The sequence below is a fragment of the Chiloscyllium punctatum genome, chromosome 30, assembly GCF_047496795.1.
Source record: "Chiloscyllium punctatum isolate Juve2018m chromosome 30, sChiPun1.3, whole genome shotgun sequence".
In the NCBI taxonomy this organism is placed as follows: domain Eukaryota; kingdom Metazoa; phylum Chordata; class Chondrichthyes; order Orectolobiformes; family Hemiscylliidae; genus Chiloscyllium; species Chiloscyllium punctatum.
In genome coordinates this window covers 29,145,912-29,216,986 of record NC_092768.1, presented here as the reverse complement: position 1 = coordinate 29,216,986, position 71,075 = coordinate 29,145,912, and the positions used below count along the sequence as shown (strand labels likewise).

The following is a 71,075-nucleotide window of genomic DNA, read 5'->3' as shown; positions in this document are numbered from 1 at the left end:
ACTATTCCAAGGTCTGGGGCCGTTGGGGAGCATGGAGAAGAAGGAATGGCAATTAACCAAACGCGGTTGTGATATAAAATTTAATGTCGGGTCAAAACACCGAAACAGTTTACATTGTTCAAGGTTTACTTTTAATCTTGAGCTTTGGAAATGAGTTGTTGGCTCGTGGTGGGAGCGATGGGGTATCTGGCTCGTGTGTGGAATAATGCTGATCTGTCAGTAAGATCTCGGCCAATTTGGGTGAGAGGTTGATGGTGTTGGGAGAATCTGCAGGGAGACAGCACAGCGCTCAGAACCTCGTCTCAGACCCTAGGGAACCACTGACTCTTCATAAGAACCGCAAATCTATGCTGGTCACTTCATTTTGATATTCTTTAGGTGTGGTTCAGGTTTCTCCCAAATAGCATGGTTAGTAGTTCTTACATTATGGGCCCTAGTCTTGTAACCTATCAAGAGCTTTCAGAGTAATAATGGCCTTTATTTGGTCACCCCTCAAGCCAACTCGAGAACCAAGCTTACCTTGATTATATATATCTTCTCCATCCTCATAGCATCCCTGTGCACCCTTTTTTTTTGTTCCCAGTTCCTGTATATCTTTTTAAAAATAATTTGGCAATAAGTTATTAATTTTTTAATTAGTGTGGTCTAACCAAAGTTTTTCCAACTTCACAACTTTAAAAGTGAAAATCCCCTCCAGCCCTTGGTTTATCTCACAGAGAGATTCATTTTGGTATACGATTATCGGAAGAAACCTAACTCTCTGGTACAGAATGTTAGATCTTTGCCAAGTAACGTACAGCTGTTGTTAGCTGTCCCTGTGCTTTTCTTAAATTACACTCCCTTTTTAGACTGTGTTTTTTCACTTATGTCTCTCGTTCCCAGTCTTGGACTTTCCAAAGCGTTCTCCTTGGAGCTACACAATGACAAAGGAGCAGCTGCTGGTGCAGGAAGAGAAGGCATTCCGTGAATACTTGGATAAAATTTACAGGGCGTTTGATCCTATGAAGCTCAGTTACTTTGAGCACAACTTGGAGGTGAGCAGTGTGGATGACGCAGATAAATCACCAAGACGGTGCTAGGATAGGAAGCTGCTGATGTGTGGAAGAAGCAGCACAGAAGTTGCATTTATCGGTGTCTGTTGTAACCTCAAAATTCCAAAGTGCTTTGTGGCCAATGGGGTCCCCTAGTAGTGGATCATATAAAGAACCTTTTCACGTTCATATTTATTGAGATTAATGCAGGGCTTGACATCACAAATAGTTTCCCTCACTGACTGCCGAAATATCACCTTGGGATTATTTTACATTCATGAGATGAGATTGGAAGATGAAATGTACTCGGGGCTATGTACACTGATGTGAGGGTGATTGTGAAATGATGTGGGATTGAAATGTGAAGTGAATGAGAGACTGAATAGGGGAAGACTACTTCTCTGACCGGGGAGTCGGTGACAGAGCACTAATTTAAAACACTTACCAAAGGAGGGATTGGCAGGGACAAGAGTGCAGGTTGAAAAGTGATTGTTCTGAAATAGTTAGTGTGGGATGCTGTCTGTGAGCTCATCGAGATGCACTGAGGAGGTATTGGGGGCTGGGGTGTATGCTAACTGGGTGCTGCTAGGTTGGACGGTGTTGCTGGTGGGACGTGTGCTGCTCACTTGGCACTGGGTGGTGGAGGTGAGCTTGTTGGCTGGTGCCTGGTTGGAGGGGAACTGGTTCTATGGGGAAAAGGAGGCTGCAGAAGGTGAGTGGTGCTTGATTTTGTTTGGCATGGAGAGAATTGTTTCTTGGGTGGCTGGTGGAGCAATTGCGGAGGGTTTTTTTTTCTGTACACCTTTGTTATTGAGATGTCTTAATACAGGAAACACTGGCATGTTGTTTATTCTATGCATCCTTATTTGGTTTTTGTATTAATTCTTCCTCTGTGTCTGTTCTTGTAGACCTGGCGTCAACTATGGAGAGTCTTGGAAATGTCTGACATAGTGCTGCTGATCACAGACGTCAGGCACCCGGTATGTACTGCGAGTGGACTATGAAGTCAGAACTTCAGTCTAAATAATAGGCTTGGCCTGAACAGGTGCTCTGAATCTTTGCTTAAGATGGGGGTAATTGCTGCTGCTGCTGCTGCTGTGTATAAACTCACCGCTTGAGTGATATCACATTTTTCTGTGTCCTGGCTGATGTTATTGTCACCTGATTGAGTGGTCGCCACTTTCTGCCCACTGCCACTGCTGTATGCATATGGCTGCCCTGGTTGGCAAGATGAGCTTAATTGTCGTTGTGTCCTCCTCACACTGAGTTGACCTCCCTTCAATGAGGTGGTGCTGTAACATCTGTTGCTTGTTCTTGGCGTTCACTTTGAGAAGCCATGGCTTTTCATTGTGGCCTTCCTCTTGTTTTTTTTCCCCTAGTAAGTCCATTAGCGGAGGCTCTTGTGTTACCTACTTCCCCGTCTGTAACATGACCTACTTCCACACCACCAGGGCTTTCCTTACCTTTCTCTCTCGTTGCGTCCATTCTAACCCTGAGCACGTTCACAAACCTGCTGCCTTAATCTAGCCTGCCCTGTACATTGTTCACCTATTGCCCCTCTGCTGACTGATCTGGTCCATGTTTCCCAATTGCTCTTCTTTGCTGTAAAGCCCTCCAGCTTGACAATCTTCTGTGATCCCTGCGCACCTCCAGCCTCTTCATGTCATAAAATCATGGAAACAGACCCTTCGGTCCAACCAGTCCATGTCAACCATAATCCCAAACTAAACTGGTCCCACCTGTCTGCACTTGACCCATCTTCCCTCCAAACATTTCTTATTCATGTACTTATCCAAATGTCTTTTAAATGTTGTAACTGTACCTGCATCCACCACTTCCTCTGGAGGTTCATTACACATATGAACCACTCTGTTTCAAAAACAAAAAAAGTTGCCTCTTATGTCTTTTTTGAATCTTTCTCCTCTCACCTTAAAAATATGCCCCCAAGTCTTGAGATTCTCTACCCGGGGGGGGGAAAAGGACACCTGCCATTCACCTTATCTATACTCCTTGTGATTTTATAAACCTCTAAAGGTCACCCCTCAACCTCCAATGAGAAAGGTCACAAGCTTTTCCTTATAACTCAAACGCTCCATTCCCGGTAACATCCTGTATTCTGTTGAAAACTATCTTCACTTGTCTTTACCTGCAGCTCTCGAACTGCCTCCCTGATTGTCTGTGCCAGCTTCTGTCATCCTTGTTGTGGTTCTGTTCGCCGAGCTGGGAATTTGTGTTGCAGACGTTTCGTCCCCTGTCTAGGTGACATCCTCAGTGTTTGGGAGCCTCCTGTGAAGCGCTTCTGTAATGTTTCCTCCGGCATTTATAGCGGTTTGTCTCTGCCGCTTCCGGTTGTCAGTTCCAGCTGTCCACTGTAGTGGCCGGTATATTGGGTCCAGGTCGATGTGTTTGTTGATTGAATCTGTGGATGAGTGCCATGCCTCTAGGAATTCCCTGGCTGTTCTCTGTTTGGCTTGTCCTATAATAGTAGTGTTGTCCCAGTCGAACTCATGTTGCTTGTCATCTGCGTGTGTGGCTACTAAGGATAGCTGGTCATGTCATTTCATGGGAATGAGGACATGCCACAACCAAAGGACTAGCCACACTACCATACATCAAGAACATTTCTGAACTGACAGCCAGACTACTGCAACCACTAGGACTCATAACAGCACACAAACCAACAGCCACTCTCGGACAACAACTCACCAGGATGAAGGACCCGATACCCAACGTGAGCAAAACCAATGTAGTGTACAAAATCCCATGCAAGGACTGTACAAAACACTACATAGGACAAACAGGAAGACAGCTAACGATCCGTATCCATGAACACCAACTAGCCACGAAACGACACGACCAGCTATCCTTAGTAGCCACACGCAGATGACAAGCAACATGAGTTCGACTGGGACAACACTACTATTATAGGACAAGCCAAACAGAGAACAGCCAGGGAATTCCTAGAGGCATGGCACTCATCCACAGATTCAATCAACAAACACATCGACCTGGACCCAATATACCGGCCACTACAGCGGACAGCTGGAACTGACAACCGGAAGCGGCAGAGACAAACCACTCTAAATGCCGGAGGAAAGATCACAGAAGCGCTTCACAGGAGGTTCCCAAGCACTGAGGATGTCACCTAGACAGGGGACGAAACGTCTGCAAGACAACTTCCCAGCTCGGCGAACAGAACCACAACAACGAGCACCCGAGCTACAAATCTTCTCCCAAACTCTGTCATCCTTCAAGGCACTCCTTAAAACCTATTCTTTGTCTGATCTTCTGTCCTAATACTCCCTGACGTAGCTTAGTATCGATATTGTTTGTGAATGTTGCAAAGTGTTTTGGAGTATTTTGCCTTGTCAATGGTGCAGTATATATATATATAAGATGTCTCCCAATGTTTATTCTTGACTGTTTGTTATCTGCCTACTAAATTAATTTCCACTCTTCGTGGAAGAAGAGGGATTAATAAGGGAATGTTAACTACATATTTATAGTAAAAATACAGAAAAAGCATACATTTGAGGCACCACGGTGGCTTAGTGGTTAGCACTGCTGACTCACAGCACCAGGGACCCAGGTTCCATTCCAGCCTCGGGCGATTGTCTGTGTGGAGTTTGCACATTCTCCCCGTGTCTGCGTGGGTTTGCTCCGGGTGCTCCCACAGTCCAAAGATGTGCAGGTTAGGGTAAATTGGCCATGCTAAATTGCCCCATAGTGTTAGGTGCTTTAGTCAGGGGGAAATGTAGGAGAATGGGTCTGTGTGGGTTGCTCTTCAAGAGGGTCGGTGTGGATTTGTTGGGCCAAAGGGCCTGTTTCCACACTGTAGGGAATCTAATAAATACATTTACAGGCATTTCTGAATACATACCACCTGTAAATACACATGGATACATGCCATCATGCAATGTGTGTGTTTGTACATACCCCTCCACACAAACCAACCTATTAAGTTAGGAGGTAATGACTTACCTGGTACACACCCACATCTTACCACTTTTTGTCTTGAGCCAGCTCCTTCCCCTCTGTCTCTCCCCAGGTGATTCACTTTTCCCCAGCACTCTATGACTATGTGACCCAAGAAATGAAGAGGAATATTATCCTGGTGTTGAATAAGATCGATCTCGCTCCGCCCTCCCTGGTGGCGGCCTGGAAACATTACTTCCAGCAGAAGTTTCCTCAGCTCCACGTGCTCTGCTTCACATCGTACCCTCGGGAGAAACCGGGTGAGACAGATCCGAGCGCTGGTAAGTGGCGAGGAGGGATTGTGCTATGGTCTGTGGTGTAGTGATGGGTGCAGTGTTAAATCAGAATGAGCTGCAAACGGTCTGATCTGACCTAATCCACTCTTACCGTGGGAGGGATGGGCCTGTATCATCTAGTCAATGTTCACACTGTCTCAACTGATCCATGTCAAACCATTCTGTCCTGAACTGGGAGAGAACTGGACTGTGATTAGAGGAGGTGGGGAGGGGGGTGGTGGTGGTGGTGGAGGAGGTGGGGGGGGTCAGTGTAAAGGCAGTGAGTGGGTTAATCCCTCCACTGGCAACAGGCTGCCCAATATCTGACTGTGAATGTGAGGGGGGGTTGGGGGAGGAAGGAGTTAATCATCTCACCCCACACTCCCTTGTGTATGAACCGGATGCTGTAGCTGATAGTTTAAACACCTTTATGGTATTTTCACTGCTGCAGAACGTGCAGCTCTTTGCTTATTAAAGCTTTGCCAGTGGGAACCGTGTGTTTCATTCAAGTGTCTGTTGTGGAATTCAGTTTTTCAGAAACGTCGAAGACGGAGGCGGGTCAGGACAATGGCCGTGGGGCCCAAACAGCTCCTTAAAGCCTGCGAGAACATCACGCAGGGGAAAGGTAAGGCCTGAATCGAGGAGAAGAAGCACTCTGGGCCAATAACAATGGCCGCAGAATGGGGCGGCCCAGGGAGACCACTCCCACTGCTACATGTCTGTGCCAGCTCTTTAAAGGAGTCGACCAATTTAACCCCATACTTTTCCCTGATGACCTTGCATGTTCAGAGCAAATTATTGAGGGCCCTGTGCTGAAAGCCAAAAAAAAATGCTGGAAATCACAGTGGAACGGGGAGAGAGCAAGCTAACGTTTCAAGTCTAGATGACCCCAGCAGGTTAGCTGTTTTCTCTCGTGCTTAATTAAGTTACTATATTTTACATTAGGATTAAGTCTTGGTACAACATCGTGGGCCTAAGGGCCTGTTCTTTGCTGTACTCTTCTATGCTCTAATCCAATTTCAGGTCTCACACTCCACGTTTTAGCAGCATGTGAAGAAATTGTTGATCCCGTTTCTCTTCTAGTTTGTCTTTGTCAGTGATTTAAAATCAATAAGCTCTGGTCACTGGCCTGTTGACTCTGTCAAAGTCCCGTATAATGCCTCAGTTCAGTTATCCCACATCCAACCCTGATCCAGTGAGAGACATCCCCATTTCTTTCAGTCTGTTCACGTAGCTCAAATCTTTCATCCATAGGATCACCCCGGTCAAATTTCACTGAACCCTCCCCCTCAGGGCCTTGACACCTTAAAATCGAGATGATGTTATGAAATTTGAGAGTTTTCTGCTATCTGTGCAGTTCAGGTCAGACTGAAGCTGTAGACTTGCTCAGGTGAGCACTATTGCTGGGCACCTTGCCATTGTTCAAACATGGTACTGCACAGCAGGAGTATATTAAACCACTCCTGATAGTGTCCATTTGCACCATAGTATTTTGATAACTTGCTTTCAATATCCTGATCTTTTGTTAGTAGCAACCACTCTGGCTTTAAGCTTTTCCTGTTTATCTGCAGACATTACCCTTCCCTTTATATTTTGTTCTGTGGTGACATTCACCCATCATATTCCTCATCCTCGAGCCTTCCTGGACCTTCACTGCTGTTCCAGTTCTTCCTCCTGATCTTTTCCATCAACATAAAACCCATCATTTGTCCACATCCCGGAGACTCGATGTTAGCTCTCCAAAGATGCCCTTGGATCACTGAGTTTCCCCAGCGTTTTCTGCTTCTGTTTCAGACGATTGAATGTTCCTAGTACTGTCCTTGGCTGAGATCAAGTATTTCCGTACTGAATTTGATTTGATCTTTGGGATTCAGCTATCTGGAACTGGTCATTACGCCCCGACCTTTGCAATTCTCTCTAGGCCACTTGCCACTTCTGAGAGGTCGGGAAAACTTGGAAAGAACAGTAATGGAGCATTTCAAAATGTACTTCTTCCTTGTTTTGAAAACAGGCCCTTCAAAAATCTCTCTTAAAGTCTTGCTGTTTGACCACGCTCTTGTTTTTCTCCCTTACTGTACTCTCCCTCTATGGCCGCCCCTCCACAATTTGCCTCTCAATCCCTGCACTTCCTTTCGCACTACAGCTCCCCTTCCTTCACAACTGTTCATCATACTCCCTTCTCAAAGTTCCTAATGGATCTGCTTTCACTGTCTCTTTCGGGCAGAGAGTTTTATAACAACTCACTGTGTCATTGAAAAGAGAGAGATTCTTTGCACCCTTGGCTTTCTGTCCGTCCCTATAAATTTGTCCCTCTCTGGACCACTGACCATACTCCTGCAGGAAGCCATTTCTCCCTATTTACTGGAATCTCCATCAAAAGCCCCCCACACCTGTACCACCATTCACCTGAAATGTAACCGATCTGCATATTCAAGTCATCTACCTCCTCCGTTCCCATGCCTCATGATCCAACAATCATCCTAGCAATTTCAGTTGTGAAACTTTCAACTGAATCCCAACCTCAGCAGAGTTCTAGAACTAGCGTCGTAGAGTCAGATAGCTTGTCCCAACCAGTCTGCACTTGGCCCATATCCCTCCAAACCTTTCTTACTCATATACTTAGCTAAATGTCTTTTAAACATTGCCCCTCGTGTGTTTTTAAAATCTTTCTCCTCTCACCTTAAAAACATGCCCCCCAATCTTAAAATCCCCCACCCCAGAGAAAGATGCTGCCATTCACCTTACCTATTCCCCTCGTGATTTTATAAACCTCTCCTTATAACATTGCAGGGTTACGCAAGTCGAATGCCAGCCATGATCTCGTTGAATGGTGTACTCGAAGGGCCAAATGGCCTCCTATTTCTGGCATTCTTATCATCCTTCTGTCTGCCCTAGCAAATTCCTTAATCATCTTGAACACCTCAATTAGGTCTCTCTGGTCTGTGCAGCGTGTTCTTGTAACTTAAACTGCCTTAATATCGTGCTGGCCACATTCTGCTGTACCCACTGTGAGACCATTATGTCCTACGGGGTTGGAGTGACCCCAGAATGTAACTATACCAGGTGCAGTCCAGCCCTAGCTCGACCTGTACCTTCCCCCGCTTCATATTCCAGCCCTTGCTCCTCCCCATCTCCCTCTACAGTCATGTAATTATTTCCCTGTCTCTCGCCAGTCGACCTGGCCAGCTGGAAGGAGAAGATGGAGCGGGATGCGGCGAACACCCAACACGAAGACCTGACTGACGAGGAGGACGAAGATGACGCGGTCCTGGTGGAGCATCAGACAGACTCTGCCATGGAAATGTGCGCGCTGGTGGATGAGCTGTACAGAGACGGCATCCTCACTGTGGGCTGTGTGGGTGAGCTGGCGCGATTGGTTAAGTGGTGGAGGCTGGTACAATTGCAACATTTAAGAGGCATCTGGATGGGTATATGAATAGGAAGGGTTTGGAGGGACATGGGCCGGGTGCTGGCAAATGGGACTAGATTGGGTTGGGATACCTGGTTGGCATGGATGGGTTGGACCGAAGGGTCTGTTCCATGCTGTACATCTCTATGACTCTATGTGCTGGGTGACAGCAGCTGAAAATGACAAGTTTGCCTGTACAAGTGCTGCGTTTTTCTGAACAAATTTGGTGGAAACCAGAACTGCCAGCAGGTGGCAGTGCTGCTGGAAACCTATTGCTTATTGGTTTAATATCAAATGTGTCCCTCACCTGGGGACCAAGGGTCCAAGTGGTGCACAGGTAAAGTCCCTATCCCTGGGAGGCCCAGGATCAAGTCCCGCCTTCTCCAGAGGTGTTTAATTAATCTCTGAACTGGTTGATTTGACAAATTGGTTTCACTAAAAAAAGCAACCCTAAGATCTGGTAAGACTTTACAGTGATCAGACGTAGAACGATGTTCATAACCTGAAGAGGGATGTGAAAAAGGACCCAAACAGTGAAATTTGTCAAGCTATTGTTTTGTGTTTTTATTTTAGGAAGCAAAGAGTTTGTTGTCTTTCACCTGTTGTGTACATACACAGGGTCTAAATTCCGCCCTCTCCTCTTGCCTCCATCTCAGGTTTTCCGAATGTGGGCAAGTCATCTCTCATTAATGGCCTGGTGGGGAAGAAGGTGGTGAGTGTGTCCCGTACCCCAGGCCACACCAAGTACTTCCAGACGTACTTCCTGACTCCCACCGTCAAGCTGTGCGACTGCCCCGGCCTTATCTTTCCCTCGCTGGTAGACCGTCAACAGCAGGTCAGCTTTCACTGCTCTGTGCTTGGATGTGGGTGAGAGAAGAGGGCACGGGCCCAACTGGTGCATTTGAGGAAGATGCAGTCTTCCTCTCCCTGGGGCGGCACGGTGGCTCAGTGGTCAGCACTGCTGCCTCACAGCGCTATGTACCCAGGTTCAATTCCAGCCTCAGGCGACCATCTGTGTGGAGTTTGCACATTCTCCCCGTGTCTGCGTGGGTTTCCTCCGGGTGCTCCAGTTTCCTCCCACAGTCCAAAGATGTGCCGATTAGGTGAATTGGCCATGCTGAATTGCCCCGTAGTGTTCAGGGATGTGTAGGTGAGGTGCAATAGTCAGGGGTAAATGTAGAGTAATAGGGGAATGGGTCCTGGTGGGATATTCTTTGGAGGGTCGGTGTGCACGTGCTGGGCCGAAGGGCCTGTTGCAATGCTGTAAGGTTTCTATGATGCAGTAGCAGCAGCTTGTACTTGGGCATCTTTTAAAGAAATTGTGCAAGGTGATTCACATAGGGACGCTGTGGACCAGAGACTAGAAACCGAACCACACGCAAGAGGTGTTTGGGCAGTTGTCAAACAGCTAGGTTTTAAAGGAGGTCTTTAAAAGGAAAATAGCAAAGTCCAGAGGTGGAAGGAATTCAGTACAATTGAAGACACAGACTCACACACCGCGCCAATGTAATGTAGTTTGGGATGGTGTGGAGGGCTAGATTGAACAAACTGAGCTCTCAAAGATTGTTGAGCTGGTGCAGTTCCCAGAGATGAGGAGGGATGAGGCCATGGAGGGATTTAAACACACAACTGTGGGGTTAGTTAAATGTTGCAGCAACATTTTGAGAGGTTTCCGTTCCCAAATTTGATTAATTGATATTTTTACTCTTTTTTAAAAAAAGTATATATGTTTTTCCTGGCACGGTCTTTTCTCCTGATTCTTGCCTCGTTGTAAATTTGCTGGGGAAAGGGGAATGTGTTTTAAAATATATTCTCCATGGGAGAATCTGGTGAGTAAGCCGTTTGGTCATTGCTCTGATCTGAGCCTTTTTGTCAGCTGCCTGTGGTTTCTAATGGATGTCACTAGATGGCGGTAAATACCTCCTTTCGGTGTCCGGCCCAGGAGTACTGAGTAATTGGAGCAATCCCGAGCAACAGGTGCTGTGGTCAAATAGCACATCACAAACCAGAGACTTGGTCAGTGCTGTGTTGTACCACTTCAGGCTGTACGCTGGCTTACAGAGCGTGATCCCAGACCAGAGTGAACAGACAGGGAACAAACCAACTATTAAAAAGAAATCACTTGATCCAAAAAATTAACTTGCTTCATCACCGCAGATGCTGCCACATCTGTAGACTTTCGTCAGCAATTTCTGTTTTTGTTTCTGATTTCCAGCATTTGTGGTTCTCTCTTTTTTTTGTAAAAGTAAAATTCAGTCATACTTAGAAATGTATATGGTAGTGATACCAGACCTTCATTTTGAATTCTGCAAACATGAGTAGGACCAGAGTAACATCAATGAATTATGTTATGATCTGATTAGGGACAAGTAGCTTTTATTTTTAAATTAGACAGAAGGAATTTCTAAGAGAATAAAGCCTGAGATTTCACTGTTTTGAACAAGCAATATTAGGGGTAGGTGTAGGGAATGCTGGATGACTAGAGAAATTGAGGTTTTGGCTAAGAAAAAGAAGGAATCATATGTCAGGTGTTAGCAGGAGAGATTGAGTGAATCCTTGGAAGACTTTAAATGAAGTAGGAGTATACTTAAGAGGGAAATCAGGAGGGCAAAAAGGGGACATGAAATAGTGTTAGCAAATAGGGTTATGGAGAATCCAAGGGGAATTTATAAAAAAAACATTAAGGACAAAAGGGTAAGTGGGAGAGAATAGGGCCCCTCAAAGATCAGCAAGGCAGAAGGCAGCGTATGTGTGGAACCGCAGGAGATGGAGGCGAAACTAAACAAGTATTTTGCATCAGTGTTTATTGTGGAGAAGAACACGGCTGGTACAATTACAACATTTAAAAGGCATCTGGGTGGGTAGAAGGATAAGAAGGTTTTGGAGAGATACGTGCCAAATGTTGGCAAATGGGACTAGATTGGGTTGGGAAATGGTCTGGATGGACAATTTGGACCGAAGGGTCTGTTTCTGTGCTGTACGTCTCTGAGTCTGTGACTTTATTGTACAAGACACAATGGTAATATCTGCAATACATGTGCACCTTCGTTCCAACACCCAGAATTAATGTAGTAAACATGGGTAATAGACTGTACTAAACTCTAACAGACTGTAACCGAACACTCCGCTGTGCAAAGCAAATAGCCAATGGGCTTAAGACAATTCCAAAGAGTTTCTCAGTAACTGTCCCCTCCTTTGAGATGTTAATAATACAGTGGACCATCAAAACTGAACAAACTTCATAAAGGATTACAATTCTTCACTTTTACAAATCTAACCATGAAACTCTTCCTCAAGACAAATCTGTCTTTGACTGTGGATGACTGCTCATGTTCAAGTCAATCACCTTCCACTCCTGAGTCCACATTCCCCAGGACTCTAAATACTGTATTGGCAGGCACCGCTCCATTCAGTTTCTCCCTGACCGCTCACTTCACCAAGCTGCATACGCCCCAACTCTTCCCTGGGCTCCACTCTTGCTAAAACGCATCAGGCAAACTCTGCTTGTCGACCTTTCACTGAGACTTCTTGCTGTACTGAATTGTGCACGCACTTTTTTCGAGCGCTTCACCCCAGCCCCTCATTGACACAAAGCTTTGCAACTGGTATAGCACTCCCCAGAGTCCTAGCTACGCAAAACACACGTTGTTCAAAAAAAACCCGAAAGAACAGAGGATGCTGGAAATCCAAACCAAAACAAAATTGTTGATAAAACTCAGCAAGCCTGGCAGCATCAGGTTCTGCAGGAGGGTCACTGGACCGGAAGCGTTAACTCTGCTTTCTCTCTCCATAGGTAATGCCAGACCTGCTGACTTTCTGTGGCCATTTCTGTTTTTGTGAACCTGCTGAAGAGCTCAGCTGTCTTCAGCAGCACAGTTGAGAGCAGCTCTGTCTAACATTGAGGTCCTGTCACTCTCCCATACTCCAACTCTCAGAACCGCTTTTCGATGACCCTCTAACCTTCCTGTGTGATTTATCACTAATCTAAGGCAGAAGTGCATTGAGTTAATTTTGGTACAGTCTAACGTAGCAAACCCTGAGAAGCTTGTGTACCCTGGAATATTAAAACATTACCGTCTTGTAGTTAACCAGGAGAATCTCCCACTTTGACTGCTTGCCATTGGAAAGCCACATTTATCAATGAATTTTCCTTTGCCATCAAGATCTGGAGTGGCACCCAACTGCGGTGCCTCTGGCTCAGAGGCAGGGACATTTCATTCAGCTTCAAGAGGGTTGTTCCCTCAGTATTGCCCTGTAATGTCAGCCTCGATATAGTTCTGGAGTCTCTTGGGTTTGACTTGAATCTCCTGCCTTGGGCGGGATGGGAATTAGCGCCTGAAGCAAAACTAACCTGAGCCGCTTGTCCCTTTTCTAAAGAATGCAGTTATGTATCCCTCTGTGTTGGGGTGGCGTGGTGGCCCAGAGGTTAGCACTGCTGCCTCACACGCCAGGGACGTGGGTTCGATTCCAGCCTCTGGTGACTGTCTGTGTGGAGTTTGCACATTCTTCCCGTGACTGTGTGGGTTTCCTCCCAGCTTAGGTGAATTGGCCATGCTAAAGTGTCACATAGTGTTTAGGGATGTGTAGACTAGGTGCATTAGACAGGGGTAAATATAGGATAAAAGGGGAGAGGAATGGGAGGTTCTTTGGAGGGCCGATGTGGACTTGTCGGGCCGAAGGGCCTGTTTCCACGCTGTTCAATGGTCTGCACAAGATTCTCTGATTCTCTGGTCTCTCCCTCCCCCCCCCCCACGACCTCCAGATTCTGTCTGGGATTTATCCAGTAGCACAGATTCAGGAGCCTTACACCTCCGTCGGTTACCTGGCTGCGAGGATTCCTGTCGCAAAGCTGCTGAAACTCAAGCACCCGACGCTGGAGGAGGGCAGGCCTGAGGAGCAGGAGCAGGCCCAGGCCAGGTTCACCGCCTGGGACATCTGTGAAGGTAATTGGAGGTCGTGGGCTGGGAGTGAAGGTTGCTGGCCGGTTACTTCTCGAAGCCATCCGCCAAGTGGAAAGCTTTCTGTTTTTTTTTTGTTTTGGCGTCTCGCGTTAATGACCGAGCCGGAGTTAGAGTCAGTGTCCGCTTCACGCGCCATGAGCTGTTTGTCTCTTTGCAGCCTGGGCCGAGAAGAGGGGGTACAAGACGGCCAAAGCAGCACGGAACGACGTGTACCGGGCAGCAAACAGCATCCTTCGACTGACCGTGGACGGCCGCCTGTGTCTTTGCATGCGACCTCCAGGATACACGGTGCAGAAAGGTAGGGGGTGTGCGTGCGTGCGCGCGCGCGTGTGTTCGGTCAGCTTCAACACCTAGCATCATCGGGAGCAGCTTTTGGGGCGAGTGGCAGTGATGGTTGAGTTGAGCATGGAATGAGGGTTCTTGTGAATTTGTGGGAGGTGGAGGGGGTCCCTTCCCTGTTTTTAACATGTTTGCCAGGGCCTTAAAAGTGTGTCAGGCACACCTTGATACTGAGGTTGGGGGGGGGATAACCACCTGTCTCGCTTGCTCCCTGTTTGTTTGAGGGATTGGCCTCATTGCCTCTTTCTCACACTGGCCTGCAATGCTTTCCTTGTGATTCAATGACCAGAACCAGATGCGGTTCTCCAGGTGGTGTGACCAGATCACTACACAGTAAGAGTTTGTAGTCACTGCAGTAAGATGATCACTGTTTAACATTCTCTTTGTTGGCAAGTAACTCTGCGCAGTGGTTGATTGGATTATTTGAAATTGTGGAGAGAGAGAGAAAACAAATTGAGGGAACACTTGCATCTCTCACCATCAGACTTGCTGTGACTTGTTTTAGTCGTAGGTATTGTACAGCACAGAAGGAGGTAACTTGGCGCAGTGTGCTGTTTGCACCAATTAGTCGCAACTCCCTCTCTTTCTACATCACCCTGCAGTATTTTTCTTCTCATGTATTTATCCAATCCCTTTTTTAATGTTAGCCTTGAACTGTTCCCACTGTTTACATACAAGATGTTCAGAGGACGAGATAGGGTAGATAGTGAAAGTCTTTTTCCTAGGATGATGAGGTCAAGGCGCATAGCTACAAATTGAGGGGTGAAAGATTTAAGAGAGCTGTCAGAGGCAGGTTCTCGACTCAGAGAGTGGTGAGGGCGTGGAATGCCCTGCCTGCCAATATAGTTAACTCAGCCATATTAGGGAGATTTAAACAATCCTTGGATAAGCACATGGATGATGATGGGATAGTGTAGGGGGACGAGCTGAGAATAGTTCACAGGTCGGCGCACGGTGGAGGGCCGAAGGATCTGTTCTGAGCTGTATTGTTCTATGTTCTTTCAAACGGCATAGTCCCCTCCTCCTGTTACATAAAGTAAAATCTCCTCTTCCCCACACCCCCACTCCCCCACTCCCAACTCACTTTGTTTATTTCTTTCAATTGTCTTAACCTCGCACCCTCTGATTACTGACCTTCACGCTAATGGTCTTGTCCACCCCTTGATGGTCTTAAATGATCCTGTCAAATCTCCCCGAAGCCTTTTTCTCGCAAAACTGAAAACCCTCACCCCCGATTCAATTCTAGTAAAATCTCTCCACACCACCCTCCCCCCATCTAAGGCCTTTTTTAGGATCCTCCCGAAAGTGCGGTGCCAGACACGGGCTGTGGCCTAACAAGTGAGAAACAAAGATTTGGAAGACCTTCCTGGATAGAGGTTTATCTGTTAAATTCCAGTAGTCGTGTTGCTCAAAACCATGACTTTGCAAGTAGGTGAATGCCTTTTTTAAATGCTTCAGTTAATTCTACGGGAGGCAGTAGGTTGGTTCAGAACCAGTAGGGAATGACTTTGAAGGCAAGTCAGTGGGGGGGGGGGGGGGGGGGGAGGAGGAATTGGCATCAGTACCTTCCAAGACCACAGCATGTTTTAATTTCAGTGATGCACGTTTGAACGAACGTCACAGACATAGCAATCCAAAACAAAAGGATGTCCCGTGAGAGTTCCCGGGGACTTTAGTTAGAAAGCTGCGCCCAGAGAAATGAGTGAGAATATGTAGAGAATGGACCTTGAAGGGTGCAGATTGCAGAATTAATCGCCAATGGTTTCATGGCCATCGTTAGACCCTTCATTCCAGATTTTGATTGAATCCAAATTCCACCATCTTCCGTTGCGGGATTTGAACCCGTGTCCCCAGGACATGACCTGGGCCTCTGGATTAACAGTACAGCAATAGTGCCACTAAGCCACCACCCCCCCCCTCTGTTTTTGGCTTCCTCCCTTGTCGAAGTCCCTCAGAATCCTCTCCGACGCAATAAGATCATTCCTCATTCTTCGTAACTCCCAACAAATACACGCTCAGACTGTCCATCGTTTCCTCTTAAGGAAAGTTCCGGAAAGCTGGTGTTAGGCTGCCAAGGCCTGTTGTGCCTGAGAGGGTTCAGCCAGCGCTGCCTCTTCTTCAGTCAGTCAGAGCAAGAGGAGCAGCTCCAGTCACAGGCTGTTTCCCTCCTGCATTTGTTACTGATTGGTTCACTTGTGGGCCTATCAGCATCAAACGCTGGAGAAAGAGAGCCCGCCTGTGATTGGAGGAGCATCTTGCGAGGTCGACGACTGAGTGAGTGAGTTACAGTCTGGAGTTGACTGCCTGCTCATGGGATTGTTGGTCGGGAGGGAGGAGTTGCGAGAAGCTGCAAGGAATCGGAGTGGTGGGATGACTGAGGCTGCGGTAAAAATGGGGACGAATGGAGTGGGATGCAAAGGGTTTGGGGGGAGAGGTGGGGTGAAGAGGAATCGGCAATGAGGGAGGGCTCCAGGTGAGGAATGAAAAAAAGAGGCTGCGAGGGATTGGGGGAATGGAAGAGGCTGCCGGAGCTTTTACAGGATGGAAGGAGGGAAGGTGGAAGCTGTGGGGTGCTGGGTAAGAAGGGAGATTGCAAAGGAGAGGGAGAGTAATTTTAAACCTGCCAATACAACATTACTCAAATATCTGAGAGCCAGGGACAGTTGATATGACAGAGGCAATGAATTCCTTCAATAAATATGCAATTGCTGGCTTTATATAACAGAGATCTACGATCTGGGGTGACGTGTAGTGAATGCTGTTGATGTCAACACTGTCAGTTGTTAAATTAAAATGTGAGCTGCAGCACATAGAGCCATAAACCACCTGACTAAAATGTTCTAACTTTGTTGCTTGTGTGTGTGTGTGCGTGCAGTAGCCGAGAGCTCATCAGTTTGGAGAAGATGTCTGTTTAAGGTGATGGCTTTTTTGTGTGAGGAAGTATTCTTCAATTACTTTGGAAAGAATCTTTTCGCTAACTTAAGCCTTTTGTCTTGTGTCAGTTTGAATACTGCAGTGTCTCGGCAATTAATGCTTTCCTCATGTTGTGGGTTTGTTTAATAGAGGGTTGATAATGGATATCTTCATTCTTCTAATTCTGTACGAGTCCAAATACCCCACACATCAACTGAAGTACAGAAGGTATTCTATGTAACAACACAGAGATAATAAATGAGTTGGTGAGAACAAAAGCCTAAATAAAGAGCCCAGAAATGGGATAAACACCTTTGCACATGATTTCTCTCCCTCGCTCTGCTCAGGAAGCCCAGGGGTCAGTCAGTTGAACCATCTCTGAATTGCTTGAAATGCAATTATGTCCTTTCTTAAAGAAGGAGCAGAACTGTACACTCTTGTCCATGTGGTCTGACAAATGCCCTTTATGACTGTAGCAATCCTTGCAATAAATGACAGGCAATGACTTTCCATGTGATAGGGTTCTGAGAGTAGCTATGGAGGCTGAAGGAACCAAGTGCAGTCACGATGACCACCGGTGGTTGTATTTGTATTCCTAGTGGATAGCCTGGCCAGGGCCAAGTGAGAAACGGGTGTCAGGAAGCAAGTAAAAGAGGCTGGAGTAACTTCAGTTGTGTCTCCCTCTGTGTTTTCAGCGGAATGGCAGCTGCACGTCGAGACACTAGAGATTGCAGCTCTTCAGGAGGCACACAGGCAGCAGACCAAACAGAGCTCCGAAGACGAGGACGAGATCTCCAGCTCGGATCAGGAGGACGACGAGAAGGACCATGATGCAGACGAAGAGGAGGAGGAGGAGGAAGAGGAGGAGCGGGGTGAGGGTGGGGACGCTGGTCATAGGCACAAGGGAGCCTTCCTAAGCAAGAACAAGTTCGCCCTTCTCCGAGACGATGAGTGTTAACGTCTTGTTGCACCGGATCACCCGGTGCTAGGACTGGGGACCTTTACAGAGAAACGATGCATGTGCATCTTCCAAAAGCAGCAACACCCCTGCTGTGTATTACTTCATTCCGGAGTGCATCACGGAGACCCATTCCAATCCTTTACCATTAATGTATTGCTCTATGTCAATAAAGCTTTATTTACCGTAGCAGTTGGAGCGAGTGGCTTGCTGTTCAGCATCTTGTGTTCACACAGATACCGGAGTTTGGGGGGGTGTGAGCAAATACCCTTATCACCCTTTGTTGGTTCCTGGACTCAGCCAGAATTGTGCTTCAAGAAGTCTTTTGGAAAAGATAGATACAAGTTACTCAGGCTTCCAGGGATGGGGGGGATTTGCAGTTCTGAAGAGGCAGTGAAGCAGCTAGCGTTATTCTCCTGATGGCTGCTATCTAAGGTCCGTCCAAGAAGTGGCTGCAACGATAGAGGATGCTCTTTTAAAATGTTCCAGAATCTGGAAAGGTCCCAGTGGATTGGAAAACTGCAGATGGGGCAGCAGTTGATGTGTATTTCAATTTCCAAAAGGCATTTGATAAGGTGCCACATGAAAGGTTATAGCAGAAGAGTGGTGCTCATTGAGTCAGGGTGTGACGTGGGAAGAGAGTAGGCTTATTAATTGGAAACTGGGAAACTGGATAAATGGTCTGTTATAAAGTTGGAAACTGGCGAAGAGCCACAGGGATCAGCAAAAGAGCCTCAGTTATTTACGATTGATTTTAGTGACATCACACATCGGCAGGGTGGTGAAGAAAGCATTTAGTATGCTTGCCTTCGTTGCTCAGACCTTTGAGTGTCGGAGTTGGGACATTGTGTTGAGGACATTGGTGAGGCCTCTTCTGGAATAGTGTGTGCCGTTCTGGTCACAGAGTTATAGGGAGGCTATTATTAAGCTGGACCGGGTTCAGAAATGCTTTGCAGGATGTTGCTGGGTATGGAAGGTTTGAGTTATAAAGAAAAGTTGGACAGGCTGGGACTTTCTTCACTGGAGCACAGGAGGTTGAGAGGTGACCTTGTAAAGGTTTACAAAATCGTTAGGGGTACGTGTAAGGTGAATGGTGGGTGTCTTTTCCCTAGGCTGGGGGATCTCGAGATGAGGGGGCATATTTTTGAGGGGAGGGGAGAGAGCTTTTAAAAGGTCTTGAGGGGCAATTTTTGTTTTACAGAGGAATGTGTGGAATGAACTTCCTGAGGAAGTGTTGGATGCAGGCACAGCTACAACATTTAAAAGACATTTGGATAAGTACATGAACAGGAAAAGTTTGGAGGGATATGGGCCATAAGCAGGCAGGTGGGGCTAGTTGAATTTGGGATTATGGACTGGGGTTGGTTTCCATGCTGTATGACTCCGACTCTGTAAATTGGATGATGTGACGATTGCATTGTAGCCAGATTTCCTGACAACGCCACTAGAGGAGAACATGCAAAATGGGCGGCTCAATGGTTAGCACTGCTGCCTCAGCGCCAGAGACCCGGGTTCAATTCCCGCCTCAGAGGACTGTCTCTGTGTGGAATTTGCACATTCTCCCCGTGTCTGCGTGGGTTTCCTCCCACAGTCCAAAAATGTGCAGGTTAGGGTGAATTGGCCATTCTAAAAAAATTGCCCGTAGTGTTAGGTGAAGGGGGTAACTGTAGGGGAAAGGGTCTGGGAGGGTTGCTCTTCGGAGGGTCGGTGTGGACTTGTTGGGCCGAAGGGCCTGTTTCCACACTCTTAAGTAATCTAAATCTAAAAGCACAAATTGCTGACAAAATTCAGCAGACCTGCCACCATCTGTGGGGAGAAAGAGTTAACGTTTCGAGTCCGTTCTCCCTATAGATGCTGCCAAGTCCGATGAGCTTCCCCAGCAAATTCTGTTTTTTTTATTCCAGACCAGATTAATTTGGAGGAGGATATAAAAGGTCTGTGAATGGTCAGAAAGTTGGTGGGTGGAGTATCTGGGGAGAGGGGTATTGCAAGTGAGAGATTATTTACTTCAACAGAAAGAACAGAATATTGTTTGTGGAGAGAGACTGCGAGTATAGAGTGATTTTAGTGTCTGCGTCCATTAACTTAGTCGTTTAACAAGCAGCCAGAACCTGGAATTAGGAAGTGAGGCGATTGGTGGGGGTGGAATAGAGACCCGAGTTTGATTCCACGTTTGGGCAACTGGCTGTGCGGAGTTTGCACGTTCTGCCCTGTGTCTGCATGGGTTTCCTCCCACAGTCCAAAGATGCGCATGTCAGGTGGATTGGCCACGATAAATTGCCCCATAATGTCCAAGGGTATGTAGGCGAGGTGGATCAGCCATGGGAAATTCAGGGTTACAGTATGGGATAAGGGGTGGGATGCTGTTCGGAGGCTGGGTGTGGACTTGATGGGCTGAATGACCTGCTTCCAAGCCATAGGGTTACTATGATTCTCAGCAGGTAATTAAGTGAATGTAACTTTTTGGAATGTTGTAAAGTGTCAGGACACCAGAGATTTAGAAGCAGGGGCATGCAGAGAGACTTAGAAGAATCCCTTGCATTATATTATGGACTGAAGAGTGTGGTGCTGGAAAAGCACAGCAGGTCAGGCAGCATCTGAGGAGCAGGAGAATCGATCTTTCGGGCGTAAGCCCTTCATCAGGGATTTGTCCGAAACATCGATTCTCCTGCTCCACGGATGCTGCCTGACCTGCTGTGCTTTTCCAGCGCTACAATTTTCAACTCTCATCTCCAGCGTCTGCAGTCCTCACTTTCTCCCATCGCATTATAGGGCCAGGGATATGCAGTAAGATTCAGGTGCAATCACTACCACGCAAATTCAGGGGCTAGAAAGTCAGTGACGATGCTCTATGGGGCACTATGGGGAACTTTAGCACGGCCAATCCACCCTAACCTGCACATCCCTGGGCACTATGGGGCAATTTAGCATGGCCAATCCCCCCTAACCTGCACATCCCTGGACTGTGGAAGGAAACCGGTGCACCCGGAAGAAACACAGACACTTGGAGAATGTGCAAACTCCCCACAGTTGCCTGAGGGGAAATCGAGCCCTCTTAAATCAAATGTATTCTCCACTCCCACCTTCCAGTGAATTGTCGGCCTGAAAACTACAAAACAAGAGATAGAGTTTGGCTGGAGGACTCTTTGAACAGCTCAAGTAGTCTGGTTTTGAAATCCAACGCAAATGCTTTCATAATAACATAAAATTTACAACTGCCGGTGCTGCAAATCTGAAACAAGAACAAATTTCTGGAGAAACTCAGCCAGTCTGGCAGCATCCGTATAGAGAAAGCAAGGGTTACTGTTTTTTGAGTCGCAAGTATGTTCACCCTGGTGTGGGAGAAACAGGAAACCCAACAAGAGAAAGATTGTTAAAAAAAATCCTAGTTGTGAAACTGCCTAAAATCTTGTCCTCATTCCACTTCAATTAAGCCACATCAGGTTCTGAGTCACAATGTTTGTGAGAAGATTTGTCGCAATTTCTCTCTCTCGCTTAACCCATGCTTCCTTCTGTTGAATCACTTCCGTTACCCAACGTAAGTTTGCAATAAATGTTTTTTGTTATTAGAAAGCTGAAATAAAGATTGTACAAGCTGTCAGTAGTAATTGACTCAAAAGACAGGCAAATGTTTTACAGCTAGATCAACAATGTATCCTTGAGGGTGGTGGGGAAGGGGGCACAGATTTTGCAAGGCGCAAATTATGTAGCTTCTTTCATGGAAGAGGTGGCAGTGAGTTTTCATATCAAGGTATGAAAAATATCAAGGCTCATAGAGTCATAGAGATGTACAACATGGAAACAGACCCTTCGGTCCAACCCATCCATGCCGACCAGATATCCCAACCTGATCTAGTCCCACCTGCCAGCACCCAGCCCATATCCCTCCAAACCCTTCCTATTCATATACCCATCCAAATGCCTCTTAAATGTTGCAATTGTACCAGCCTCCACCACTTCCTCTGGCAGCTCATTCCATACACGTACCACCCTCTGGGTGAAAACGTTGCCCTGTAGGTCTCTTTTATATTTTGCCCCTCTCACCCTAAACCTATACCCTCTAGTTCTGGACTCCCTGACCCCAGGGAAAAGACTTTGCCTATTTACCCTATCCATGCCCCTCATAATTTTGTAAACCTCTATAAGGCCACCCCTCAGCCTCTGATGCTCCAGGAAAAACAGCCCCAACCTGTTCAGCCTCTCCCTGTAGCTCAAATCCTCCAACCCTGGCAACATCCTTGTAAATCTTTTCTGAACCCTTTCAAGTTTCGCAACATGTTTCCAATAGGAAGGAGACCAAAAGTGCACGCAATATTCCAATGTCCTGTACAGCTGCAACATGACCTCCCAACTCCTGTACTCAATACTCTGACCAATAAAGGAAAGCATACCAAACGCCTTCTTCACGATCCTATCTACTTGCGACTCCACTTTCAAGGAGCTATGAACCTGCACTCCAAGGTCTCTTTGTTCAGCAACACTCCCTCAGACCTTACCATTGAGTGTATAAGTCCTGCTAAGATTTGCTTTCCCAAAATGCAGCACCCTGCATTTACCTGAATTAAACTCCATCTGTCACTTTCAGCCCATTGGCCCATCTGGTCAAGATCCTGTTGTAATCTGAGGTAACCCTCTTCGCTGTCCACTACACCTCCAATTTTGGTGCCATCTGCAAACTTACTAACTGTACCTCTTATAATCACATCCAAATCATTTATAAGAATAATGAAAAGTAGTGGACCTAGCACCGATCCTTGTGGCCCTCCACTGGTCACAGGCCTCCAGTCTGAAAAACAAACCTTCACCACCACCCCCTATCTTCTACCTTTGAGCCAGAGGTTTGACCTGAAGGTCACCATGCTTGAGGTGAGGGGCACGATTGAGACGCTGGTGGTTTCATGGTAACGTTAGTGTGAATTGAACTTGCACTGTTGGTATCAACCTGCATTTTAAACCAGCCATGCAGCTAACTGAGCTATCACAGTAAAGTGATGGGCGGTGTCATCAGTCGCAATCAAGGGCAGTTCTTTGCATTGGAAGACCAGACATTTTGCTCAAAGGTGGTTTTTTTTCTGCATAAGCTTCTCCACAGTGGGCAGGTGGTGCTTACCTAGTTGCATTTGCGGGGTGGTGTTCTGCAGCAGTGTGGCGAGGGCCATCGTTCACAACGCCGGTACAACCTGTTGCGGAATGATATTGAATGTTTGCAGACTGAGGGTCTGCACACAGCTCTATGCACACAAAGATTGCCATCAGGGTGAGTGCGATGTTAGATGCGTTTCCCTCCCCCCACCCCACTTTGTTGAGAGTTGTCCCCGAGGATATGGTACAGACACCGTGGAAACTGGGTTGGGGTGATTATCACAGACCTGCGCCACATACAGCTATATCAAGGTAGCCGAGGGTGAACTTTATTAACTTTAGTCTCTTTTTCTAATTAACCTGTTCAGCGATGTTATTAACTTGAACCGGGCCTCCTCGGCCACAGGTAGGGACATTACTCCTTTCCCCACTCTTAAAAATATGGAGTGCTCCATGAATTTGTGTGTCATCCTTGTGCAGGGGCAATGCTAACCATAGAATTCCCTACAATGTAGGGAAACAGTACATTCAATGCCTGAAGCCACACAGAAGAGAATCTCTCCCTTCCCCCACCCCTCCAAATTCCCAAACCTCATTTCTCGAGGCTAGTGCATCTAATCTACACATCCCTGGGCAACTATGGGCTAAATATTTAGCAGGACCACACCACCCAACCTGCACATCTTTGCAACTGAGAGATGCAGACATGGGGAGAAAGTGCAAACTCCACACAGACAGTCACCCGAGGCTGGGATCCAACCCAGGTACCTGGCGCCGTGAGGCAGCAGCGCTAACTTTTCTGTGTCATTCAAATTTTAGCAAATGTGCTGCCAAAGTGAGCTTAACTGCTGTCAAAGTAATTAAAACACTTGGAGAACAACAAAAAGTGAGGTAATAGTGGAAGGCAGGAAAGTGCAATACCTTTATTCAGATTTAAGAGTGTTTGTAAAATTTGGGTGAGTCAAGGAAATGAGAGGACACCTCCCTGTGCTAAAAAAAGCTTAGATTATGCGGTCTACTTTTGCTGTGTAAGCCAGAAACATTTTGACTTGGCTATTCCAGAATCTGCAAGAAAATTCAGCATGTTCCATTGTAACAATCTTCATATTCCAGATCAGATAAGTTGTTTAGTAAGTGAAGGGAGTGAATTTAGGAGGTCGAGGATGAGCAGCTTTGTCCTGGGTGCTTTGAGTTGATTGGATGTTGTTTGAGCTGCACTTGGCCTGGTGAGTTGGGAATATTCCATTGCACTCCTGACTTGTGCTTTGCGGAAGGCAGAGGTGAGTTAATTGCCACAGGATTCATAGGTGTTCTTAGATTAGATTAGATTACATTCCCCACGGTATTGAACCCAGGTACAGTTAAAATTTTTGTTTCGCATGCACTACGGGCGGATCATAACGTACAAAGACTGTAGGGTGGTTGAACAGAGCAAGGAATGCAAAGTTACGGCTGCAAAGAAGGTGCACAGAAAGCAAGATCAAGGTTAGATTTTGAATTTGAGAGGTTCATTCAGTAGTCAAATGATGGAGGGGGGAAGAAGATGTTCTTGAACCTGTTGGCACGTGTGTTTAAGCTTTCGAATTTTCTGCTTGACAGTAGAGGTTGAAAGAACTTATAACCGGGGTGGGAGGGGTCTTTGATGATGTTGGCTGTCTTTCCGAGATAGTGGGAAGTGTGGGTGGAGTCAGTGAATGGAAAGTTGGCTTAGTTTGGTTTAAGTAGGTGAAAGTGAGGACTGCAGATGTTGGAGATCAGAGTGGAGACTGTGATGCTGGAAAAGCGCAGCAGGTCAGGCAGCAACCGAGGGGCAGGAGAATTAACGTTTCAGGCAAAAGCTCTTCATCAGGAATGAGGCTGTGATCGAGGGGGCAGAGAGATAAATGGGAGGGGGTGGGGGCTGGGGCTGGGGGGGGCAGGTAGCGGAGAATGCGATAGGTGGATGGAGGTGGGGATAAGGTTGATAGGTCAGAGAGGAGTGTGGAGCGGATTGGTGGGAAGGAAGGTGGACAGATAGGGCAGGTCGTGAGGGCAGTGCCGAGTTGGAAGGTTGGAGCTGGGATAAGGTGGGGGAAGGGCAGATGAGGAAACTGGAGAAATCCACATTGATGCTGTGGGGTTCGAGGGTCCCGAGGTGGAAGATTTGGTTTAGTTGATGGCAAAAGTTTGTAAATCACATGGAAACAATTTTTAAAGCTATCTGTGGAAAGTTGGGACGACCGACCGATTATTACTCAGTACGTCTGAACTGTTCTGAGGTCAGCATTTCAGTGCAAGTTGTGAATAGTCAGCTGAAGTTATTTACACTGATGGTCAGGTGTGGAGCATCTAGTCAATCTTTTCCTTATCTGGCCTGTCTTGGTTTTGTTCACGATTGTGTATTCAGAGGCAGATGTCAGCGGCATAGTCAGACAATTCCTGGATGATGTGAAAGCTGCATTAAACTCTGGTAAGCATTTATTTTCCAGGAGCCTCAAAGCTGCAGTGTGGAAAGAACTGAGTTTTCAATTAAAACCGAGATTGAGAGCAGAAGACCACTAAGTTATTGTCACCTGTTTTCCACTGCTTCTCATGATAAATATCTCCCACTGGGGGTTAGCCAGAATAATTTATTCTTCCCTTCTGTATGCAGATTTTGCTACATCCTTCAACAACCAGCTGATATATCGATCTTAATACTTCAGGTAGATTTGCACACAACAATTTGTTTTATTGGTAAACATTTGGCCAAATGCATGAAGCGTATAGTTGAAAATCACGGAGCTAATAAAGGACAGAAACAGATTGCATGAAATGAAATGAAATCTCAATAATATTCAGCAACATTGCTGAGCTAAGCTTCCAGAATATTGCGATAAGCTATACCTGAGTGAAATTAGTGGGAGTATTGCTTGACCCTGGGGGATACTGTCCAAATATAGACCTCAGTGTTCTGACACTCCCTAAGTCTATGATATCACAAGCCAGAATTTCAATGTGAAATGGGCTGAATTTCTGTAAAAACTGAAGCGTTTTTTTTTTAACCATCATTTCTTTCCATGGGATGTGAGTATCGCAACATGGGTGGTCCCTCCAGAATTGAGAGGGTGGTGCTGAGCCCCTGGGTTGGTGTCATCTGTCTGACGTAGGTACACCCACAGTGCTTTCAGAAAGTTTCAGCCTGGTATCAGTGAAGGAATGGCAGCGCAGTCCCAAGTCAGGATGCTGTGCGAGTTGGATAGGAACCTGCTGTAGCCAGTGGTCTCCAGCATCTGCTGCCCTTGTCCTTCCAGGTGCTAGAGGTTGTAGGTCTGGAAGATGCTGTCAGAGGAGGATTAGCAATGGTTCCACAATGCCTCCTGTATTTGACACTCATTGCTCTGATGATTGGAGTGAACATTTAAGTTGGTGGAAGGGGTGTGCTTTGTCCTGGACGGTGTTGTGCTTCTTGAGGGTTGTTGAAGCTGCCCTCTTCAAGGCAATTGTTGAGTATTCCACCAAGCTCCTGACTTGTGCTTTGTCGGCACAGGAGAATCAGGAGTTTTGGAGAATCAGGAGTTGAGTTACTTGCCGATAATTCCCAGCCTGCTCTTAGAGCCATGGTAATTATGTGGCTCGTCCAGCTCAGCTTCTGATCAATGTAACCCCCAAAAATATTGACGTTGGCTGATTCGGTGATGGTACCACCATTGAATATCAAAGGTCTTTTGTTGGGAGACTGTCTTTGCCTGGAACTTGTTGGGCATGAACGCTACTTGCCGTTTAGCAGCCCAAGGCTGAAGGCTTGCTCTCGCTAGACTTAGACCTCTTTGGTATCTGAGGAGTCACAAACACCCCTGAACACTGAGCAGTCGTTGGCGAACAATTTTGCACTTCCGCCGTTGTGGCTGCGGAAGGGTAATTGATGAAGCAGCCATTGATGGACAGGGCCTGGGTCACCACCCTGAGGAACATTTGCAGCAACTCCCCATGGATTCCACTGAAGCTACCAACAGAATGCAGATGCATCTCTTCCAGTTAACAGCTAGCACATCGTTTGAGATCTCCTGCTGAACTAAATCTACCAAACATGGCCAAGTAGCAAAATAAATGAAGTATGGGATCAGTAGACTCTACATTTAAACTACATACTGATACATTGGGCTGTCATTGAGATCTAAAAGGTTTTCAGATTTTGAAGTCAATAGGGTCAACTCTGCATTCTATGTGTGGAATTTCGGCACTGTAACCTTTGCTTGTGCTCAGTAGAACTAGAAGCAGGAACATCGGCAATTATAAAGGTGTATTTCTGACTGGAACAGTAGGTCGTTCGGTCTCAGTCCCATTTTGAGTCTGCACCCTTTATGTTAGGACTCGGGTGTATTAGAGGCCCAAAGGATTGTGTAAAGGGACAAAGGATTGAATGGAGTCGACAGGAGCAGGTGGTTTCCAGTGTTTGCGAGGTTATGGTGAGCAGCCAGAGATACAAGGTCAAAGTGTAAAAGGTTTTGAGCAGTGATGATGGGATTTGATTGTGCGCTCCTATCGACCAGGGTGCTGTGGTATTGTGAATACTGCTACTGTCGTGTTTTAGTAGATTAAAAAAAAAATACATCCTTTCGATTGATTGTCTGCTTTAATTTGAAATGATGTGTGGCCACGTTCAAATATCCCATCTGGTGTTGTCTAGTCGTAGTCCTCTTATTAAAACTCAGCAGTGCTGGTTGAAGAGGGGAGGGAGTGTCAGGGCTCTTGCGAGTTATGTTCATTCCCCACAGCTGAGACTCAGTTCCACTGATTTCAACGGGACCGAATATCAGGCCAGGTATCTGATCGGGGATTAATGCAATCCCTCCCATTCAATGCCACAGTTCAGAGCAAATTTTGGCCGTGTGTCACAATAGCATTTCAGGGACCTGCAGCAGCTGAGCTAATAAAATTCATCGATACTGACGTTGTAACTATTTTCAATGTCTTCTCTAATCTCATCCCAGGATAAATTCCAGCCACTGATAGGGTCTGCCGGGAGCACCGTGTATTTCTGAGCGAATTGTTGGTTGTAGGTGTGGAAGACCCACTTCCAGAAGGCAGACGTTTTGATGGTCGTATCGGCAATGATGTTCCAGCAACTGTACTGTGTGCCGAGATTCCTGTAGTTTTTGAAGGGCCAAAATTCTCCTTTCGTGTCTTGGTTTCGGAACTTGGTATCACTCGCGACTAGTGTGGTACAATTCTCTGTTACTAGTTTCCTGCTTTTAATCGAGTGGTACCCAGTGAGGCCCTGAGAGCGGTGATATTCAACACTGTGCTGAGAGTGTTTAGCGTTTGTGCAGTCACACAGAACGCCACAAAAGGGGCATCTTGTCCCGCAGCCCGATAACATCACGTACAGCTCCTTGGTCGGGTCCACGGGCAATGTTTGAATGGTTGCGTCAACGTCATTTGCCCAACTGTTAATCTGCCTTACCAGGCAGTCTTCTACTTCACAGATGAAGCTGGTGACCTCTTGGGTGAAATGCTCAACGTTAATCTTTGCAGCTCCGAAGGTAATGGCTGCTAACCGGACGCCCGGTATCTGAATCTCTGATCCAAGTTTTTCCTTTAGCATCTGGATAACACAGGACACTGCAACCTCTTCAGTCTGGGATGTTACATTCTTGATGGCTGCTTTGACTAGTTTGATGAATGTTTTCAGAATGCCCAGTGCAAGAGAGCACAGCAGGGGCTGTTCTCCACTTGTGGCTGCACAGAACTCTGTCACTTGCCTTCTCAACCATGCCTTCTCATATGACACCGTGCGTTGGATGAACCGGTGGTAATTGTCAAATCTGTCCTCTTCTTTCAAATGCAGCATAAGAGCCACTTGGAAGTTTTTCCGAAATTTGAATTTCCCCCCTTTCCCGTAGTATCTCATATGGTCCACAATCTCTGGCCCTAGCTTCCTGATGACAGCATTCATCAAGGCTGGTTCCAAGCAAGATTTGCAGAATGACTCTGCCCTCTGTTTGGTCTGGTCCTTTTCCTGGTAGACGTTCCTAAAGCTGTTGTAGTAATTCATTTTCTCCTTGTTCAACAGCTCTAAGGCGTCGCTCCTCTTCCTGAACTTGTCCTGCATTGCTTCGAATTTCCCAGAGGCCACACCGCACACGTGGATGCTGAAATCCACTTTGAACCTCTCGGTGAAGCTGAATTCCTCGTCATTGTGCTTCCGAATCTTCTCATCCACTGTCCTCAAAAGTTCTTGGAAGTAGGTGGAATCATAGTCCTGACGTCTCAGTACCATATCCCCCACAAACTCACTGCATTCTTCCAACCACCACCACACCCACTCCTCCGCCCGCTCTGAGACGTTGCATTTTTTGGAAAAAAGGCTGCGGAGAATCCTGACGAAGGCAAAACCCTGAGGACTGTCGTCCACCGTTTTTCTGTCGATGTGATCTTTGCCAACTCGGAATGCTCCAAACTCCGTTTGGAACCAGTCTTTGCCAGCAAGCGTCTCGTTAATTAAATGGCTGTGCGCTGGCATGTTCTGAATCAGTTTAGTCTCCATGTCACTCACAACGTCACTCCTCACACTCGGTCCACGTTCTAACGTTGAAAGTGTTTTCCCCCACATAACCTCAAACTCTTTCCGAAGCTCATCATCGTCCATGCTCCTTTTCTCCTGTCTGCACTTCTGCAGAAGCTTGTTGACCTGCCCTTCAATCTGGCTTTGATAACTGGCCTTAATTTCATTCATCTTCTGTAAATTTCTCCACCTCTGGACAGCTTCATTGCTTTTGACGTCTGCATACATCGTGCGCTCAATGATGACCGAGTCGATGCTGGAGACAAAATCGGCCCTGTATTTTTCGATAAGGTGCGCGTTATTGCTGTTACAGAAGTAATCTTCCAGCTCCTGGAGGGCTTTCTGTTTGCTTTTCACCAGAAGTTGCACCTGGTCCCTTTTCAAGCGACCAGCGACCCTTTCCGGATCGTCTTTGGCGTTGGCGATTTTGTTCTCCGCCATCTCGACGAAGGTGTGTATGTCTTTCCTCAGTTGCCACTCCAGGTCGGTGTACTTGATGGAGAGCTCTTTGTAGGCCTCGGCCACCAGGCTGTTCCTGAAGCTGAAAATGAAATTCTCGTACTTCACGGCTTTCCACAGGGCCTCAGTCCAGGTAACAAACTCGGAGATGGTGGAAAGCTTGTGTTTCTCCAGCGGCTGGCTCGAGAAGCATTCGAAAAGCGTCCTCCTCAGCTCGAACACCTTCTGACTGTAGCCAGTGTTGATGGCGGCCATGGGTGGGTTGCCGTGCCACAGGCCCGGTATGTACCAGTTGTTCGATTTTGCGTCGTACTCCAGCACGTCGGCAAACTTGGTGAAGCGACGCTCTTGCTTTTCCATTTTCGCCGCCGCCCACGTCATGGTGTCGAGCTGCTCCAGCAGGCGCTTGCGGCCCCTCATGTTCTGGTCATGGGCAGACACGTCGCTGACGTTCTGGTGGACGAAGTAGCAGGCCGGCTTCTTGCCCACTTCCTTCATGCGGATGAAGGCGTGCACGGCGATCTGTAGCACGTCCTTCATCTCGGCGGAGTTCTCCATGGCCAGGTTGACCAGGGTGACGTCGCTCAGGCCGATGGCCAGGGTGGCGAGCTCGTTGTCGTGCTCGTGGCTCTCGTCGACGCCAGAGAGCTCCGGGGCCTTCAGCCCCTCTGTGTCGATCACCATGACATAGCCGCAGCCCAGCTCCGCCCCCAGCCGCCCGGTGACCCGGATGAGCTGCATGAAGGCGCCTCTGGTGCACCGCCCGCTGCTCACGGCGAACTGCAGGCCGAACATGGTGTTGAGGAGGGTGGACTTGCCGGTGCTCTGCACGCCCAGCACCGTCAGCACAAACACCCGGGTCTCTCTGCCGATCTTGGCTTCGACCGCCTTCAGCACGGCCGTCACCCACCGCAGAGGGATGTTGGAAACGTCTCCGTCGATGAGCTCCAGAGGGAAGCCGTCCAACATCAGGTCGGCGGCGGCACTGGGTAACCGGTACACCACGCTCATCTCTTCCTTACCCACATCGTTCTTCTCGGTGAAACGTTCGTAGATCAGTCCAATTTCCCGCATGAAATGCTCCAGGCCCAGGGAGCTGGCGGTTATCTGCCGGTCCAACTTTTGCAGCTGCCTCCACACTTCTGCCAGGGTCTCCCGCTCCTCCGTCGTGCCCTCCTGAGAGCTCTCGTAAAGGGCTTTGTACCTTTCTCGCAAGACAGAGAGGGTTTCTCTTGAGCTGGAATCCAGCCCGAATTTCATCCACTGCAGGAAATGCTTCCTCTCACCCCCCTCCCAGCCGGTCAGGGCTTCGATGAACACCTTCACGTCAGCCGACAGGCGTTCCCTCCGTTGCGCATTGCACAGAGCCTTGTGGTTCTCTCTGAGCTGGTTGATGTACTGATTGACGGACATTTGCCCTCGTTTCTTCAGGCGACATGCCTCCTTTTCCAGTTGGGAGATCTTCTGCCAGGTATCCCCTTGGAAAGTCATCCTCGCCTTCTTGAATCTCTCAATTCCCTCGGTTTTGATAGAGCGGAGAATCTCTTCTGACTTACTTCGGCCGAGCGAACATTGCTCTTCGTCCTCGTCCACTTTGACCCCAACTCTCCTGGCGATCGCTGCCAAGTCCTCGAGTCTCTGTCCGGTAGTCTGGGATGGAGGAGTTGGGAGGTCTTCAACCTGGTGATTCCCGCTTTGAACTATTTCCTTCAGCACGGTCCGAAGCAATTGCGCAAACTCCGCATCGTTCTTCTTGCCCAGAACTAAAACGCACTCCTTCCTCACAACCGACGAAGAGATCAACTCCCTCAACTGACTTCTTGTTTCGTTGGTCACGTCCTTGCGGGACAGAATTACAAAGAGGTTCTTCGCAGACTCCACCAAGGAGCTGAGGTAGCTGCTAACCCCTCCATCTACGTTGTCGACGAAGACGAAGAGGGCAGACGAAGCCTTCGCCAGGAACTGGGCCTGCCTGTGGAATGCTCTGCCGTCGCCTCGGAGGTTGAATATGGCCATCGGTTCCGGGAAGACGTCCAGATCCACGCTCCCGCTGGGCAGGTACCAGCATAGCTCAACCAGGCCGTCGGAGATCTTCCGTGGTAAGTTCCCACACTCCATGCCGGAGTGGACGAAGAAGTTGTGGTGTTGCTCCAAGGTGCTAAGGGCATCGTTCAGGATCTTGGACTTGGAGATGGAGCAGGTGCCCAGGCGCAGGAAGGAAAATGTCGGCACCCTCTCGGTCACCATGTTGGCTTCCTTGAAGCCTGCGCTGGCCTGGAGAGAGAGCGGGCGCCACTTCTTCACAACAGAGCGCAGGGCCCACAGCAGGAAGGTGCAGCCCTCTTTACCGTCAGGAAGCAATAGCGGCAAAGCAAACTGACACAGGGACATCTTCAGCATCAGTTCCTGCTGGAGAAATGTGTCAGCACACAGGAAAATAGCCATCATGATGTCCAAGGGATGGTACGAATTAGCAGGGATCTCCTCCAGTTGGAGGAACTCCAAGTCCCCCCTCTCCCATTTCCCCACTTGACCTTCCTCAGCCAAGGAGTACTTGAAATTTCTCGATTTTGAATTGACTATCATCAAATTCCACAGGAAGTAGTTTGGGATATCCCGAGGCGATCTTGGCACCTTATTCTGAAGCACCTCTGCGCTTAGGTTGAGCACGTTGCTCAGGGACAGCTTCTCGCTCTCCAGCGTTTTCAGCCCCAACTCCGTCAGGAAGACTTCGACACGGGATTGCTTGGCACCCGTTTCGGGAGGGGTGCTACTCGAAGGAGGGTCCGATTCTGCTGAGGCGTCCGCCTCTGGAAAACTGGACTGGCGTTTGGGATGCTCGTCTGGCCGGGCTTTACGTGAGCCTGACCCAAGCTCAGAGTCTGTGAGAGAGAAGTCTGATTGCTCGTGTTTTTGGAGCTCTGGCAGATTTACCTCCCCTTCAGCACCGAAGGCGTCAGACGCCCTCACAATAGGCTCCTTTGGAAGTGAACCTATAGGAAGCGTTAACACTATAAGTTCTGCTGATCATTTGAGAGAAACCCCTGACACCTAAGTCCCAAGGTTAAAACAGTGATGCGGGTGAGTGTTCTCCCCACCATTCCATAGTGGAAAGGTACAGAAGGTATTCTCTTTGTTGGTAAAACCGAGTGAATTTTATCTTTGGACAACATTAAGCAAGCAGTAGAAGTCTAGGAGGGGAGTTGAGAAGGAATGTTTTCATCCAGAAGGGTCTGTGGGAGTCTGGAACTCACTGCCTGGAAGGCTGTTCAGTCAGAAACTCATGGGGCATTGCAAAGACATTTAGATTGCATTGCCGTAGCCTCCAAGGCTGTGGGCCAAGAGCTGGGAAATGGGATTAGTGCAGTCAAATGTTTGTCTACCGGTGTGGGCATGATGGGCCAAATGGCCTTCATCTGTGCTGTAGACATCTGTGAGGCTATTCATTAGTTAGCCAATTTGTGTCACATCTGACTTTCTTTCACTGGAAGCAAGGCATAAAGTTAATTTGACATTGCTCGTTTTTTTTAAATATTATCTTTCAAAGTTAAAATGGCATCTTGGGCTGATTGGATCAACTAATTTCCACATTTTCCCTGCAGTTAGTTCGTAACCTCGGGCACGTTAACAGGAAAATCAGGATAACTGTCCCCGTTCCGTTCAACGTGTTTCCACGGGATGGCACATGCAACATAACCTGGTGTTAGGATATTGGTGCCAGAGGTAGGTGATAACAGATAAAGACTACTTCTGGACCGTGAGCTTCAAGCTAAAACTTGAACACCCCAAGGCAGATTCAGCATTGTTTTGTGAAAAGAACAGAACAGTGATTGACAAGCAGAGCGGATATGGGGGAACTCTCAAAGGCATTCAGTTAGGTGCCTCAGTAAAGAGGCGACAGGGCTGAAAAAGTCTTGGGTGGGGTGATTTATCAGAACATTTAGAGAACTGGATAACTAATAGGAAACAGAGTTAAGACCGGTTTCAGTTTGGCAAAAAGGGGTGTTATCGCTGGACTGTTGGTCCAGGGACCCAGATAGTGTTCCAGGGACCTGGGTTCAAACCCCGCCACGGCAGATGGTGGTATTTGATTTCACCTGAGAAGAAAAATCTGAATTAAGAGTCTAATGATAGCCATGAATCTATTGTCAATTGTTGGGAAAACCCCATCTGGTTCACTAATGCCCCTCAGGAAAGGAGACTGCCATCCTTACCTGGTCTGGCCTACATGTGACTTCAGACCCACAGCGATGTGATTGACTCTTAACAGCTCCCCCCCACTCCCCACCCCCAGGTGAAGTAAGAATGATCAATAAATGTTGGCACAGCCAGCGATGCCCTCATGCATGAATGAATAAAGAATAAAGTAGATTTATAACCTCCTGAAGATATGAATAAAGGCAGAGTGACTGACTTAGCGGGATGCGCTGAGAACTGATCAAATTGGTCGCCTCTCTCTTATTTTAATTCAAACCTTGCTTACAGTATTGATGAACAGCCATGGCCCCTCATTGTTGAAATACATGTTTACCAGTCGGGGTCTCCCAGCCACCCACCAGTAGTTCGCATGGAACTGATGGACTCGTGTGCCCACCGCCCCACCGACCACGGCCTTCCCCAGATTCTAGGGTGGTCACCACATTTACAGTCTGCCTTGGGGGCTCGGGCGAAAGGATCAACAGTATTACCGCCCAATTTCAACGTGAGACAAAGACGGGCAGGAAAGCAAGTTGTGAGGAGGGTACAAAGAGTCTCTGAAGGGCGATGGTCATGTGTGTGACAAATCTCAAGCTGATGCATCAAAGGGCAGGAGACTGTGGAGGATATCAAGAATCTCAGGAGGGACATGGACAGGTCAAGTGAGTGGCAGAACATCTTGCAGTTGGAGGATAATGTGAGGAAATATAAGATCTTCCACTTTGGCAAGAGAAATCAACAGCAGGATATTTTTGTGGTGGGGGGAGACTGCAGATCTCTGGAAGAGATGGATTTGGGCTGTTTTTTCCAACACCGAAAATACATGGAGAGAGGGAGATGAATTCTCTCTGAGAGACTCCAAAATACCCATAAAGTTGTATCATGGCTCCTGTAAGCAGATTGGACAGAATCGATGAGGAGCTGTTGTTCCAGGGTATTGGAGGTAGCGAGGTCAGAGGCTGGGGGGAGGGAGGGCTGATGGAGGTGGGCCCAGATAGGGCCAGACCCCTGAGGCTGCAGTTCCTGAGTGGGCTTTGTAGGGTGTTTGCCCTCATGGGCAGCACAAACTAGGACAAGGGAACATCGTTTTAAAATAGCGACACCCACTCACCCCTGTTTAAGTGAAAATGAGGATGTATTCCTTCTCCCAGAGGGTCGCTAGTCTTTGGAATTCCCCCTCCACAGAGAGCAGTGGAGGAAGGGTCATTTAATATATTCGAGGCTGAGTTGGACAGATGTTTGATTGTTGAGGGAATAGAGGATTGGAGAGGACAGGTAGGAATGTACAGTTAAGACCAAAATCAGATCAGGTACAATCCTGTTAAGAGGTGGACCAATCCTGTTAATAGGCTGATGGTTTTCTCTGCTCCTGATCTTATTTCTAATGATTTTATGACTTTATCTCTACCTTCCATTTCTGGCTGATTATCTCCATGTTCCTCGACGTTTTCATTGTCTCCCTCCATCTCTGTGTTGTCAGAGGTCACTGAGGCTGTGATTTTATTCGGTGACATCACTGCAGGGAAAATATATTGCACTATTAGCGTGTCACATCCTGGAATTTAAGATTTGGGATTGTGTGTTCCTCCTAATATCCATAGCAAGTGAAGAAAGTTGACACGCAGGAGTGATGTGCAAAAACATCTGTAAATTGCCTAGCTAGAACTGCATTGCATCAGTGAGTATAATTCAAGAGCAATGCGTTAGCTGTGAGCCACTTCGTTTCCTTGATAAAAATAAATGGGAATTACTTAAAAGTTATCGAACGATCAGGTGAACACTGTCTTTGAGGAAGGGACCAGCTGTATTGTAGAAAAATTGCAAGCTGACACAATAATGGGTGGGGTAACAATGTGCGAAGAGGGTGCAAAAAGTCTCAGGAGGGAGATGGACAGGTTAAGTGAGTGGCAAACATTTTGCAGTTGCAGATAGCATCAGGTCATCCACAATGGTAGGAAGAACATAGCAGCAGGATATTTGTTATTGCAGTGGAGGAAGACTGCAGAACTCTGTGCTACCGATGGACCTCGGTGTGCTCTTACGAATGCTCAAAGTACATGGTGCAGTAGGGTAAAATTCTCTCTGGACGGTCTCAAAATACCCATAAAGTTTTATCGTGGCACATGAACAACCAGAGAAAAGTTGCCCAGGAAACAGATGGGGCAGAGTTGTTGAGGGGCTGTTCCTGCAGGGCTTCGGAGGCTGAGGGAGGCAACAATGAAGGAAATTCGACCTGTAAGGCCAGAGGGGGCAGCAGACTGGGTTCAGGATGAGAAGTAAGGCTGGGAAGACTGGGGCCTGGGGACTATGTCTGTCATCTCGGGTGTCCCAGGCTGGGGATCCAGTTGGGCAGTGAGGCTTCCAAGCATTGGGGATACCAAGTGGAGAGAGGGGCTGCAAAGGGGGAGGGAGGAACTATAATGTGTGACGAGAGGCTGCAAAGAGGGGAGAGGTTTGCAAACCTCAGTAAAGTGGATTGACAAGATGGAGGGGAGGGCGGGTCTGCCCCAATAGCGAGAGAGCAATTTCAACAATGCAGCCTGTTGTCCCCTGAGAGGTGATTGCATTGAGTCCACTGTGTGAATTGGATAATGTAACATTGAAAGGTTTGATTTCATAAAGATTGAATTCTGTATTATGACATGTCAAAGTGTCTCACAAACCATAAGTTGCTTGAATGTGGTGTGATTGGGACAAAAAAAAACATATAACTGTTTATCTGTGACCTCTCTCGTCTGTGGAAAATGTGTTGGCTTTTAGTGCACTGAAGTACGTATCAGTTTCCTAGTTAGTACCACATTGTTGGCAACGATGTCTTTCTTGTACCTATGAAATACTATTGCCTATTTGAACACTATAGTGTCTGCAAAATTGATGCTTTCCTTGTGTGTGTTGTTGGTTAGGCTAATAGAATGCTGATGATTATTATTGATGTTGCTGAATTCTTCTAACTCTGATTCTGCGTCAGTCCCAAATACCCTGCACGTTAACCCCAATATTGATGATAATGTTACCTCATTGTTGCATTGCCCAATAAAGATTGGGAATGATAAAATAAAACCTCACCTGAAAACGAAAAAAAAAGGCCCCCAAAAATCAGAAAAAGCAGCTCTCACGTGAAACCCATGAAAAGTATTTAAGCCTATGCTTGGACATGAATCACAATGCCTTAGCAAGCAGATGCAGCCAAGCAGTGAGGAAAGGATCTAAAATGTTGGCTTTCATTGCAGGTAGTATTGAGGTAGTGAAATCTTGTTCCAACTTAGAGTAATTAAGGTCAAAAAGTGGAGTGACGTCACGTTATAGTCTAACAGGTTTATTTGAAATTGCAAGCATTCCCAGCGCTGCTCCTTCATCAGGCCTGCAGTTTCAAATCTTGCAGTTTCAAATAAACCTGTTGGACTACAACCTGGTGTTGTTTGATTTTTGCCCTTTGTCCACCCCAGACCAATTCTGACATCTCCCACATTAGGGTAAACAAAAGGAGTGAAATCTTGTACAGGACATTGGTGAAACCGTATCCAGGCAGCTGTACACTGTTGTGACTTTGCTAACCTAAGGAGCGTGTACTTACATTGACATCGTTTTCAGAGGATGTGTGCTAAAGCTAATTCCTCAAATGAAGTGGTTGTCCTATGAGGAACGGTTGAGCAGGAGATTAGAATGATAAGTGATCCGACTGAAACATATGAAGACTTGGGTGGGTTTTGCATGGTTAGATGGTGGGATGTTTTCCCTCATGGTGAGAAGGAATTAGGACAAGGGACCATTGGTTTAAAATAGTGACCCTTGCCCCCCCCCAAACATTTAAGTGAGAATGAAAATGAATTCCTTCTGTGAGTGTATTTAGACTTTGGAACTCTCATCCAAAGCTGAGGCACTGTCATTCGAGGCTGAGTTAGACTGATGAGGGAATTGGTAGTCGTAGGGAACAGGCAGAAATGTACAGTTAAGACCAAAATCAGATCAGGTACAATCCTATGAAAAGGTGGACCAGCCCTAATGGACTGAATGATCCTCTCTGCTCCTGCTCCTATTTCTTATGATTTTAGAATTTTATCTCTACCTTCCATTTCTGGCTGGTTACCTCCATGTTCCACAACGTTTTCATTGTTTCCCTCCGTCTCTGGGTTGTCTGAGGTCACTGAGGCTGTTCGTCTGCTCGGTGACGTTGCTGCAGGAAGCATGTATGGCATTATTAGCGTGTTACATCCTGGAAATTAAGGTTTCAGTTTGCAAAGCCCCTTCTTATTATCCATAGCGAGAGAAGAAAGTTGACCTGTGGGAGTGATGTGCAATAACATCTGCAAATTGCATAGCTAGAACCACGTTGCATCAGTGAGTAGAATTCAAGAGTAGTGCATTAGCTGTGAGGCGTTTGCTTTACCTCATAAGTGTAAATGAAACAATCGGGTGATGAAATACATGAACAAAGAGGTCATCTGTATTGTAGAGAAATTTTAAGCTGATGCATCGATGGGCAGGAGGTTGCGAGGAGGAGGTAAAGAATCTCAGGAGGGAGATGGACAGGTTAAGTGAATGGCAAATGTTTTGATTATGGAGGATGATGATGTGAGAAAATTTAGAATCATCCCCTTTGGCAGGGACGAAACGACAGCAGAATGTCATTTCAATGGAGAGAGAGACTGCAGAACCCTGAGGTACAGTTGGATCTGGGCATGTTTTTAACCAGTGCTCAAAATACACGGAGGAGGTGGGTAAATTCTCCCTGAAAGATTCCAAAATGCTCATAAAATTCCATCAGAGAAAAGTCTGCCCCTGTAAGTCGATCAGACAGAGTGGATGAGGAGCTGTTCGTCCTGGGGATGAGAGATAGCGAGGTCTGAGGCTCGGGGAAGGCAAGGCTGGTGGAAATGGGACCCAGATAGACCAGACCCTTCAGGCTGGAGGTCCTGAGTGGGCTTTGCAGAGTAAATGGTTTTCCCTCATGGGGAGCACAAACTAGAAGAAGGGACCACCGTTTTAAAATAGTGACCCTCTTCGCCTCCCCCTCCTCCCCAGCATTTAAGTGAAGATGAGGATGTATTCCTTCTCCCAGAGGATCATTAGTCTCTAATTCCCCTCCACAGAGAGCAGTGAAGGAAGGGTCATTGAATATATTCGAGGCTACGTTGGAACCGAACATTAGATTTTTGATTGATAAGGGAATAGAGGATTAGAGAGGACAGGTAGGAATGTACAGTTAAGACCAAAATCAGATCAGGTACAATCCTGTTAAAAGGTGGACCAGCCCTAATCGGCTGATGGTTTTCTCCACTCCTGATCTTATTTCTAATGATTTTATGACTTTATCTCTACCTTCCATTTCTGGCTGATTATCTCCATGTTCCTCGACGTTTTCATTGTCTCCCTCCATCTCTGTGTTGTCAGAGGTCACTGAGGCTGTGATTTTATTCGGTGACATCACTGCAGGGAAAATATATGGCACTATTAGCGTGTCACATCCTGGAATTTAAGATTTGGGATTGTGTGTTCCTCCTAATATCCATAGCAAGTGAAGAAAGTTGACACGCAGGAGTGATGTGCAACAACATCTGTAAATTGCCTAGCTAGAACTGCATTGCATCAGTGAGTATAATTCAAGAGCAATGCATTAGCTGTGAGCCACTTCGTTTCCTTGATAAAAATAAATGAGAATTACTTAAAAGTTATCGAACGATCAGGTGAACACCGTCTTTGAGGAAGGGACCAACTGTATTGTCGAAAAATTGCAAGCTGACACAATAATGGGTGGGGTAACAATGTGCGGAGAGGGTGCAAAAGGTCTCAGGAGGGAGATGGACAGGTTAAGTGAGCGGCAAACATTTTGCAGTTGGAGAAAGCATCAGGTCATCCACTATGGTAGAAAGAACATAGCAGCAGGATATTTGTTATTGCAGTGGAGGAAGACTGCAGAACTCTGTGCTACCGATAGACCTCGGTGTGCTCTTACGAATGCTCAAAGTACATGGTGCAGTAGGGTAAAATTCTCTCTGGATGGTCTCAAAATACCCATAAAGTTTTATCGTGGCACATGAACAACCAGAGAAAAGTTGCCCAGGAAACAGATGGGGCAGAGTTGTTGAGGGGCTGTTCCTGCAGGGCTTCGGAGGCTGGGGGAGGCAACAATGAAGGAAATTTGACCAGTAAGGCCGGAGGGGTTCAGGATGAGAAGTAAGGCTGGGAAGACAGGGGCCTGGGGACTATGGCTGTCATCTCGGGTGTCCCAGGCTGGGGATCCAGTTGGGCAGTGAGGCTTCCAAGCATTGGGGATACCAAGTGGAGAGAGGGGCTGCAAAGGGGGAGGGAGGAACTATAATGTGTGACGAGAGGCTGCAAAGAGGGGAGAGGTTTGCAAACCTCAGCAAAGTGGATTGACGAGCTGGAGGGGAGGGCGGGTCTGCCCCAATAGCAAGAGAGCAATTTCAACAATGCAGCCTGTTGTCCCCTGAGAGATGATTGCATTGAGTCCACTGTGTGAATTGGATAATGTAACATTGAAAGGTTTGATTTCATAAAGATTGAATTCTGTATTATGACATGTCAAAGTGTCTCACAAACCAGAAGTTACTTGAATGTGGTGTGATTGGGACAAAAAAAAACATATAACTGTTTATCTGTGACCTCTCTCGTCAGTGGAAAATGTGTTGGCTTTTTGTGCACTGAAGTACGTATCAGTTTCCTAGTTAGTACCACATTGTTGGCAACGATGTCTTTCTTGTACCTATGAAATACTATTGCCTATTTGAACACTATAGTGTCTGCAAAATTGATGCTTTCCTTGTGTGTGTTGTTGGTTAGGCTAATAGAATGCTGATGATTATTATTGATGTTGCTGAATTCTTCTAACTCTGATTCTGCGTCAGTCCCAAATACCCTGCACGTTAACCCCAATATTGATGATAATGTTACCTCATTGTTGCATTGCCCAATAAAGATTGGGAATGATAAAATAAAACCTCACCTGAAAACGAAAAAAAAAGGCCCCCAAAAATCAGAAAAAGCAGCTCTCACGTGAAACCCATGAAAAGTATTTAAGCCTATGCTTGGACATGAATCACAATGCCTTAGCAAGCAGATACAGCCAAGCAGTGAGGAAAGGATCTAAAATGTTGGCTTTCATTGCAGGTAGTATTGAGGTAGTGAAATCTTGTTCCAACTTAGAGTAATTAAGGTCAAAAAGTGGAGTGACGTCACGTTATAGTCCAACAGGTTTATTTGAAATTGCAAGCATTCCCAGTGCTGCTCCTTCATCAGGCCTGCAGTTTCAAATCTTGCAGTTTCAAATAAACCTGTTGGACTACAACATGGTGTTGTTTGATTTTTGCCCTTTGTCCACCCCAGACCAATTCCGACATCTCCCACATTAGGGTAAACAAAAGGAGTGAAATCTTGTACAGGACATTGGTGAAACCGTATCCAGGCAGCTGTACACTGTTGTGACTTTGCTAACTTAAGGAGCGTGTACTTACATTGACATCGTTTTGAGAGGATGTGTGCTAAAGTTAATTCCTCAAATGAAGTGGTTGTCCTATGAGGAACGGTTGAGCAGGAGATTAGAATGATAAGTGATCCGATTGAAACATATGAAGACTTGGGTGGGTTTTGCATGGTTAGATGGTGGGATGTTTTCCCTCATGGCAAGAAAGAATTAGGACAAGGGACCATTGGTTTAAAATAGTGAATCTTGCTCCCCCCCCCCCAAACATTTAAGTGAGAATGAAAATGAATTCCTTCTGTGAGTGTATTTAGACTTTGGAACTCTCATCCAAAGCTGAGGCACTGTCATTCGAGGCTGAGTTAGACTGATGAGGGAATTGGTAGTCGTAGGGAACAGGCAGAAATGCACAGTTAAGACCAAAATCAGATCAGGTACAATCCTATGAAAAGGTGGACCAGCCCTTATGGGCTGAATGATCCTCTCTGCTCCTGCTCCTATTTCTTATGATTTTAGAATTTTATCTCTACCTTCCATTTCTGGCTGGTTACCTCCATGTTCCACGACGTTTTCATTGTTTCCCTCCGTCTCTGGGTTGTCTGAGGTCACTGAGGCTGTTCGTCTGCTCGGTGACGTTGCTGCAGGAAGCATGTATGGCATTATTAGCGTGTTACATCCTGGAAATTAAGGTTTCAGTTTGCAAAGCCCCTTCTTATTATCCATAGCGAGAGAAGAAAGTTGACCTGTGCGAGTGATGTGCAATAACATCTGCAAATTGCATAGCTAGAACCACGTTGCATCAGTGAGTAGAATTCAAGAGTAGTGCATTAGCTGTGAGGCGTTTGCTTTACCTCATAAGTATAAATGAAACAATCGGGTGATGAAGTACATGAACAAAGAGGTCATCTGTATTGTAGAGAAATTTTAAGCTGATGCATCGATGGGCAGGAGGTTGCGAGGAGGATGAGGTAAAGAATCTCGGGAGGGAGATGGACAGGTTAAGTGAATGGCAAATGTTTTGATTATGGAGGATGATGATGTGAGAAAATTTAGAATCATCCCCTTTGGCAGGGACGAAACGACAGCAGAATGTCATTTCAATGGAGAGAGAGACTGCAGAACCCTGAGGTACAGGTGGATCTGGGCATGTTTTTAACCAGTGCTCAAAATACACGGAGGAGGTGGGTAAATTCTCCCTGAAAGATTCCAAAATGCTCATAAAATTCCATCAGAGAAAAGTCTGCCCCTGTAAGTCGATCAGACAGAGTGGATGAGGAGCTGTTCGTCCTGGGGATGAGAGATAGCGAGGTCTGAGGCTCGGGGAAGGCAAGGCTGGTGGAAATGGGACCCAGATAGACCAGACCCTTCAGGCTGGAGGTCCTGAGTGGGCTTTGCAGAGTAAATGGTTTTCCCTCATGGGGAGCACAAACTAGAAGAAGGGACCACCGTTTTAAAATAGTGACCCTCTTCGCCTCCCCCTCCTCCCCAGCATTTAAGTGAAGATGAGGATGTATTCCTTCTCCCAGAGGATCATTAGTCTCTAATTCCCCTCCACAGAGAGCAGTGAAGGAAGGGTCATTGAATATATTCGAGGCTACGTTGGAACCGAACATTAGAATTTTGATTGATAAGGGAATAGAGGATTAGAGAGGACAGGTAGGAATGTACAGTTAAGACCAAAATCAGATCAGGTACAATCCTGTTAAAAGGTGGACCAGCCCTAATCGGCTGATGGTTTTCTCCACTCCTGATCTTATTTCTAATGATTTTATGACTTTATCTCTACCTTCCATTTCTGGTTGATTATCTCCATGTTCCTCGACGTTTTCATTGTCTACCTCCATCTCTGTGTTGTCAGAGGTCACTGAGGCTGTGATTTTATTCGGTGACATCACTGCAGGGAAAATATATGGCACTATTAGCGTGTCACATCCTGGAATTTAAGATTTGGGATTGAGTGTTCCTCCTAATATCCATAGCAAGTGAAGAAAGTTGACACGCAGGAGTGATGTGCAACAACATCTGTAAATTGCCTAGCTAGAACTGCATTGCATCAGTGAGTATAATTCAAGAGCAATGCATTAGCTGTGAGCCACTTCGTTTCCTTGATAAAAATAAATGAGAATTACTTAAAAGTTATCGAACAATCAGGTGAACACTGTCTTTGAGGAAGGGACCAACTGTATTGTCGAAAAATTGCAAGCTGACATAATAATGGGTGGGGTAACAATGTGCGGAGAGGGTGCAAAAGGTCTCAGGAGGGAGATGGACAGGTTAAGTGAGCGGCAAACATTTTGCAGTTGGAGAAAGCATCAGGTCATCCACTATGGTAGGAAGAACATAGCAGCAGGATATTTGTTATTGCAGTGGAGGAAGACTGCAGAACTCTGTGCTACCGATGGACCTCGGTGTGCTCTTACGAATGCTCAAAGTACATGGTGCAGTAGGGTAAAATTCTCTCTGGATGGTCTCAAAATACCCATAAAGCTTTATCGTGGCACATGAACAACCTGAGAAAAGTTGCCCAGGAAACAGATGGGGCAGAATTGTTGAGGGGCTGTTCCTGCAGGGCTTCGGAGGCTGGGGGAGGCAACAATGAAGGAATATCTGACCTGTAAGGCCGGAGGGGGCAGCAGACTGGGTTCAGGATGAGAAGTAAGGCTGGGAAGACTGGGGCCTGGGGACTATGGCTGTCATCTCGGGTGTCCCAGGCTGGGGATCCAGTTGGGCAGTGAGGCTTCCAAGCATTGGGGATACCAAGTGGAGAGAGGGGCTGCAAAGGGGGAGGGAGGAACTATAATGTGTGGCGAGAGGCTGCAAAGAGGGGAGAGGTTTGCGAACCTCAGCAAAGTGGATTGACGAGCTGGAGGGGAGGGCGGGTCTGCCCCAATAGCAAGAGAGCAATTTCAACAATGCAGCCTGTTGTCCCCTGAGAGGTGATTGCATTGAGTCCACTGTGTGAATTGGATAATGTAACATTGAAAGGTTTGATTTCATAAAGATTGAATTCTGTATTATGACATGTCAAAGTGTCTCACAAACCAGAAGTTACTTGAATGTGGTGTGATTGGGACAAAAAAAAACATATAACTGTTTATCTGTGACCTCTCTCGTCTGTGGAAAATGTGTTGGCTTTTTGTGCACTGAAGTACGTATCAGTTTCCTAGTTAGTACCACATTGTTGGCAACGATGTCTTTCTTGTACCTATGAAATACTATTGCCTATTTGAACACTATAGTGTCTGCAAAATTGATGCTTTCCTTGTGTGTGTTGTTGGTTAGGCTAATAGAATGCTGATGATTATTATTGATGTTGCTGAATTCTTCTAACTCTGATTCTGCGTCAGTCCCAAATACCCTGCACGTTAACCCCAATATTGATGATAATGTTACCTCATTGTTGCATTGCCCAATAAAGATTGGGAATGATAAAATAAAACCTCACCTGAAAACGAAAAAAAAAGGCCCCCAAAAATCAGAAAAAGCAGCTCTCAAGAAAGTCTCAAGTGAAGCCCATGAAAAGTATTTAAGCCTATGCTTGGACATGAATCACAATGCCTTAGCAAGCAGATACAGCCAAGCAGTGAGGAAAGGGTCTAAAATGATTTTATGATTTTATCTCTACCTTCCATTTCTGGCTGATTATCCCCATGTTCCTCGACGTTTTCATTGTCTCCCTCCATCTCTGTGTTGTCAGAGGTCACTGAGGCTGTGATTTTATTCGGTGACATTGCTGCAGGAAAGATGCATTGCATTATTAGCGTGTCACATCCTGGAAGGTAAGATTTGTGATTGTGTGTTCTTTCTAATACCTGTAGTTAAAAAAAGGCAGTTAACATGGAAGTTAACTGGGAGTGATGCACAATAGCATCTGCAATTTGCTTATTCAGAATCACAGTACATCAGTTGTCATGTTCTGGCTCTACAGGACATTGTGAGCCCACTTTTGGAGTATACATACAGTTCTGTTTGCCCTGGTATGGGAGAGATATTATTAACTTGGAGAAGGTGCAGAAAAGATTTACCAGGATGTACCGAGACTGTACTTGACTTATAAGGAGCGGCTGGGATTTCTTTTGACTGGAGCATGGACATTGAGAATTGACCTTATAGAAGTTCACAAAATAATGAGGGGTGCTGATACAGTAAATGGTAGTTGCCCTTCCCCTAGGATGGGGGTTTCAAAATGAGGGGGAATATTTGTAAGGTGAGAGGAGAGGGATTTGGAAGAGACATGAGGGGCAATTGTTCTACGCAGAGGGTGGTTCGCATGTGGAATGAACTTCCTGAGGGGATGGTGGATGTGGGTGCATTTAAAAGACATTTAGATTAGATTAGATTACTTACAGTGTGGACACAGGCCCTTCGGCCCAACAAGTCCACACCGACCCTCCAAAGAGCAACCCACCCAGACCCATTTCCCTACATTTACCCCTTCACCTAACACTATGGGCAATTTAGCATGGCCAATTCACCTAACCTGCACATCTTTGGACTGTGGGAGGAAACCAGAGCACCCGGAGGAAACCCACGCAGACACTGGGAGAACGTGCAAACTCCACACAGACAGTTGCCTGAAGCGGGAATCGAACCCGGGTCTCTGACACTGTGAGGCAGCAGTGCTAACCACTGTGCCACCGTGCCACCCCAGATAAGTCTGGGCCGAGTGCAAATTGGGTTGGGAAATCTGGTCTAACCCTCTATTCCCTCATCATGGACTAGTTGGACCGAAGGGTCTGTTTTCGTGCTGTACGTCTTTATGACTCCATGACTCGACATGAACAGGAAAGGTGGTTTGGAGGGATATGAACCAAGCACAGGCAGGTGGGACTAGTTTATTTTGGGATTATTTTCGGTGTGGACTGGTTGGACCAACGGGTCTGGTTCTGTGCTGTCTGACTCATAGGGTAACTCTGCTCTTTCTGACATATTTCAAAAGTCAATCATCTGTAGAGATACAATTTTGACTCAGGAAACTGAAGTCAAATTTCAAAGCTTGTGTATGACACTAATTTTGGGGTTACAGTGATTAATACTGAGGAATATTGACGAAACGTAAGAAAACATTGACAGATTATAGAACATGATTATAAATGGCAGATGCCAGTATTGAAAAGTGTGAGTTGGTGCATCTTAAATTGAGCAATTGGGACAACATTCAATGGAAATTAAGAGTCTAAACTGAGTAAGGACACGAAGGGATGTAAAACATATAGGGATTAAGTCGTAGAATCACAGAGATGTACAGCACGGAAACAGACCCTTTGGTCCAACCCATCCATGCCGACCAGATATCCCAACCCAATCTAGTCCTATCTGCCAGCACCCGGCCCATATCCCTCCAAACCCTTCCTATTCATATACCCATCCAAATGCCTCTTAAATGTTGTAATTGTACCAGTCTCCACCACTTCCTCTGGCAGCTCATTCCATACACGCACCACCCTCTGGGTGAAAAAGTTGCCCCTCAGGTCTCTTTTATATCTTTCCCCTCTCACCCTAAACCTATACCCTCTAGTTCTGGACTCCCCCATCCTCGGGAAAAGACTTTGTCTATTTATCCTATCCATGTCCCTCATAATTTTATAAACCTCTATAAGGTCACCCCTCAGCCTCCAACGCTCCAGGGAAAGCAGCCCCAGCCTGTTCAGCCTCTCCCGAGAGCTCAAACCCTCCAACCAATAGGTTAGATGCAGGTATCATTCCTGATGGTGGGAGAAGTCCAGAACTAGGAGTCATAGTCTAAGGAAAAGGGGTTATCCTTTTAGCACTGAGATGCAGAGAAACTTCTTCTCCCAGTGAGCGGTGAACCAATGGCACAGAAAGTGGTTGAGGCCTAAGTATTGTGTGGTCACCAGCAGGATGTAGGTAGGCCCATTGTGTGCCGGGATATACAAGCTAATTGGGTTAGCAATGGGAAATGCAGGGTTAGGGGAATAGGGGAGGAAGGTGAGGCTGGGGGCTGGGTGGAATGCACTCTGGAGGGGCAGTGTGGATGTGATGGGCCGAATGGCCTGCTTCCACACTGGAGAGATTGATGATTCTCTGAGTCTATACAACCTTTGTTGCTAAAGGGGTCAAGCGATGTAGAGGGTGTGGGTAGGATTAGATTACTGAGCTCAGTGAGCAGCCATGATCATGTTGAATGCCCAACTCCCGCTCCTATTTTCTACTTAACACAGATTGCAAGATGCTTAAAAATGTAAGCACAGTTAATTTCTCAAGGAACAGAATCGATAAGCACCGGGGCTGTTTTAAGCTTACATGTAACGTTGGTCAGGTCACAGTGTAATATTCTAATACACTGAATATGTACAGGAGAAGACAATAGAAAGTTTTGAATGGATGAATCTCGAACTGAAGACGTTAATAATCATGGAAAATGGAATGGCTTAGGGTTCTGCTCTCAGCATCTTGAGGAAGTGGATAGGATGAACAAGCAAGGTCTTTTCCAAGGGTAAGGGAGTACAAAACGGGAAGGCATAGGTATAGGGTGAGAGGGGAAAGATTTAGAAGGGACTTAAGGGGCAACTTTTTCACGCAGAGGGTGGTGCGTGTATGAGGAAGTGGTGGAGGCCGGTACGTTGACATAATTTAAAAGGCGTCTGGAAGGGTATATAAATAGGAAGGGTTTGGAGGGATTTGGGCCAAGTGCTGGCAAATGGGACGAGATTAGTTCAGGAAATCTCTATGACTCTGTGTACAACTCCATGATTCTAATAATGGCAGAGAAGGGCAGCCCTGAAAGTGATTAAGACATTAGATGGGGGAAACATAGAGGAGATTTTCCATCTGTGTGTAGGGTTCTGAACTAGGCACAAAAGAAAAGAATTCTGAAGATATCACTTAACCAGAGCATGGTCGGAAGGTGGAACTTGTGACAACAACCAGTATTCAAAGCTAATTGGCATGGACGCATCAAATAGACCTGATTCCCCTGGGTCAAATGATGTAAGTTGACAGGTAGATAGAATGGCAGAAGTGGGTACCGCAGATGCTGAAGATCAGAATCAAGATTAGTGTGGTGCTGGAAAAGCACGGCAGGTCATGCAGCATCTGAGGAGCAGGGAAAATTGACATTTTGGGCAAAAGCCCTTCATCAGGAATGAGGAGGATAGAATGGCCTGTTTTGATGCCATCTGTTATTGTCATTCTGTCTTAACTTATTCTTACCATCCTCTGTTTTCGCATGGTCGGCATTTTCACCCGCAGTCCCCCAGCTTTTGATTGATTCACCTTCAGGGTCTTCATTCATTGTTGCTTTTACTTTGGCTGGATTTCTGTATTAATATTTAAAGGTAATTAAGCATTTTAGTTGATTGACAATTATTGATAAGGATCAATTCTCAAATTTTCAATCCTCAAGGACTTTGCTTTTGTGGGACTATAGGACAGCTTAGAATATTGGATTGGAACCTTGGGTCCTAGATACTAAATGGGGCTTTGGGCTCAACAGCAGTAGATATTTTCTGATTGGAGGGTGGATGGGGTTGTCTCGCCAAGTAATGTTCTCAGATCATCGAATGATTAGAACGACAAATCCAAAGGGCACGAAGTTCTGAGGATAGCCAGAGTCTGCAGCTCCCCACTGTATTTCAAAGGGAGCTGGAGACCAGTCCATCCTCTGCAAACCGGCTTCTGCTGTTCACTGTCAACTGCCCGTGGAGACCAAAAGGGTAGTGACCCCACACTTCCGCGAAGTTTCCCCGGGACGTTGGCCGGCACCCGAGAGAAGAGGGACGTACTGTTTACACTGAATGGTAACCCAATGACGAAGGTAGCCTGGGCCAAGGCTCGGTGTGTGGCCATCTTCAGGTTTGGTCACCTTGTCCTGTGACATGGAGGTCCTCATCGGCAGCGGCTTCTAGGTTTTCCCAACCTAATCGACTTTTCCCGAACTGAAATTGATCTGGGATGATCTGCCTTAATTTTCACCTTTTTTCTTCTTATCTCTGATTTCTGTCGTTGACACGGGCGCCCATGGGATGGGCGCTTTTCACTGTATATTTTTGGTAAAGGTACTCGTGACCATAAGTTGCTATTCTATTCTACAGTTTACTCAGTCTCTGAGAGTGAGAGTTAGCATTGTATGTTTGTTGTTGCAGAGGAGCCATTAGGCGCAAGTTTGGGAGCCAGACCTCCCCTGAGATGGTTCACATGCACTGGAGTTTTTAGATTAGGTTCCCGACAGTGTGGAAACAGGCCCTTCGGCCCGACAAGTCCACACCGACCGTCCAAAGAGCAACCCACCCAGACTCATTCCCCTACACCTAACACTGTGGGTAATTTGGCATGGGCCAGATAACCTGACCTGCACATCTTTGGACTGTGGGAGGAAACCAGAGCACCCGGAGGAAACCCACGCAGACACGGGGAGAAGGTGCAAACTCCACATTCGAGGTGGGAATTGAACCCGGGTCCCTGGTGCTGTGAAGCTGCAGTGCTAACCACTGAGACACCGTGCCACCCTGTCTACTGTAGCTGGAGCTGCCGATACCACAGCACTTGCACCATTGCGGTACTGGCTCCTTCACATCTGCCAGGGCTCACCGTTGCAATGTAAAAGAGCTACAGCACACGGCGACTCAGACAACATCAGCTCGCTGACCTTTCATCTCAACGAGGGCAACACATTTGCTGGATTTTCATTGTAACCTTGCGTGGGATGACTGCACAATCACAAAAGGTGTCTTTGATCGGAGATTGGATTTGTCGTTCTGCTCGTGCGATGAACTGACAAACACTACTTTGCGAGACAGCCCCCCCCCCCCCCATCAGAAGATTATCTCCTGCTGCTGAGTCGCAGCACACCAACTAATGCTTTAGTTCTGTTTCACCCACTCTAGGTCTTTGGCATAACATTCAGGGTCCCTAATCCCTCAGTTTCGTAAAGACTGCTCGTCACCCGTCCCCAGTCTCAATGTAAAAGAAACCAGGGCTAAATGCACTTCTTAAAGCAACAGAGGGCACCCATCGATGGAGTCAAATCCGATGGCTGGAGCAGTTTAGTTGCTAAGGGGGGGCCATGGCGTACAACAGATTCTGAAGAGGAAACTATTGCAAATGCAGTTGCTAGTATCCATTCAGCTTGTGGGGGATGAGCTTTAAAAGCAGCCAATGGCGAGGAAGTCTAATTCTATTTTGAGCTAACATTGTAGTAAGGATCCGTGAACAACTAGCAGGGAAGAGATGTTCGGTTTCCCTTGGCGAACTTGTCCCAGTCTCTTGGGTCTACCAAGAGGAACATATCCTGCCCTGGGGGCCCATCTGAATTAGTCACCTCATCAGCCGCGTGCCAGGAGCCTTACAGTGCTCCTCGTTGTCCTCCACGACGCAACTTGGAAGCGAGAGCAGCTTCGTCCTCGTGATCCAAAGACTCAGGTACCCCCAAAGGGTCTTTGCACAGTTTCACAGAAACTGATCCCCCGCTGCCAGTTTAACAGGGTGCGTGATGTCCTCCAGCCCAGTGTTGGGTCTGTTACCTGGTCCTCCTGAGTCTCGGAAGTGGGCTGTGCGGAGCTTCTCAAAGTGGTGGCTGGGACCCCCCCCCCCCCCCCACCCCCACCCCGTTGGGATTTCGGGGTTGGAGGGGGTTCTGTCGGCTGGGCACGTGATAACAGAAGCTTGACCCAGCAGACGCCTCCCCCTGCCCCACTGCCCCTCACTCTCGCTGAGGATTCAGACAACTTTCCAGCCTCAGAATGAGGTCACAATGTCCTAAACGTCAGGAGGCACTGGGGCTGGAGAGCTCCACAACCTTTACTTTGGAATTGGTCCACTCCAGGGCAAAGGCAAAAAGGTGTGGTGCTGGAAAAGCACAGCAGGTCAGGCAGCATCCGAGGAGCAGGAGAATCGACGTTTCGGGCCCAAGCCCTCCTTCACGCTTGATGACGAGATTACACCCGAAACGCTGACTCTCCTGCTCCTCGGATGCTGCTTGACCTGCTGTGCTTTTCCAGCAACGCACCTTTTTGACTCTGACTCTCCAGCACCAGCAGTCCTCACTCTCCCCTCACTCCAGTGCAAGGTCCTTTAACTCAGGTGCTTGTGCAAACTTATAGCCTTCGGTTTCTGTTTGCGTCTCTCACACACACGTTTGAACTTAGCAAGAACTCGTACACACCCTCCCATTCCTACTGGAGGTTTGGTTAGGGGTGGGGGGAGTGGAAAGCTCTATAACTGAGCCGACTGAGCACTCCTTCACCCTCAATCCTGACCCCTCCTTCTTCCTATCACCACAAGTGGTCTTTCTTTCCTCTGTTAGGCTTCGATCTCCTATTATACTGTGGCCCTCCCCCCTATTCGTGATTTCCTGTGCCCACACCTATGCTGACCTTTCGACACCCCCTTTATCCAATTCACCTAATCCTCCACCGCACACACACCTCCTGACCCCTCTGTGCTCCCCACCTTCCTTGAACCTCCCTTGTTCTTGCCTCTGTCTCCCACATGCTTATCTGCATTCCCCAGAATCTGACTGGCACCCTCTAACAGCCACACCTTGCCAACTTTATCTGGAACTTTTCTATTGAGCTCCTTCACTGTTGTACCCCGGGATAGACTCCCTACAGTGTGGACGCAGGCCATTCAGCCCATCGAGCTCACGCCATCCTTCCGAAGAGCATCCCACCCAGACCTACCCACGCCACACTGCCCTATCCCTGCATTTCCCATGGCCAGTTCACCCCAGCCTGCACATCTTTGTGGGACAAGCCCAGAGCACTCGGTGGAAACCCACGCAGACGCGGGGAGAATGTGCAAACCCCACGCTGACAGCGGCCCGAGAGTGGGATTGAACCCGGGTCCCTGCATCTATGAGACAGCAGTGCTAGCCACTGTGCCGCCCAATTACTGTTATCTCCCCCACACCCCCTTATATTTTCCTCCCCATTCACTGTTGTGCTCCTGCCTCACGTATAGGGTCGGGTTTGCGAACGTGCCTGGGGAGGGATGGGGTGTTAATGAGGATTTGAGGGACACTGATGAATGGAAAAGGGATTCCTGGCCATTTGAGATCAGGAAGGCTCATCCACCTGTAGGGCTCTGAGATCCAAACGCTGAAACTTTAACCCGATGTCTGGAACCTGAACGTTAGCTCCCGCCCAATGGCGTTCACCCTTCCCCAGGTGAAGATTCCGACAATGGCTGTAATGAAGGGACTCCACCAGAGGACTGACAGGTTCAGAAAGAGCCATGCACCCTCCTGCTGGGCTGTGTTAATGCTGTAACACAGACCGTTGTGTTCTCCCTGAGATCGATAAAATGGGAAGTTAGTTAGAGCTGAGTTCATTGCCAGGGGCTTTGCAACTTTCAAGTTACATTCTCTGGACATTTCAAACAAAAAAAAAACTTATTATCGACAATTTCTAAGTCACAACAAAGCATCGAAAGATTCGCACACAATTTGTGCATGGCAATTAACTCCATATTGATTGTGACCAACCGAATCCTTACGGCATGTCCTTGGGAAAACAAATCATAGAGGGATTTAATGGTAAGGTCCTAGGGAGTGTTGCTGAACAAACAGACCTTGGAGTGCAGGTTCATAGCTCTTTGAAAATAGAGCAGAAGTAATTTAGGAGAGTGGTTCCAGGAATTAGAAACTTCGGTTCTGAGGATAGACTGAAGGAATTGGAGTGTTCTCTTGGAGAGAAGAATGCTGAGCGGAGAAATCATGATCGAGGGTTTCAAACACCTGAGCAGGCCGGGCAGAGCCGATAGGGTGAAGCTGTCCCCACTCGTCAAAGAAACAGAGGAGATTGATTTAAAGTCACATGCAAAAGAAGTAAGGGTGATGTGAGATAACAAAAAAAAATTTCAAGACAGTGAACAGTCCAGGGTGTGGAGTACACTGCATTAAAATGTGGTAGAGACATTTCAAGGTTCAATTGATGCAATCAAGAGAGACATTGGATTAGAGTTTGGATTGAAATGGTGGGAAAAGGCACTACAGAATGGAACCAGTACATGCATGATGGACCGAATGGCTTCCGACTGGGCTGTAACAGTTCCGTGACTCTGTCTCTTTGAACTGTAAAGAAAATAACCTGCTCTAACCCTGTTCAAGTCCAAAGCCAGTCGCCTCCCATTTCCCTGCACTGAGATCCATCTGGCACACGTTTCTGTAGAGATAGACAAGAGGTGCAGGAGTAGGCCATTCTGCCCTTCGAGCCTGCACCACCATTCAATAGGATCATGGCTAATCATCCTTAATCAGTATCCTGTTCCAGCCTTATCTCCATAACCCTTGATTCCACTATCTTTGAGAGCTCTATCCAACTCTTTCTTAAATGAATCCAGAGACTGGCCCTCCACTGCCCTCTGGGGCAGAGCATTCCACACAGCCACCACTCTCTGGGTGAAGAAGTTTCTCCTCATCTCTGTCCTAAATGGCCTACCCCGTATTTTTAAGCTGTGTCCTCTGGTTCGGGACTCACCCATCAGCGGAAACATGTTTCCTGCCTCCAGAGTGTCCAATCCTTTAATAATCTTATATGTCTCAATCAGATCCCCTCTCAGTCTTCTAAACTCAAGGGTATACAAGCCCAGTCGCTCCAGTCTTTCAGCGTAAGGTAATCCCGCCATTCCAGGAATTAACCTCGTGAACCTACGCTGCACTCCCTCAATAGCCAGAATGTCTTTCCTCAAATTTGGAGACCAGAACTGCACACAGTACTCCAGGTGTGGTCTCACCAGGGCCCTGTACAGCTGCAGAAGCACCTCTTTGCTTCTATACTCAATCCCTCTTGTTATGAAGGCCAGCATGCTATTAGCCTTCTTCACTACCTGCTGTACCTGCATGCTTACCGTCATTGACTGGTGTACAAGAACCCCCAGATCTCTCTGTACTGCCCCTTTACCTAAATTGATTCCATTTAGGTAGTAATCTGCCTTCCTGTTCTTGCCACCAAAGTGGATAACCATACATTTATCCACATTAAACTGCATCTGCCATGTATCTGACCACTCACCTAACCTGTCCAGGTCACCCTGTAATCTCCTAACATCCTCCTCACATTTCACCCTGCCACCCACCTTAGTATCATCAGCAAATTTGCTAATGTTATTGCTAATATCATCTTCTATATCATTAACATATATTGTAAAAAGCTGCGGTCCCAGCACGGATCCCTGCAGTACCCCACTGGTCACTGCCTGCCATTCCAAAATGGAGCTGTTTATCACTACTCTTTGTTTCCTATCAGCCAACCAACTTTCAATCCAAGTTAGGTCTTCCTGTTTACAATCAATCACTATGAGCCTCTTAACAAATACTGTAGTTGTACAGATAATCGGACCAGTGTGATCAACAATGATAGATTTGTAAACTAAAAGCATGCATGCGAATGAAAGTAAATGCACCTACTGTCCTTTTCCAAATGAGCTTCCTTGGTCTAAGTTGAGTATATTCTTTGCAGGGCGGCAGTGACAGACTGATTCAGGCAAAGGACAGATTCAAAGCAAAACTTTGGTTCCTGAAATGAAGCTCACTGCAAAGAAATGAAAGTGAAACCTATCTTCTGAATTGTTTGTGAGTCACAAAGTGATATTAGTGCGGAAGGAGTGATGTCCATGTCAGCCCTCTGTCCTGTCCCTGTGACCCAGAGCAGATGAATTGAGTAATATTGAGATGTGATATTGAGACTCAAGCTGACGTCAATGATCCCAAGGCACTAATTTGAAGAAGTATAGGGGTGCTTTTTCCAGTGACCGGGCCAGTAATAATTCCTCCATGAACATCATGCAAACATTAGGGTGAATTTTCCCAGTCTTTGGCACTATGTTTGTTGAATTCAGGCCGATACGTGGTGTGCCGTCTGCCCCAGCAGGGTCAGTGTTTCTCGAGCACACTGTAGCTGATTAATTTTGTGACTGGCTTCCCCCCGGAAGCCCTTCTCGTACCGCGGTGCAGGACGAAGGACGGAAATGTTCGTCGCTCCCACGGCCCTTGCAATGTCCACACCTCCACCCCCCTCCCCGCCCCCCCCCCCACCCACTGTCAGATGCTGCAGACCATGAACTGGCCCTTTGCCAGAGTCGTGGAGCTGCCCGTGGATGGGTTTGGTCACATTTCCACAGTATTTTCTGTGATGATCGAAATGAACTGCTTCGTAATGCATTTGTAGACGGCCTACGAGTAAAGTACAATTTTTCAACTAAGGAATGTTTTCAGGGTGTCTCCTGTTCTGGATTGTTAGCTGGTCCTTGTAAAGGCAAACTGTTCCAGTCAAATGAAATTTCCAAAATGGTGGTGGTTGTGAAGAACAAACACTTGGAGAAAAACCTCAGGTAGAAGTAAGGCTACAGGTACGTATCCCTTTGTCCAAACAGCACTCAGAGGCATCAGTTATGTATTATATTTACTGTGCTAAATTTTAGAGTGAAAATGTCAAAAAGAGGTGCAGGTACATCTGTGGCTAACAATAATATAGAGAAAAGGAAGCATCTGTCACTATCAATACTGCAGAGAGGAGAGTTATTGCAGAAGCTTGATCGGCTGCGTGGTGTCTTACTGAAGAATATGGTAAAAACAATGACTGCAGATGCTGGAAACCAGATTCTGGATTAGTGGTGCTGGAAGAGCACAGCAGTTCAGGCAGCATCCAAGTAGCTTCGAAATTGACGTTTCGGGCAAAATCCAGAATGAAGAATATGGTGTCGGAACTACCATTGTCTATGATTTGAAGAATCAGAAAGACCAGTTGTTGAAAACCTGTGGCGAAAAGGCTTTTGCTGACCATGAAGCAGCTGAAAATGATATTGGTGAATTTGCCAAGCTGGTAGCTGATGAAAGCCTTAGTCCTGAACAAATTTACAATGCTGATGAAGCAGCTCTCTACTGGCGCTATGTCCCGAGAACAAACACTCGCAATGGCTAATGAGAGAGCACCGACAGGTTTTAAGCAAACTAAGGACGGATGAACTACTCTTGGGTGTGTCAATGCTGCAAGCACAGACAAGGTGAAATTGGCAGTGATTGGGAAAAACAAACAGCCGAGATGTCTTGAAGGTGTATGCAATTTGCCTATGCCATCTTTAAAACTAATTCAGCAACGTTCCCATCACTCAAGGAATGAGGCACGTCATTGTCAATGTTCAACATTTCTTCGATGACAGCTTCATGTAATTTATTTACACTTTTGTCCAATAAATCTGGTGCGTGAGTAACAAGGCTTGCTATCATCTTTTTCTCTTCAGTGACACGAAATCCCTCAAAGTCTTCATCTGCAGGTTCATTTACAAGAAACATTGTTGTAGGCCAGAGTCTGAGCCAAGCATTTGTTAATGTTGCTTTATCAACATCATTCCAAGCATTCGCAACTGAGTAAATGGCATCCTTAAGACTAAACTCTTTCAGAAAGTCTTGAATTCCTACCCCTCTGACTGCAGCAAGCGTAGTGTTTAAAAAATAGTCTTTATACTTGCTCTTCATGGAGCATAAAATTCCTTGGTCACAGGGCTGTAATACCGATGTGACATTCAGGGGCAAGTAAATGCCAAAAACGTTACTTTTCACAAGCTGTTCGGCAGGGGGATGTGCGGAGCAGTTATCCAGGAACAATAAAATTTTACAATTTTCTTCCAGTCCAGCTTGTCTGCAATGAGCTGGTGCCACTGGTAGCAAGTGTTTACTGAACCAGTCGGAAAACATTTCTCTGGTTACCCATGCTTTCTCGATTGCATAATATTTATAGTCGATGTATTTCATGAATTTGTGTATATTACTCTATAAATAAGCTTTGCACGTTTAAGTTTTCCAGAATGTTTTTCTTGTAATATTTTTTATGAAAATAAAATGTTGTTGAATATTTATGGGCGATGTGTTTCATTTATCAGTACACTATATAAATAAAGTGTGGTAGTATTTCTAGTCTTTATTTATCCCCCTTAGTGTCAGCATTCATATGTTTTTGCTGCAGTACAGTATTTATGTTTGATTATGGGTTACTGCCCTGCACCCTACAGGGGACACTGCATTAGTTCTGAAAACTGCAAAATTCCGATTTCCACAAAGCAGCTGGTCCCGAGCATTTCGGATAACGGGATACGTACCTGGAGTACATGTTCGGGAAAGTGGCCCGCATTGTGAACGTACATACACGTTAATAATAAAGACAGAACGCTTCAGAGAACATCTCCGTGACACCCGCACCAACCAACCCCACTGCCCCCGTGGCCAAACACTTCAACTCTCCCTCCCACTCTGCCGAGGACATGCACGGCCTGGGACTCCTGCATCACTGCTCCCTCACCACCCGATGCCTGGAGGAAGAACACCTCCAACCCCAAGGCATTGGAGTAGATTTCACCAGTTTCCTCATTTCCCCTCTCCCCACCTTACCCCAGTTCCAACCTTGGAGCTCAGCACGGTCCTCATGATAACCTTTATCCCCACCTCCACCCACCTATTGCACTCTCAATTACCTCCCCCCCCCTCCCATTTATCTCTCCACCCCCGAGGCTCCCAGCCTCATTCCTGATGAAGGGGCTTTTGCCCGAAACGTCGATTTTCCTGCTCCTCAGGCGCTGCCTGATCTGCTGTGCTTTTCCAGCACCACTCTCTTGGACACTTAGTGTTATGCCAATCTATGCCCCCTTCCCATCCACCATCCTTTGGCCTTCATGCTAACTAACCTCATGTCTGCCATGCCCAGATGTCAGGAGCCATGCCATAGAATCCCTACAATGCGGAAGCAGGCCATTTGACTCTTTTGAGTCCATACCCAGCCTCTGAAGGGCATCCCAGCCAGACCCAACATCCCTGTAACGCTGCTTATACCATGGCCAATCCATCCTAACCAGCACATCTTTGGACTGTGGGAGGAAACTGGAGCACACCCACACAGACATGGGGAGAATGCGCAAACTCCGCACAGAGAGTTGCCTGAGGCTAGAATCAAATTCGGGTCCCTGGAGCTGTTAGGCAGCAGTGCTAACCACTAAGCCACCGTACCACCATGTTGGAACAAAAAGCGCTCATTGATAAAGGCCCAATTAATGCATTTAAACTCTTTCAATTGCCTAATTCTTTATAAAGGCAAACGTTTATATTCAAACACCATATCAAGGACAGCTTGGCACTTTGAGCTGTCAATCAGACTGAATGCAGAGCCCCCACTGTGATAATGATAGGTAGGTGGAGCAGTCACGTTAAGACTATAACTCTAGCCCTCAGGCACGTTAGGTAAAAACAATGACTGCAGATGCTGAAAACCAAATACTGGATTAGTGGTGCTGGAAGAGCACAGCAGTTCAGGCAGCATCCAACGTGCAGTGAAATCGACGTTTCGGGCAAAAGCCCTTCATCAGGAATAAAGGCAGTGAGCCTGAAGCGTGGAGAGATAAGCTAGAGGAGGGTGGGGGTGGGGAGAGAGTAGCATAGAGTACAATGGGTGAGTGGGGGAGGGGATGAAGGTGATAGGTCAAGGAGGAGAGGGTGGAGTGGATAGGTGGAAAAGGAGATAGGCAGGTCGGACAAGTCAAGGAGACAGTAACTGAGCTGGAAGTTTGAAACTAGGATGAGGTGGGGGGAAGGGGAAATGAGGAAGCTGTTGAAGTCCACATTGATGCCCTGGGGTTGAAGTGTTCCGAGGCGGAAGATGAGGCGTTCTTCCTCCAGGCGTCTGGTGGTGAGGGTGCGGCGGTGAAGGAGGCCCAGGACCTCCATGTCCTCGGCAGAGTGGGAGGGGGAGTTGAAATGTTGGGCCACGGGGCGGTTTGGTTGATTGGTGCGGAGATTAGATTAGATTAGATTAGATTAGATTAGATTAGATTAGATTACTTACAGTGTGGAAACAGGCCCTTCGGCCCAACAAGTCCACACCGCCCCGCCGAAGCGTAACCCACCCATACCCCTACATCTACATCTACATCTACCCCTTACCTAACACTACGGGCAATTTAGCATAGCCAATTCACCTGACCTGCACATTTTTGGACTGTGGGAGGAAACCGGAGCACCCAGAGGAAACCCACGCAGACACGGGGAGAATGTGCAAACTCCACACAGTCAGTCGCCTGAGGCGGGAATTGAACCCGGGTCTCTGGCGCTGTGAGGCAACAGTGCTAACCACTGTGCCACCGTGCCGCCCACTTAAAATAAATCTCTCTTCCCTTCCCCAGACTCCCTTCCCAGACCCACCCCCTCCCTTATCAAATTCATTCCTCCCTTGACCACCCAGGTATAGCCTCTGCCTGTCTTCACCTATCCCTAAAGCGCTCTGCTAGGAGGCGCCCAGTCTCCCCAATGTAGAGGAGACCACATCGGGAGCAACGGATACAATAAATGATAGTAGTGGATGTGCAGGTGAAACTTTGATGGATGTGGAAGGCTCCTTTAGGGCCTTGGATAGAGGTGAGGGAGGAGGTGTGGGCGCAGGTTTTACAGTTCCTGCGGTGGCAGGGGAAAGTGCCAGGATGGGAGGGTGGGTTGTAGGGGGGCGTGGACCTGACCAGGTAGTCACGGAGGGAACGGTCTTTGCGGAAGGCGGAAAGGGGTGGGGAGGGAAATATATCCCTGGTGGTGGGGTCTTTTTGGAGGTGGCGGAAATGTCGGTGGATAATTTGGTTGATGTGAAGGTTTGTAGGGTGGAAGGTGAGCACCAGGAGCGTTCTGTCCTTGTTACGGTTGGAGGGGTGGGGTCTGAGGGCGGAGGTGCAGGATGTGGACGAGATGCGTTGGAGGGCATCTTTAACCACGTGGGAAGGGAAATTGCGGTCTCTAAAGAAGGAGGCCATCTGGTGTGTCCTATGGTGGAACTGGTCCTCCTGGGAGCCGATACGGCGGAGGCGGAGAAATTGGGAATACGGGATGGCATTTTTGCAAGAGGTAGGGTGGGAAGAGGTGTAATCCAGGTAGCTGTGGGAGTCAGTGGGTTTGTAAAAAATGTCAGTGTCAACGTGTCAACAGACAGCTGTTGAATTTGTTGAGACCTTTTGTTTTCAACTGGGAGACACAACAGGTTTTATCAAAAATAAAATTTAAAGAGCAGGGTATTTAAATGGGTTTGACAGCTGGGCAGTTCCACAGACCCTATCCACCATTAACACGCATGTGTGTCCACCTTTAACGATCCCAAAGGGATTGAACGCTCCAAATGCCGTGCTTGGTTTGGGACCTTTTTATCTCAAGTTTCTAAGTGGCTGTGAGTTGTTTTCAGAAACCTTGATGCTGTAAAAACTGCTTTCAGAATGAAATTAACTGCTGCCCAAATACAGCAGTGTGGTCGCGGGGTAGAACTGAGCCCACACTGTAACTAAAAATGAATAGTGCGGTGGACTTCTGTTCCCCCTTTAACAGTCCCTTTCACTCGCCCAAACCTTGCGCTTTCTACGCCACGAAACCGTTGCTACTCTTTTTTTTTGCCCCTCACGTTGTCAACCTCACCTTTTTCCTTCCTGCTGCTGCCACCACATAATTCTTCCTGTTGGTATCTGTTTGCAGGCAGAGAAATAAATAACACTTGCCCACCCTGTTTCCGTGTGCTACGAGTTCAGAAACCCACTGCCCATTCCCTTCAGCTGCCAAAAGGCAGCTGGTCAGTACTGTTTTTCATTAGTTTAACCTGTTTTTCCCCTAATCACAACGATTTCATTACACACCTCAGAAGCAGGTGGGAGTTGAACCCAGGGCCTTCTAGTCCACAAGGGGACACTGGTAATTGGTATGTACTGAGTCTCCTCGTGATAATAAGGGGTTGCCAGCAATCAGAGTTAACTGGGAGAATGCGTAACTGCCTAGTAATCTTCACAGCCCTTCCCAACTGGTCTCAAATACTGGTTGGGGAAATTGGTGAAATGTTTCAAGCTCAGGAAGTGAGGCTGGCTTTCACGCTTGGAAATTGCTTTCTGTTCGGGAAGGCATCAAAACCTGAAGGGTGCTTGAAGCTGACATAAGCTAAAGGTTTACTTCCCGTGCAGAGCCCATTTTGCGGTAATACTCTCCGGAAATCGCGGGGAAGGCAGTTGAGGCAGGATACATTTCCTTGCAAGGGGTGCAGGCAGACGAGAAGAGTAGGCCTGGTCCGAGTGCAGCGTTTTCTGTCATGATACGGTCAAATACGTCGCGGGACATTGAGCTGCTGGAACCCACACAGTATTGGAGGGTGGTGATGGCGCTGGAAAGGGTGTAGAGGAGATTTACCGGGATGTTGCCTGGGGGCTGGAGAGTTTCATTCGTGAAGAGGGATTGGACAGACTGGAGTTGTTTTTCTTAGAGCAGAGGAGATTGAGGGGGGGATTATGACTGAGATGTGCAAAGTTGTGAGGGGCATTCACAGGGTAGAAACCAAAGCAGAACTCGCAGGTGAAACTTAGCAGGTCAGGCAGCATCTGTAGGAAGAAAGCAGAGTCAATGGCAATTTTCTTTTATTTCAAAAATATACTTTATTCATAGAAAGTAAATCTTTGGTACATGGACAGTTAATGAACTCACTCAGATCTATGCTCTTTTTACTTGCACACGACAAATTAAGTCTTTGATGTCCACCATGCTCTATATTTACAGACAGTTTATTGGTCTAGAGCTGAGACAACAGTGGCATCCAATTACTGAATGGGTGGATCGGTGCTGGGTCCACTACTTTTCATCATTTATATAAATGATTTGGATGTGCGCTGAAGAGGTACAATTAGTAAATTTGCAGATGACACCAAAATTGGAGGTGTAGTGGACAGCAAAGAGCGTTAGCTCAGATTACAACAGGATCTGGACCAGATGGACCACTAGGCTGACAAGTGGCAGATGGAGTTTAATTCAGATAAATGTGAGGTGCTGCATTTTGGGAAAGCAAATCTTTGCAGTACTTATACACTTAATGGTAAGGTCCTAGGGAGTGTTGCTGAACAAAGAGACCTTGGAGTGCAGGTTCATAGCTCCTTGAAAGTGGAGTTGCAGGTAGATAGGATAGTGAAGAAGGTGTTTGGTATTCTTTCCTTTATTGGTCAGAGTATTGAGTACAGGAGTTGGAAGGTCATGTTGCGGCTGTACAGGACATTAGTTAGGCCACTGTTGGAATATTACGTGCAATTCTATCAGAAAGATGTTGTGAAACTTGAAAGGGTTCAGAAAAGATTTACAAGGATGTTGCCAGGGTTGGAGGGTTTGAGCTACAGGGAGAGGCTGAACAGGCTGGGTCTGTTTTCCCTGGAGCGTCGGAGGCTGAGGGGTGACCTTATAGAGGTTTATAAAATCATGAGGGGCATGGATAGGATAAATAGGCAAAGTCTTTTCCCTGGGGTTGGGGAGTCCAGAACTAGAGGGCATAGGTTTAGGGTGAGAGGGGAAAGATATAAAAGAGACCTAAGGGGCAACCTTTTCACACAGAGGGTGGTACGTGTATGGAATGAGCTGCCAGAGGATGTGGTGGAGGCTGGTACAATTGCAACATTTAAAAGGCATTTGGATGGGTATATGAATAGGAAGGGTTTGGAGGGATATGTGCCAAGTACTGGCAAATGGGACTAGATTGGGTTGGGATATCTGGTTGGCATGGACGGGTTGGACGGAAGGGTCTGTTTCCGTGCTGTACATCTCTATGACTCTATGATATCCTGCACGTGACTCAGGGTGGCCCTTATCTGGAGTACTCTGGATAGTGTTGGGTGCCACAATACTGCCCAGAGTGTGATTACACCTGAGAGAGCAGGCAAGGTTTACCAGAATGGTTCAAGGGACCATGCAGTTCCAGACACAGGGATGGAAGCAGAGAAACAGCAGGAACATATGCCTCCGAGCAGGAGAAATTGCTGGGGAATCTCAACCGGTTTTCTTGTGGAGAGAGAGAAGAAAGAGATTAACTGGATTGGTTTGGGATTGTGGTTGTAGAAGTATAGATCATATTCGGTGCAATGGGGAGGAGAATGAGGGGGAGGGGGGAGGGGGGAGGGGCCATTCCATTGCCTGAGGTGAAACTGAGTAGGAAGTGAAATTAACCCCAGATCCCCTCAACGCAGTATTCAGGGAGACAGTTACTACAGTGACTGGGGTGCACCTTGAACTGATCAGAAATCACACACTGCAAAGGGAGAAAGAGAGAGAGAGAGAGAGAGAGAGAGACGCTCAGTGAAGGGTAGACAGCTTCACTGCAATTTATAGCGGGCGAAATATTGTCCGGGGTGGGACTCGGGGGGTAAATAAAGTGCTTTTTGGGAATTAATTTACCCGCAGCGGCGTTCAATCCAGTGGGAAGGCATCGTGAAGGAATAGCTGAGTGGACATTTTCTCTCAGTTTTCCCTCATTTCCTGGGTGTATAGATGTTCGATCAGGAAAGTTACAATAGGAAGGACACAAGGGGAGGCAAGAGAGGAGGGGGAGTTGTGTTTTTGATTTGGGTGACACGGTGACTGAGTGATTAGCCACCGCTGCCTCTCAGCACCAGGGACCTGGGTTCGATCCCACCCTTGGGCAATTGTCTGTGTGGAGTTTGCACGTTCTCCACGCGTCTGTGTGGGTTTCCTCCGGGTGCTCCGGTTTCCGCCCACAGTCTGAAGATAGGCAGGTCAGGGTGAATTGGCCGTGGTAAAATGACGATAGTGTTAGGTGCATTAGTCGGAGGTAAATGTATGGGAATGGGTCTGGGTCGGTTACTCTTCGGGGGGTCAGTGTGGAACTGGTTGGGCTGAAGGGCCTGTTCCCATACTGTAGGGAATCTGATCTAAGGAGTGAGGCTTCCCTCGAGCGATGTAACATAGATTAGCACCGCTGCCTCACAGCACCAGGGACCTGGGTTCGATCCCATCCTCGGGCAACTATCTGTGTGGAGTTTGCACATTCTCCCCGTGTCTACGTGGGGTTCCTCTGGGTGCTCCAGTTTCCTCCCACCGTCCAAAGATGTGCAGGTTAGGTGGATTGGCCGTGCTAAATTGCCCCATAGTGTTAGGTGAAGGGGTACATGTAGGGGAATGTGTCTGGGTGGGTTGCTTTTCGGAGGGCCGGTGTGGACTTGTTGGGCCGAAGGGCCTGTTTCCACACTGTAAGGAATCTAATCTAATCCCAATGCATGGGAGACCCTAGACTGGAAGAAATCCTTCTCAGAATTCCTCCAGTGGGGGGTGGGACTGGGGGAAGCTAGCTGGGAAGGCGATAGGTAGATGCAGGTTTGGGGGGGTGATGATGATAGGTCGTTGGGGAGGTTAGGAAGGAAGTTGGAGATCCTACTTCTTGGATGCTACCTTAACCTATTGTGCTTTTCCAGCGCCACACTTATTGAGTTGGAAGTGATTTGACCGTCTAGTCCCACAGACTGGAGGCAATTGAGTAAAGCTTTCTCACTTTGTTTTTATTTCAAAAATATACTCTATTCACAAAAATCTTTATGTACTTATGTAGACACTGGAGCAGTTCGCTCTTACACAGACTTTGCACATGAAGGAAAAAACAAACCCAAGGCATTTGTTACTTGTAGAAGATTAGAAGTATTTGAGGCACTGGGAGGGTCCGGTAACTGATTAGACCCCTTCCCATCGACCTTTTGTAGAAAGACCTTAATTGGTGTCTCTCCCCACCACGCCTTGACCATGCAGACATGGTCTGTCTTAGACCTTCAGATGAAGTAGAGGGTAGCTCAGGTGACTGCAACGGAGCAGGTTCTGACCTGCGCCATGTACAACAACAGAGAGAGAGAGAGTGCCTCACACCCAATGGCCAGGTCTTCACCCACAATGGTGCTCCTAAAAGCCCAAACCCTCCCTCACACGGGTGTGAGGTGAAACTCGGTCAGTTACTGGGGAGGGGAACAGTGAACAAAATTAACTCTTGCTGACAGTGACTGGGTTTTGTTTGGATGATCGATTGAGACAGGTGGATGAGATGGCCCTAAGGATCAAAGCTGCAAGGATGCAGAATTGTAATGGGTGCAGGAGGAGGCCATTTGGCCCATCGTGCCTGCACCGGTTCTTGAACGATCATCTTCACCCAGTACCATTCTCCTACCCTTTCCCCCACACCCTTATGTATAATTTCTGCCGAAATAATCATCCAATGTCCCTCATGAAAACCTCACTTAAACCTGCCTTCACCACATTTCCAGACTGTGCCCTCCATGCACTAAACTACACGCTGTGGAGAGCAGTGTTTTTCTTTTCCCTCACATCACTCTTGCTTCCTCTGCACATCTGTTTTAATGTATGTCTTGCTCCTTTCACCAGCTTCTCGCTAGCTATTCTAGATGGGGTGTAAACCTCTGTGACTCCATCTTGGACTTCCTTGGCGCTGCAAACATTTATCTTCTGTTTACTTCCTGTGAACCTGACGAGTATGGGAAAAGAAATGGTTGTTAAACAGATGAAAGCTGAGAACTCCACGCCACATTGCCATCAATCCATGTCTTCAGAAAAACTCCAGTGCAGAACCAAATCCTACCCCACTGACATAGGATGCACTAGGAGCACCTCTCTTACACACTTCCAAATTGTGATGATGCTGTGGCTTTAAGAGGTGTATTTTGTCCTTTTTTTTGAAGAGCAGCTAAAGACACGGGTGACGAGCAGTCTACCAAAACTATCACTTGTGAGGCCTTGTTTTTTTTTAAAGTGTTGGAATAATAGAAGCAGCCTGGCTGGGTTTGGGCTTGAAAAAAAATAGAAGCTATCTTTTCCCTCTCTCTGTTACAGCTAGAAGCTAGGGGTTTCTCTGCTCCTGGGTTAACTGTGAGATGAATTTATCTTTGTCTGAATTTTCCCTTTTGCCAAGGGATGTATTTATGGGATGCTACTGTATTGGAACAATTCATTAGTAATAGTTACTGTGTCTATTATTCTGTTAAGTTTTCCAATAGTGTTAAGTTACTCTCAATTCCTCTGTCTTTGGTTGTATTTTAACTACCATGTTTAAATAAATTGTGTTTTGCTTAATGTCAAGTAGTTTGACCAATTGAATTGCATTTGGAGCACAGCACAGTGGAGCAAGCCCACAGAGAATGTGCAAACTCCACACAGTCTCCTGAAGGCTGGAGTCAAACCCTGGTCCCTGGCGCTGTGAGGCAGCAGTGCTAACCACTAAGCCACCATGACACCCCTCTTAAAGGGGGCATGCAGCATGCTCCCTTTCAACTTAACAATGTTTCCCAACCTTAGTTGACAGGATTCGAACCTACGTAGGGAAACCTCAAAGGGTTCCAAATCCATTGCCTTAACCATTTAGCCACAACCACATTATGTCTCCCTTTGCAATAAGAAATGTTGGGGTCTAGGCTACCCTCTTAGTATGTTGTAAGGAGGTCTGGTCTGGCCTGGTCTATAAGAATCTATACATTCTCTTCATTCTTTCTATCTGGTGTAATCCTTCTATCCTCTCTCTCTCTCTCCCACATACTCCTCTATCTGTCATGTTCTCTGTCATCTGTCTCTCACAGTGCTCTTTTGAGGTCCCCGTCTTACATTTCTCTATCTGTGAGTGTAGCTCTTAGCTATTCCTGCTAATGCTGAGCCTGTACCTGGCGGTTCCTGAGTCATGTTCATCCCTCTAACCCCTCCCTCTCACTGTCCAGTGGGATGCTCCACCTATTGTGTCACCCACACTCTATGGGGAGGCCTGTTGATCCAACTCTCAGAGTTCCATTCCTGTGATATTTCCTCGAACCTCAATGTTCTGATTCTGGACAGATTCTGTCACTCCTCTCTCATGCTCCCAGAGTGGCGATGATCTCTCTCCAAACAATGTTTTGCACTGCTGTGACTCAGATGGCCTCACCAACACCTCAATCACACTCCTTGATCTGGTGTATCTTTGTCCCTAAAAGCTGCCCTGACACTCCTGGATTTGGGGTGGTCTATCCCAAACGCTCACTCACACTACTGGATCCCACCAATCCCACGCATTCTTGTGTCTGGGAAGTCCCTCTCACCGATTTCTCACACTCCTGCACTGGGGCCACAAGACCGTAGAATAGGAGTAGGCCATTCGGCCCCTCGTGGCTGATCTGACATTCCTCACAACCCACTTTCCCGCCCTTTCCCCATTGCCCTCGATTCCCCTAGAACCTATCTATCTCAGCCTTAAAAATGCACACAAGGACTCTGGCCCCACAGCTCTCGCTGTTGTGAAGAGTTCCAAAAACTCTTAACCCACTGAGAGAAGAAAGCCCTCCCCACCCCAGTCCTAAACTGGCATCCCTTTTATACTGAGACTATGCCGACTGGTCCTACACTGTCCAGTGAGGGGAAACAGCCTTTCAGCATTTACCCTGTCAAGCCCCTTACTTTCTCCAATGAGGTCACCTTGCAATTCCTCTAAACTCCAGTGAGTAGACTCCAACCTGTTTATTTTCTCTGTTGTTACTATCTCTTTAGCCTTCCTGCACTGCGCTCTTAGTTTAGTCCAGTCTTTGGAAATATCATTGACTTTTGCCTCCTTATCGGTTTTCTCTTCCAACTTAACACTCTCCTTAACTCCCTTGGTTAGCCATGGTTGGTTTGTCCCTCTGCAGGAATCCTTCCCCCTTACTCAGATGTATTGTGGCTGAGAGTCTTAAATTACTCCCTTAAATCTCTGCCAATGCTTTCTTACTGTTAGGCCTGCTAATCTATCTGCACAGTTTATTTTAGCTAACTGTGTCCTTATTTCATTGTAATCCCTTTCAGTTACGTTAAGCACATTTGTTTCCAACTCAAGTTTCTCACTCTCGAACTGAATATTAAACTCTACCATGTTACCATCCCTACTTCGAAAGGAGTCATTTACAAAACCGGCATCATTACCCATTACCAGATCCAAGATAGCCCTCACCCTAGTTGGCTCCATGGCATATTGCTCCAGGGAACTATCCTTAATAGATGTAGAGGGGTGCTTAGACTGTATTGCTCCAAAACATGATTTTGAAACCAGTTGGGCAAGTGCACCAGCTAAGTCCCAGTCATGGCATGGGAAGTGAAATTAGTCTCAAATTCCCACAGCAGGGCATTGGTTATACAGGGCATTGGTGAACGGCACATCTTGAGTTCTCTGTAGTTCCTGATGAAGGGCTCCGGACCGAAATGTCGATTTCCCTGCTCCTCGATGCTGCCTGACCTGCTGTGCTTTTTCAGTAACGCACTCTCTACTCTGTATTGTTGGTCTCCTTATTTACTGGGTGATGTAAATACGTTAGAGAAGATATAAAAGATTAATATCTGGAATGAGTGTTTTCTCTTATAAAGATAGAATATAGAGCATAGAATGTTACAGCGCAGTACAGGCCCTTCGGCCCTCGATGTTGCGCTGACCTGTGAAATTAATCTGATTCCCATTTATCCTACACTGTTCCAGTATTATCCATATGAATGTCCAATGCCCATTTAAATGCCCTTAATGTCGGCGTGTCTACTACTGTTGCAGGCAGCGTGTTCCACACCCCTACTATTCTCTAAGTAAAGAAACTACCCCTGATACCCGTCCTAAATCTGTTACCCTTCAATTTAAATCTATGTCCCCTCGTGATAGCCTTCACCATCCAAAACAAAAGGCTCTCACTGTTCACCCTATCTAACCCTCTGATTATCTTATACGTCTCTATTAAGTCACCTCTCAATTTTCTTCTCTCTAACAAAAACAACCTCAAGTCCCTCAGCCTTTCCTCGTGAGACCTTCCCTCCAAACCAGGCAACATCCTGGTAAATCTCCTCTGCACCCTTTCCAATACCTCCACATCCTTCCTATAATGTGGTGACCAGAACTCTAGGCAATACTCCAGATGTGGCCTTACTTGTGTCTTGTACAGCTGCAGCGTGACCTCGTGGCTCCGAAAGTCAATCCCCCGACCAATAAATGCCAACACACCATGTGCCTTCTAAACAACCCTGTCAACCTGGATGGCAACTTTCAGAGATTTATGCACCTGGACACTGAGATCTCTCTGGGGTAAAAATAATGACTGCAGATGCTGGAAACCAAATTCTGGATTAGTGGTGCTGGAAGAGCACAGCAGTTCAGGCAGCATCCTGAGATCTCTCTGTTCATCTACACTGCCAAGAATTTTACCATTAGCCCAGTACTCTGCATTCCTGTTATTTCTTCCAAAGTGAGCTACCTCACACTTTTCCACATTAACCTCCATTTGCCACCTCTCCGCCCAGTTCTGCATCTTATCCATGTCTCTCTGTAACCCACTACATCCTTCGGCACTATCCACAACTCTGCCTACCTTAGTGTCATCTGCAAATTTACTAACCCATCCTTCTACACCCATCTCCAGATCATTTATAAAAATGACAAACAGCGGTGGCCCCAAAACAGATCCTTGTGGTACACCACTGGTAACTGAGCTCCAAGATGAACATTTCCCATCAGCCACCACCCTCAGTCTTCTTGCAGCTAGCCAATTTCTGATCCAAACCACTAAATCACCTTTAATCTCGAACCTCTGTATTTGTGCAATAGCCTACCTTGGGGAACCTTGTCAAACACCTTACTGAGGTCCATATACACCACATCAACCACTTTACCTTCATTCACCTGTTTTATCACCTTCTGGAAGAACTCAATAAGTTTGTGAGGTATGACCTACCCTTCACAAAACCGTGTTGACTATCCCTAATCAAATTGTACCTTTCCAGATGATTATAAATCCTATCTTTTATAACCTCTTCCAACGCCTTACGCACAACCAAAGTAAGGCTCACAGGTCTGTAATTCCCAGGGTTGTCCCAACTCCCCTTCTTAAACAAGGGAACAACATTTGCTATCCTCCAGTCTTCTGGACACTACTCCTGTCGACAATGATCACATAAAGATCAAAGCCAAAGGCTCTCCAATCTCCTCCCTGGCTTCCCAGAGAATCCGAGGATAAATCCCATCTGGCCCAGGGGTCTTATCTATTTTCAGATCTTCCAAAATTGCTAAAATCTCCTCCTTGTCAACCTCAATCCCATCTAATCGTATAGCCTGCATCTCCATATTCTCACTAACATTGGAAAAAGGCAATGTGAATACAGACAAAAAGTATTCATTAAGCACTTCCCCATGTCCTCAGATTCCGCACACAACTTCCCACTACTGTCTTTGATCAGCCCTAATCTTCCTCTAGTCACTCTTTTATTCCTGATATACCTACAGAAGGCCTTAGGGTTTTCCTTGATCCTATTTACCAACAACTTCTCATGTCCCCTCCTGGCTCTTCTTAACCCTCTCTTTAGATCTTTTCTGGCTAACTTCGAACTCTCAAGCCCCCTAACTGAGTCTTCACGCCCCTCATCCTCACATAAGCCTTCTCCTTCCTCTTGACAAGAGCTTCAACTTCTTAAGGTTGGGCTTTACCGCTGGAGTTCGGGAGGACAAGTAAAGGGTGACTTGATTGATTGAGGAACGGCATGATTGAAATGTAATGCATTGTGAATGGTCTTCACAAAGTGGATGTGGAAAACTTACATCTCCTTGTGGGTTAGCTCAGAACTAGGGGGTGCTGTTTTACAATTAGGGGTCACTCACTTGTAAATGGGAACACTGCAGATTGCAAGTTCCTGTCCAGGCCACTCACTACCCTGATTGGGAGCTATAATCACTGATTCTTCATCATCGCAGAGACAATATCTCACGCC

The 71,075-nt window shown here is 46.9% G+C and overlaps 2 protein-coding genes, 1 long non-coding RNA gene and 1 pseudogene across 4 annotated transcripts in view; 1 reads left to right on the top strand and 3 right to left on the bottom strand.

The window, feature by feature from the left end:
* gnl1 (guanine nucleotide binding protein-like 1) overlaps positions 1 to 18,050 on the top strand; it is a 33,928-nt gene extending 15,878 nt beyond the window's left edge. Inside the window, exons 4-12 of the mRNA XM_072550151.1 lie at positions 883 to 1,034; positions 1,940 to 2,011; positions 5,080 to 5,287; positions 5,811 to 5,906; positions 8,455 to 8,640; positions 9,347 to 9,525; positions 13,453 to 13,633; positions 13,809 to 13,949; positions 17,599 to 18,050. Coding sequence (XP_072406252.1) covers positions 883 to 1,034; positions 1,940 to 2,011; positions 5,080 to 5,287; positions 5,811 to 5,906; positions 8,455 to 8,640; positions 9,347 to 9,525; positions 13,453 to 13,633; positions 13,809 to 13,949; positions 17,599 to 17,861 — 1,478 coding nt within the window. The 3' untranslated portion in view covers positions 17,862 to 18,050. The remainder of the gene's footprint in view (positions 1 to 882; positions 1,035 to 1,939; positions 2,012 to 5,079; positions 5,288 to 5,810; positions 5,907 to 8,454; positions 8,641 to 9,346; positions 9,526 to 13,452; positions 13,634 to 13,808; positions 13,950 to 17,598) is intronic.
* Positions 18,051 to 23,378: 5,328 nt separating this feature from the next.
* LOC140455868 (U6 spliceosomal RNA) lies at positions 23,379 to 23,784 on the bottom strand (annotated as a pseudogene).
* Positions 23,785 to 25,630: 1,846 nt separating this feature from the next.
* Positions 25,631 to 38,212, bottom strand: LOC140455361 (interferon-induced very large GTPase 1-like). The gene is made up of 3 exons (XM_072550150.1): positions 38,192 to 38,212; positions 35,534 to 35,641; positions 25,631 to 32,921 (listed from the first exon to the last, which is right to left on the bottom strand). Exons 1-3 carry the CDS (start codon positions 38,196 to 38,198, stop codon positions 27,832 to 27,834), a joined length of 5,205 nt encoding a protein of 1,734 aa, XP_072406251.1. The 5' UTR covers positions 38,199 to 38,212; the 3' UTR covers positions 25,631 to 27,831.
* Position 38,213: 1 nt separating this feature from the next.
* Positions 38,214 to 43,391, bottom strand: LOC140455362 (uncharacterized). Of its 2 annotated transcripts, none has more exons than XR_011952826.1 (3): positions 43,350 to 43,391; positions 39,445 to 39,552; positions 38,214 to 38,299 (listed from the first exon to the last, which is right to left on the bottom strand). It is a non-coding gene; the product is annotated as an uncharacterized lncRNA (long non-coding RNA). The 2 variants fall into 2 exon arrangements; XR_011952825.1 differs by lacking the exon at positions 43,350 to 43,391 and adding an exon at positions 42,115 to 42,197.
* Positions 43,392 to 71,075: the final 27,684 nt, after the last annotated feature.

Coding starts and splice junctions, on each gene's coding strand:
- LOC140455361 (XM_072550150.1), bottom strand. Junction 32,922..35,533: donor TAATCAGCCAGAAATGGAAG/GTAGAGATAAAG, acceptor CGCTTCCTATAG/GTTCACTTCCAAAGGAGCCT.